Source organism: Salvia hispanica, chromosome 2 (assembly GCF_023119035.1).
Source record: "Salvia hispanica cultivar TCC Black 2014 chromosome 2, UniMelb_Shisp_WGS_1.0, whole genome shotgun sequence".
Taxonomy (NCBI): domain Eukaryota; kingdom Viridiplantae; phylum Streptophyta; class Magnoliopsida; order Lamiales; family Lamiaceae; genus Salvia; species Salvia hispanica.
This window is the reverse complement of record NC_062966.1, coordinates 11,510,623-11,580,895: the sequence shown is the minus strand read 5'-3', so window position 1 is coordinate 11,580,895 and position 70,273 is coordinate 11,510,623. Positions and strand designations below refer to the sequence as shown.

Genomic DNA, 70,273 nt, shown 5'->3' with positions numbered 1-70,273 from the left:
ATTCCAGAAACTTCAACTATTACTCCGAATGTTGTAGTGCCGCGTCGCAATGGGAGGGTCTCACATGAGCCCGAAAGATACATTGGTTTGGGAGAGTGTATGGATCACTCCTCGGACAACAATGTACTTGATCCCTGGAATCTTGCAGAGGCGCAGATAGATGTCGATAATTGCGAATGGGTGAAAGCAATGGATTCGGAACTACAATCAATGGTAGACAAAGACGTCTATGATTTGTCTATCCTACCCAAAGGCTGTACTGCCATTGGGAGCAAGTGGATATACAAACGTAAAGACTGCGTTTTTAAATAAGAGTCTTGAGGAGACCATCTACATGGAACAACCCGAAGGCTATGTGGTAAAGGGCAAGGAACACATGGTTTGGAAGCTTAAGAAGGTCATTTATGGCCTCAAGCAAGCATCTAGATCATGGAACCAGTGTTTTGATCAAACTGTTCAAAAGTTTGGATTCGAAAAATGCCCTAATGAAAGCTACGTGTATAAGAAGGTTGAAAAAGTAAATGTTGTGTTCTTAGTTTTATATGTAGATGACATTCTTCTAATTAAAAACAATAAAAACATGTTTCCATCAGTACGAACTTGGTTGTCAAGCCAGTTCGAGATGAAAGATGTGGGTGATGCGGGACACATTCTCGGTATCAAGGTCCTTCGTGACCGTGCAAAGAGAATGTTGTGCTTATCCCAAGAATCTTACATCGATAAAGTACTTAGACGCTTTAGCATGCAAGATGCCAAGAAAAGTTTCTTACCTTTTAGACACGACATCCATTTATCTCAAGAGATGTGTCCAAAGACAGCATCTGAGATAGCAGAGATGAGAAGGATACCATATGCCTCGGCTGTTGATAGTCTCATGTATGTTATACTTTGTACTAGACCTGATATTTGCTTTGTTGTTGGCATGGTAGCAAGATATCAATCAAATCCGGGCCAAGGACATTGGACTGCCGTAAAAAACACACTCAAGTACCTTAATCGGACTAAGGACTATGTTCTAGTTTACAATGCAACCGAGCCATGTCCTTTAGGATATACAGATTCATATTTTCAAGCTAATGTAGATTCGAGAAAATCAACTTCCGGATATGTGTTTACCTTAGGAGGTGGAGCCGTAATTTGGAAGAGTGTAAAGCAGAAATTGCATTGCAGACTCTACCATGAAAGCCAAATATGTGGCCGCTTCAGAGGCTGCAAAGGAAGCGGTATGGCTTAAGAACTTCCTTCTGGATTTAGGTGTGGTTACGAATATGCCCAAGAGCATCACCATTTATTATGACAATTCTGGTGCTGTGGCAAATTCGAGGGAACCACGGGCTCATAAAGCGAGCAAACACATAGAGAGGAAATATCATATCATTAGAGATATAGTGCAGAGAGGAGACATACAAGTGGTCATGATTGAGTCAGAAAACAACCTGGCAGATCCTTTCACGAAGGCATTAGCGGTCAAGCCGTTTGAGAGTCATGTTGAAGGAATGAGAGTTCGACTAATACAAGACCTCAATCCGCTTTAAGTATAAGCGGGAGAATTAGACGTTAGTACATTTTTTTTGTATACTCGAAAGTGTTTTGAGTATAAGTGGGAGATTGTTAGAGTTTGTATACTAGAAATCACGTTTCGAGTGATTGAATACTGTCAACTCTTATTTTATTTTCCAAGTAATAAAGCAGATTATTTTTATCATAATGTTGTTATGTTTTACATTTAATGAATGTTAATTTCATGTTTAAATATATAAGTTAACTTAACAAAGTCTAAGTCTTTGTTTTAGTAGACCGGTTGTGGGCGTCGTCCACTTTAAGGTAACACGGTCAGTCCTAAACAAAGAAAAAGAAGAATTTCATGACCTAGATGGAATTAGACTATCCATCGTGAAAGGTTGCAATGTCAGTCCGCATATTTCTAAGCCTTACTGAAATAAGAAGACATTGGTGTGGTAAAACACTGAACGGATCTAACAGCAAGACGTGTCTTTGTGCTATCTACTAAAAGACGAGGTCTTGATAAATATTTGTTTCTTAATCAATGTAGGTTAGCATTGAGCATACGGTATTGATTATGCACTACTTTGACTTATCAAATGGTGCGGGTTTTTCGCAACCCAATAATCCCGATATATTGGGTAGTGGTGATTAATATCTAGCGGTGCTAGGATTGCTATATATTGAATCGTGTGCGAGGTGAGTCTCGTTTGATAATGTCCTCAAGAGGAGCGCGAAACAAAGTTTTATTATTCAGAACCTAGCTAGTTGGAGTTTGATTACTCTAAGAATAATAAATAAGCGTTTCATGCTAAGTCCACTCTTGGAATTAATAAGAAGTTAATTAATTAAGTCCATAGCATACATTAATTAATTAATGGACATTTTTATCTTAAACGAGGGAAATGAAAGTTATAACGGAAACCCGGATTACTTATAATTTTGGATTTGGATGGGGAGAGTTCAATATTACTTCTGTAGTGGTTGCTCGTAATATTCCAATTAAAGCTTATATTAAATTGTGGGTTCAATTTAATTAGTAAAAAGTAAATTGGATGAGCCCATATCCAAAACCTTCCATAGATCTCTGTCTGGGCCCAAAAGGAACTTAATATAAATAGGAGAATAATCAGAAAGATATAACATTATTATCTTTCAAATTTTCATCCCCCCCCCTTTGGTGTTGGTCGAATTTTTCCTCTCCTCCGTAGAGTCGAATTTCTGTCTCTTTTATTTAAGTCCTAGTATTCAAAGCATCACGTGGAGAAGTCTCTAGCCATCGTCAATTCTTTGGATAATTAATAAGGTATTATTTCTGCTCCGTAGAAAAGCATGTTTTAGGTTTCAATTATACTTAAAGCATGATCAATTAAAGTTATGAGCATGATACATGTGAAAATTACGCGAATAGAATTTGTCTAAATAATCTACTAAATAGATCTGATTATTATGTGATTTATTTGTTCGATTAATTTTACGAACGCTTCCGCTGCCGGTTCCTTCATTCTCATCCGCCGCCACCACCTCTGGCAAAAGGCATCCCAAAACCGCCTCTTCTCCCTCCTCCTCACGTTATCTTTAATTGATCGCAACAACATAGAAACCCTAACCCCCATCTCTGGTCGAGATGCAATCCGAAACCCTAATCGGCCGTCCCCTCTTTCCAGTTCGAATCCGACGCCGGAATGGACCTTCTACGCTTTGGAGGCTCGTAGTTTTATGAGAACCACCCTCTATCTAGGGTTTGGAGGTTCTTAATTTTTGGTATTTTGGGGTTTCTGAGAGTTTGAAATGTTATGTGATTTAGCCACCCCCAATTTGGGTTAGGAGGTTTAAGGGTTGGTGTTCTACTACCCTATGATAAAATTGATGTTCTTTGGCCGATTCTATTTGTGGCATTTTTTGCTGTTTGGCTTATTTGTTCCTGCTAATGTGTTGTGGTGCTCGTGTTGTGATTTAGCCACCCCCAATTTGGGGTAGGAGGCTTAATGTACTTCCCTATGATGAATTTTTTTGTTCTTTGTCCGATTAAATGGAATTTCTTGCTGAATTTGTCCTGTCATATGCTAATATTATTATCTAAGGGCTACTTTGATGTTATATTGTTGATATTGATGTTGTTTTGTGTTGTTGGTTGGCTGATGTGGTGTTGGAAATTGTCTTTGATGCTTGTCCTATGTTTATTAGCCACCCCTATTCAGGTTTGGAGGCTTGTGTTGCTTCCCTATGATGAAAGTGTGCTGAGGGCCTTCATGGTGATGTGTTGTGAAATCTGGTCATGGTTGATGTTGTTGGCTGTTTGATGTGGTGTTAAAAATTGTTTGTGGTGCTTATCATGTGTATTAGCCACCCTTTTTCAGGTTTGGAGGCTTTTGGCTCTGCCCTACTAATGCTAAATGTATCTGCTGCCTCCATTACAGAACTGTTTTTGATATTTTTTTTGAGATTTTGAGTTTTGAGGTTGATAGAAGGTGTCTTGAATGCAGGAAGTTGATGTATTTATAGCACTTTGGAACTCTCATTTTTTAGTTCAAATTCCCTCAAAAAATTTTGTAGAGGTAAAGTAGAAATTTTCATTTCCCTCCATGTATTTTGAACTAATCTTGTTGAATTAGTATTGGAAGGCAGTTTTTACATTTTGAGCAATCTTTTTCGTTTCGATTTTTTCTTTGCGTGATTGAACATTTTAAAAATAGGATCATTAAAAAACGTTTAAGCAACATTAAAAAATAAAGGTTGGCAGCTTGTTGTTTTACAATTAAGATGAAGGAAAAAATTGAACACAATTGAGGTGGGTCCCAAATTCCACTATCACACAACATTTATTACACACTCTAACTCTTTCTTAAAACTCGTGCCCGTTAGAAATGATACTGCTATTGTTGGACGGAGGGAGTATTTTTTTTATCATTTTACCAAAACACATACAAAAGAACACCTTAGCTACCTTAAGATGGAAGGAGTATACAAATATTCACGTCAACCACTTGCTTAGTCTGCTAAGTTTTGAGGTTTGGTGTTGAAAATCTCGATAAAATTATAACCCTGAACCAGACAGGAGACTCGATGAGTGGGCCTAATGATTTGGACCTAGATACAACTATTATCTATTATATATTCTTCTTTGGCATCTAATTTAACATTTCATTAATTATTTTATAATATACTAAATAACTATAAAAAAAATCTTCAATTTTATACTATCTCCGTCCAAAAAAAATAGACATAGTTGTTTATGATATGAGTTTTAATGTGCAATTGATATAGGAAGAGAAGAAAAATGTAAAAAAGAAGTAATATTAGTTGACTATGAGGTCCACATTATTAGTATTTACTCTCTCCGTCCACGAATAAGAGTCCCGTTTTTCCATTTTGGTCCGTCCACGAATAAGAGTCCCGGTTCATAATTACCATAAATGGTAAAGAGACCCCACATTCCACTAACTCATTCCACTCACATATCATTTAAAACTAATATATACAAGTGGGACCCCTATTCCACTAACTTTCTTCCACCCACTTTTCTTTACATTTCTTAAAACTCGCGTCATTTAGAAATGAGACTCTTAATCGTGAACGGAGAGAGTATATGTTTAAAATTTTGCATATTTAGAAATTGGTCTAATTTTGATGGACGGTCAAATATAGTAAAATTGATCTATGTTTTGTGGACAGATGTAATATTTAATATACATATATATTCAATTTTTACTAATAAAGTATAATATTAGATAAATAAATTATAAAACTCTGATTAATATTATATTCTACATTCCAAATATGTTTCAATTATTTTTCAAAATATGTTTGATTTTATTTATTTATACAAATTTTAAATTAGTATAATATTTAATTATATTTGAGTTGAAATATATATCTATAAAATATCATAATTAACTTTTACATTCTATAAATATAACTAAATTTTATTATTATAATTTATATTGACCATATGTTAATTTAATCGGTAATAGTCCGAATAAAATAGATTAGCCCGAAATCCAAACATTTATAATTAGAATTAATAACTTGATTTCACAATCCAAATTAACTCATGAACCAAAAAGAATTTAACCAAAAATCCATTAGATTGACTCAACTAACATCCATCATTAAATTCATATTAATCCAAGTGGCATGTCCCTTGTAAAAACCACGGTGCTATACACCACCTACATATATAATTATGGGCTAAAGATAACTATATTAATCCTAAGTCGCATGTTCTGTTAGATTTGGTATACTTAAAAGCATGTTTCGAGCAAGTTTCGCTCGAATAGAATCTTGCTTGTATACGTAAAACTCTATAATTCACTTTTAACCCGATTCAGTATTATTCGAGCAGTTTCGCATTGTGTTTGCTTGTGCATTTATAAGATGTTTTATAAAGCAAACTGTCACACCTCAACCCTTATGACATATGTTCATGACAATACAAATGCACATGAAACTTATGTATCATATAATATACATGAATACTATGTCCCAGCGGGATTCTATCCTCGCTCTGATACCACCTAAACTGTCACACCTCAACCCTTATGACATATGCACTTACTATAAATAAATTCAAAATTTAGAATAAACAATCCTCACGTATTATATAATTTTAAAATCCAATATTTATCAAGTACATATTTCAAAATATTCTGAACCGCAGTGGACCCTCTCACCACTCTATATGCTACACATTTATCTACATGAAAAAATGATGAGGAGGAGAAGGTTGCCAAAACGTGTCAGCCGCCGACCCTTATAATAACTGTAACTCACATCAACCCACGCATCATTGATATCTTATTCCTGAAAAATATTAGTGGTTTATATGAGCCACAACTCAGTGTATATAAATCTTACCTTTAATTCCACAGCCCAAACAATCAATTATATTCTTTAACCAATATATATAACAATTATCAACAAATATTAGAAACAATTTCATGTACATATGCATATGCCACTCTGTTCAGTTTATTATTCTGTGATAGTTCAAGCCTGGTATCTGCCCGGGATTTCCAATATGCCAGTATGATTTGACCCGAAGGTCCCACTATGATTTGACCCGTAGGTCCCACTGTGAATTGACCCGTAGGTCCCAATATGATTTGACCCGAAGGTCCCAATATGATTGACCCGAAGGTCCCATTATGTCCACTGTGATTTCAGATCCAGGACAAGACTATCACATATCCTCTTTAATCAAATGATTCAGTTAATTTCAATACCATATGCAAAACATATCTATTGCATCAATTACGTATCCATATATTCCATCAATTAACTCCAATACTATCGATAAACATATTTGTTACACAAATCACATATCCACATCATATTGCACCATCAATATTAAATAACACATAACCAGTCTCACATCATATAATTTAAATCTACTCCAATTTAACACATATCAATCAATCACATAAAATATGTAAAATTAAAAGTGTGATTTATACATTACGACATGCTACTATTTAATCATGCTCTTAATTTCGTCTCCTTCTCTATAGCTCTCGATCTTTGCTCTTTTCAACCTACATGCTCTCGATGAACTTTCTAATTAATATTGAACTCTGTTTTCTTATCCCTCGGTCAGCCAATTAATATAATGTGGCTTCCAAAATAATATTAAGAACACTTGTCATTTCTTTTAACTAAAAGTTACACGTTATATGCCTATATATTTGACACCTTTCCTCTCATTTTATTTTCTTTTAATATATGCATATATATTCACTTAATCACTGTAGTGGTGTAGTAATTAATAATAAGAACAATATTTATATTCCTATTCCATACGTACACTATAACATATTATCATACTATATTTTATTTTTCTTAAAGCTCAACTACATATATAACATATATTAATGTATAAATATCACATATATAATATTTATTATACAATTAATAATATAAATATGCAATGATAAATAAAAAAATATTTATGTATGCAAAATGATGCATGTGTTGGGTTAGGAATGTCACACAAACAAAGTCTAAGTCTTTTGCTTAGTAGACTGGCTGTGGGCGTCGTCCACTTTAAGGTAACACAGTTGGTTCTATGCAATGTTTTGCAAAAAAAAAAAAGAATTTCACAACCCAGATAGGCTTAGACTACCTATCGTGAAATGTTGCAATGTCAGTCCGATTATTTCTAAGCCTTACTGAAATAAGATGACGTTGGTGTGGTATAACACCGAATGGATCTAACAGAAAGACGTGTCTTTATGTTATCTACTGAAAGACTAAGTATTGATAAACAACTATTTCTTAATCTACATACGTTAGCATTGAGCATACGAGTATTGATTACGCACTACTTTGACTTATCAAATGGTGCGATTTTTTCGCAACCCAATAACCCTGATATATTGGGTAGTGGTGATTAATATCTAGCGGTGCTAGGATTGCTATTATGTTGAATCGCGCGCGAGGTGGGTCTCGTTTGATAATGTCCTCAAGAGGAGCTCGAACAAGGTTTTATTATTCGAAAAACTGGCCAGTTGGAGTTTTATTACTCTATGAATAATAAATAAGTGTTTCTTGCTGAGTCCATTCTTGGAATTAATAAGATGTTAATTAATTAAGTCCATAACAGACAATTAATTAATGAACATTTATATCTTAAGCGCGGGAAATAAATAATATAAATTGTAATTTCGGATTTGGATGGGGAGTGCAATATTACTTCTGTAGTGGCTGCTCGTAATATTCCAATATAAACTTGTATTAAATTGTGGGTTCAATTTGATTAGTAAAAAGCTAATTGGGGGAGCCCATATCCAAAACCTTCCATAGATCCCTGGCTGGGCCCAATATGAACTTAATATAAATAGGAGAATAAAGGAGAGACAATTAATCACAATTATTATTAGATGAAATTTTCGTCTCCCTCTCTGGTTTTAGAGGAGCTCGAAAATTCTCCAGCTCTCCTCCGTGAGGAATTTCTGTCTTCTTTTATTCGAGTCCTAGTATTTTGATAAGATCAGCCCACCCTGATATCGAGATACAGTTCGGGAACCAGTCAGAAGATCCGTGGTCTAGTATTGAAGATCATCGTGGAGAAGGCGCAAGCAATTGTCGATTCTTTGGAGAATCAAAATCGGTAATCCTAAATCGTAGAAATCATGTTTAGGATTTATATTTTCTAAGCATGATTTGCGTTCTAGCATGCAATTATCTGTTTAACATGTGAATTGATTGATCGCATAATCGGTCAAATAGATCCGTGTCTGATTTATTTGTTTTGTACAAGTCTTCCACTGTGCAAGAGGCACCAAACCTCAGCATGTTCCTAGTAAACACATGTTGCTACACGCCACCTACATATGTAATTATGAGACGAAGATAACATACACAATAAAAAAAACATTTAATATTCTAATATAAATACTTAAATAATGGTTACTTATAAGATTTACAGTAAATGAATATTTTATACACTTATAATAAACATTATATGCATTGTAATGAACATATAACAGACGTATTGAATAGTAAAGATATATGTATAATATTCATTACAAGCGGATAGTTCATTATCCACATATATAAATATTTATTACAAGTGTACAAAATTTTCATTGGGTGTTGTTCCACAATAAAATTTGTTCATACAGTAACGCGCGCACATACATACGTACGTATGGGGTTGCTTTCAAATGACAATCAAATATTAATGTGACAATGCACCATCAACCTCATGCTGCCACATGATACATAATATGTAAAATTATATTCCATCTATTTTTTAAAAATTGTTATATATTTCCATATTAGTTCGTCCCATAAAATTTGTCATATTTCCCTTTTTTGATAGTGGACCCTACATTCCGTTAACTTTTTCTCATTCACTTTTCATTATAAAACAAATATTTAAAAATATGACTCAGATGCATGTGACAAAATTTAAGAGACAGAGGGAGTAAATGCTACAATACATTATTCATTAGTAGGCGTTGTAGCTGGATTTGCGCAAATTGCATGTTAAATATAGATAAATTGCATTTTACTAGATTGTTTATAGACAATTTTGTCTATAAGGCAGAATAAATAGTCCACGCAAATCCATCTACAACGTCTATAAATGTAAAATAAACTGTATATAAATCAATTTGTCGATATTCACAATGCAAATTAAACAATCTATGTCTACAATGCAAAACTAAACAATCTATAATTCAATCATGTAATCCGCTTATGTTTAAAAAATGCAATCTGCGTGAATCCATATACAATGCTTAAAAAAATATACTCCCTCCGTCCCACGTTACTTGAGGCATTTTTTTCGGCACAAGATTTAAGAAAGTTGTGTTTAGTGTGTTAAATAGTAGATGAGAGAATAAAGTAAGAGAAAGAAAAAAGAGTAAGGTAAAGAATAAAGTAGATGAGATTAGATTTTTAGCCAAAAAGAGAAATGACTCAAGTAACTTGGGACAACTAAAAAAGGAATACGACTCAAGTAACTCGGGACGGAGGGAGTAACATATTTTATGTGACAGAGTGAATATCAAGTTTAGTACTATCCGGAAAAAATCATAGTTTATAAAATTAACCCAAATTGGACACTTTATTCTATAATTAAATACCTATTCAACATGAACATGAACATGGAAAAAAAATATTTCATAAAAAGATTGCTAATTGAATTTAATTGAATTCCTTAACATTGTGAATAGGGATGTAAATCGGTTTATCCTATTCAGGTTCGGGCCAATTCGTCGGATTGTTGGGTAATTTGGGTGCGAGTTATTCGAGTTATGAATTTTTCGTATTGTAAAATTTCAACCCTAACCTTAATCCACCGGATTTCGGACTAACCCATCAAGCTATTCAGGTCAAAAGCTTTAAAAAACAATCTATTGTAATAAAAAATTTTCCTCTTGTAAATTAATTATAGATTTTAGATATTTCTTTTCTTAGTTTTAGAATCACATATAATTTTCAAATTTTCATGGTTTTAATATTAGTTGAGGAGAACCCTGGTCAACACAACGATAAATCAAAATTACCGTAATAAATTTGAATTAAAACTTGTATTCGTGTCATTATTTTGATAATGATCATAATCGAATCTTTAAGAAAATTCAAAATTATATTTTACATAAATCACTATTAAAACAATAGTCCATATATATTGAGAATTTTGGCGGGCTAATTCTAAATTTTGTCTTGATCGACTTTGGCGGTGATAAGCTGGCGATGACAGATGTTGGTACGACAAAAGAATGGTTCGAAGTGAAACTTGAAAGTGGTAGTGTGGAACTGAGTGGAAATGTGTGAACTATGAAATGAAGATTGAAAAAGACTAGTGAATTATAGCGCATGAAATTCAAAAGTACAGAACAAACCCTAAAACTTAGTACTCCATCCGTTCCATGTAATAGAGTCATTTTTCTGTTTCGAAAAGTTCAAAGTTAATTGAGTCATTTCTATTTTTGACAAAAAGTAATTCTCTCTTTTACTTTATTTTCTCTTACTTTTTCACTATCCATTTAACACACTATTTTTAAACTTCGTAACAAAAAGAAATGCCTCTACTAATAAAGAACGGAGGAAGTACAATATTTTCTTAATTATAAACTGCAACCCATCGGACTGACTAACGATCCTAATGGATTAACCCATTTATCCTGTTTTGTATGAATTGCAAATTGCAGCTTCAATCCACTAATTTTATTGAACTATTCGGATCGATCCATAAATTTTGGATTATATTGACATGCACATGCTTAGGGTGTCTCCGGTGGCGCCCCTCCACTAGCCCTTCCTACAAAAACTGCATGTCACGTCAGCACTAGTCCTTCCCATTCCACTGCCACATCACTAGCCCTTCCCACAATTAAATTAATTCACAATTAAATTAAAATTCACGGAATTAAAATTCGACACAAATACGAAGGGGAAATACGAATATTTCATTAAATAAAAACATACATCATTCAAAAAAAAAAATTACATAGTAGATAGAAAAAAAAAACAAGCACATCAGTGTCCACCCCTCCGCGTCCAAACCTCTTCGATGATATCCTCCTGAAGTTGAATATGAGCATTTCTTTGCCGCATGTCGGCAAATGCGCGCAACCGCTCAACCTCTCCATGAGATACCCCCATGTTCACATTCGCGGTGGCCACGCCGTGGCTTGGACCGGCACCCGTGTCATCTTCGCTGGTCCACTGAGTCAGTTCGTCCCCTTCACTTTCGACAATCATGTTGTGCAAAATGATACACGCGTACATGATGTCGCCGATATTGGGAATATACCACTGCCGTGCCGGACCCCTCACCATCGCCCATCGACTCTGGAGCGCACCAAATGCGCGCTCAACATCCTTGTGCGCTGCCTCCTGCCGGGTCGCAAAGTAGGACTTCTTTGGCCCGATCGCATGCTTGATCGTCTTCACAAAGACGGGCCAGTTTGGGTATATCCCATCCGCCAAATAGTATCCCATGTTGTGCTGGTTGCCGTTGGCGACGAAACTGATGGCGGGACCAACGCCATTGCACTGATCGTTGAACAGGGGCGACGATTGGAGGACGTTGATGTCGTTGTTCGACCCGGCCACTCCAAAATAAGCATGCCATATCCATAGCCGGTAGCCAGCTATAGCTTCAAGGATCATCGTGGGATGCTTGGCTTTGAAGCCGGAAGTGTGTATCCCCTTCCAGGGCGGCGGGGCGGTTCCTCCACTCCCAATGCATACAATCGATGCCGCCCAACATCCCGTGGAACCCGTGCACGGACCCGTGCATATTAATCGGCCGCCCGCGCCTTGAGCTCGGACGCCGAAGATACCGATCCCCGAATATCGCTCTAACGCCCGCGCAAAACTCCAACGGACACTCGACGGCTGAAGACTCCCCAATGTGGAGGTACTCGTCGAACATGTCGGCCGGGCCTCCGTACGCCGGTTGCTGATTGCGGCCGTACACTTCTGTATTGGCGTGTGTCCGGGTTTGCCGGCCCGCATCCTCCCCGATCCTGAAAAACTCGTACCTTCTCTCTAATGCACCAACGATATGCATAAACAGAGGACGATGCATCCTAAAACGTCGGCGGAATAAGGCATCCCCAAAACGCGGCTGCGGAGCAAAGTAGTCCTCATACAACCGAATATGTGCAGCAATGTGGTCCCGGGGTACATGCCGTCGGCGATGGATCGGCCGAGGCACGGCCGCCGCCGCTGCCTCTGCCGGATCCGTCGATCAATCGCCTCTTGCACAGCGAGATCCTATTCATCATCACTATCACTAGCGCCTCCGCCATTACCACCCGCACGACTACTCGCCATTATAGATAATTGAAAAAAAGAGGTTAGAGAGAGAAACTTGTCAACACAAGTGGTGTGAATGAAATGATGTTGGAGGAGCCCTATTTATAGAGTTTTTTTTAAAAAAAAAAAAAAAATAAAAAATTAAAAAATTCCGGACGTCCGACCCGCCACAGTGGCGGACGTCCGGTCGGACGTCGACGCGAGGGGCGAGCCCTTCGCAGGGGCACTCGGGACGGGCGTGGGCGCCCTTCCCGCTCCCTACGGCGGACGTCGCCGACGGGCGACCGGGAGGGGCGCCGATGGAGATACCCTAGGTATATTTATCTTTTATCGGATCCTAAATCAGTATCATTTCAAAATAAATTTTAATGACAAAAGCCCAGGCCCTATAACTAAATTAATCTACTGCGTTGCTCTTTTTTTAGAGGACCACTTTAATTTTGATATTAGTATATTTTTTTATTGCTATTCCATATTACTGCCGAAACCCTAGTTCCCAATTTTAGTTCCAGAATCAATCGACGGGTTGCCACCGCCGCCGCCGCCACCGCGTCACTCAGTAATCGGAGACAATGGCGTCGAAGTATGACCTGACGCCGCGGATAGCGCCTAATCTGGACAGGCATCTGGTGTTCCCATTGCTCGAGTTCTTGCAGGAGAGAGGGTTGTATCCTGAGGAAGATATTTTGAAGGCGAAGATTGAGCTTCTCAACCACACTAATATGGTTGATTACGCCATGGATATTCACAAATCCCTCTACCACTCGGACGATGTTCCCCAGGGTGTGTAATTCTTCGTTTTTACGAAAGAAAATAATTGATGCTATGTTTTTCTTTCACAAAAAATTGGATTTTAGAGAGTTTATGGAGACAGATGTGCTGTGTATTCGGTTATGTGCATTGGTTGATTTTTCACTAATGATTTCCGTAGTACAATCTCGTTTCTTAGAAGTTGTATTGTATTGATATTATTTCAGTTGTTTTTAGGATTATCTGGGTTCCATTTCAGTTCTATAATGCTCTTTGTCCACATTCATTGTTTTTTGTTTGTTTATATGGATTTTACATGGCTTGCTGTCCTGCGGATCACACTGGTGAAGTAGACTTCTTCATATTCTGTGTATCGAGTTAGGTTGGCATGTTTCGTTATCATTGCATATAGTTTCGTTATTGTTGATCATGTCAATGTTGATATATTAATTTTTTAATCATTTTTCTACTTGTACTGAAAATCTTATGCTTTTTCTTTCTGTTGGTTTACTTTAGACATGATTGATAGGAGAGCTGAGGTGGTGGGTAGGCTGAAGGCTTTGGAGGATGGGGCTGCTCCTTTGATTGGCTTTCTGCAGAATCCAAATGCAGTTCAGGAATTAAGGGCTGACAAACAGTACAATCTCCAGATGCTTAAAGACCGCTATCAGGTTGAGCCTCCTTTATCTTGGAAATTATCATGATCCATCTATTTCCAAGTTGAATTTGCTAGGCTCATGGAGACTTCTTGATTGCCTGTTAGATTTATTGATATATCTATGTTTTTTTGTTGTTACCCAGATTGGTCCAGAGCAGATTGATGCATTGTATGACTATGCCAAGTTCCAATTTGAATGTGGAAACTACTCCGGTGCTGCTGATTATCTGTATCAGTACAGAGCCTTGTGCACCAACAGTGACAAGAGTTTGAGTGCATTGTGGGGAAAATTGGCAGCAGAGGTTCTGATGCAGAATTGGGATATTGCACTGGAGGAGCTTAACCGTTTGAAGGAAATTATTGACTCTAAGGTTTAGTTATTTGAAAAAAGATAGTTCCGTTGTAGTTCAATTGTTCACTGCATCATCTTCTGAAGCTTAAAATGAGTATGCATTTGCAGAATTTCTCTTCCCCACTGAATCAAGTCCAAAGTAGAATATGGTTAATGCACTGGAGTCTATTCATCTTCTTCAACCATGATAATGGAAGAACGCAGATTATTGATTTGTTTAATCAAGACAAGTATGTTTCTTGACTCTTCCTTACTTTAGCTGTTACTTTCTGTTGTCTGGTTCAATGACATTTCATTTCAGTATGTCCAAAATTTTCATCTTTTGCACAATGAATCTAAGGGAAATGATCAATTATTCTGAACGTTTAACTTAATTGAAGGTATCTTAATGCCATTCAAACAAATGCTCCACATCTTTTACGGTACCTGGCCACTGCCTTCATTGTGAACAAAAGGAGAAGGCCACAATTTAAGGAATTTATAAAGGTTATCCAGCAAGAGCAGTACTCTCACGAAGATCCTATTACAGAGTTCCTTGCTTGCATCTATGTCAACTACGACTTTGATGGAGCTCAGAAGAAGATGAAAGAGTGTGAAGAAGTAAATATCCTTAACTCTAAATGGCCCTTATTCATTTCTTTGATGTAACTTTGAATGCATATGAATTATTTTTAAATTGTATGATACTGCAGGTCATATTGAATGACCCATTTCTTGGAAAAAGAATTGAAGAGGGAAATTTTACAACTGTGCCTCTGAGAGATGAATTTCTAGAAAATGCTCGCCTTTTCATCTTTGAGACCTACTGCCGCATTCATCAGCGCATCGATATGGGGTATGTATCTGAAATTGTTCCTTCAATGGCTAACTGCTAATTTCCTTCAGTTTCATTGCTCTTTGTCTTGGTTACCTATGCTTCAAATAAATATCCCACTGGCTTCACTTTCTAACTTTGTCAATAATGGTGTCTGTCTTTGTATTTTGAGTCCACATTTAAGTTTTGGATGTATGTAATGTAACTCGGTGAATAGTACTCTTATGGATGCCTGCCTTGCACATCTTTGAGATTGTATGAAAAATATGCATATTTGCTTGACACTTTAAAATAGCCATCGACAACGAAATTCCAGATTCTGTAGTATATGTAGTATATTTTTTATATATGGGCATATTTGCCACATTGAGACGTGATATTCTCTAATACCAGAATCAATTAATCTCTTTTGGTGTTTTGACAGAGTGCTTGCCGATAAGCTGAATTTGAATTATGAGGAGGCTGAAAGATGGATAGTTAATCTTATTAGGACTTCAAAGCTAGAGGCAAAGATTGATTCAAAGCTGGGAACCATTATAATGGAACCCAGTTATACCAATGTGTAAGTTCATTATCACTACACTTTGTGTATCCTATGTTTTCTTTGTCTCTGCATTTGTACTGAAGAATCTTTCTTCTTTTCAGGTATGAGCAGCTCATTGACCACACTAAAGCTCTCTCGACCCGTACCTATAAAATAGTTCACCAGCTTCTGGAAAATGCTCCTGGACAGACAGCACGGTAGACATTGCTCGGACACCACCCCTTGTTTTTTGAATGATGAGTTGGTTTTGTATTGCAAATTATGGATTAACCGTGGATGCAGTTCTATGTCTTGTAATATTTATTTTTTTGCTGAAAAAGAGATGTTTCTCAGATTTTGGGCGATTAATTTGAATAGATTGCACTTGCACTGCATTGTTCTTTGTTGTTTTTTCAATCTAAATAACATTTTGGTTTAGAGCTACTAAACCAAAGGTGCAATTTGCTTGTAAATCTCTATCGGATGTTCGGTTGAATTGATAAACTATCCAATTAAATTAACATATTTGGTGCGATTAATTTGAATAGATTGCAATTGGATTATTAATCAACCTAAAAGTTGGAATGCAATATTCCATGAAAATTCTTCAAATTATGTTAAGTGCTCTTTCCTCTTTTATAAGATGGTGCAGTCCGAACAAATTTTATATATATATATACACCACACCGTATATACAATTCCAAATTTCAATAAATGTTAAAAATCTCAAATTCTACATTTTATAATACTCCCTTCCGCGAATAGGAGTCCCGTTTTTCCATTTTAGTCCGTCCGCAAATAGGAGTCCTGGTTCACTTTTACCTTAAATGGTAATAGGAGTCTCTATTCCACTAACTTTTTCCACCCATTTTTCTTAAAATTTCTTAAATCCCGTGCCGCCAAGGAATGAGACTCCTAATGGCAGACGGTGGGAGTATTGGGTAGTGATAAAAAAAAAACAAACTCCGCACTAACTAAATTCTGAAGCATAATTAAGATTCAAAACACAAGACATTTTTAGATACCAATTAAGTCATTTTGATATCGTTTTAGTTCATATAAGGGGTATGAACTTGAATGAACTAAAACAATCTAAAAATGACCTTTCGATTATGATCTAAAAATAACAAAATTGATGTCTAAAAAGTGACCTCCGTGTTTGATTATTTGATTATATGTTAAGATTTAATTTTTTTTAATACTACCCTTTTCATATTAATGTATTCACCCATTCAAATTTTGGGAAATGTTAGTGCTTATAGCAAAAGCCAAGATATCAACGATTTAACACTGCAATACATGGTTGCAAAGCAGGATGAAAAAGATGAAAAAAGCAAATGCATTTTCCTTTATTTTCACCAGGATGCGAAACCTGTTCCAAAAAAATTCATCTACATTGAATAATTTTTCCAACAAACCACCAAATTACATGTGTACGAATGACCTCAACCATCAATGAATATTGAACAACTCCCTAAGGGAAAGACCATTTGCCATCGCAAAGGGCTCACGGGCAGAGCTCCTTTGCACGAAATGCAACTTCACCAACTCTATTGCATCATCACCTTCCCCTGTATTCTGGATTTCCCAGGTGATGCACCATGTCTATATCTCCATTGTTTACGAGCAATCCTTGCCTTCTACCATTGTGAATGCGGGTAACTGTAAGTTTTGGGGTATGCTTCATACCAGTTCCGTCTGCTGCTGCTGCTGCTTCTTCCTCCTCCATACGATGTGCTGTAAGTACCGGATCTGCCCGACCAACTTCTGTTATAATTTGGAGAACTGTAAGATGTCGATGGACGTCCACAGCTACCATTTCTGTTGCTGTCTCTGTTGTTGTTCCTTATCTCCTCATCATAGCTACCATTTCTGTTGCTGTCTCTGTAATTGTTCCTTATGTCCTCATCTATATCATACTTGGACCTCTGCAAAAGGATCAATATATACATTTATGGAAGACTTTATTTAAGAAAAAAGAATATAGTATCAAACTACGGTTATGTATAAACACTACATATTCTGAATCTTGGAAGAACTTGAAATTCATCTTGCAAAATTAGAAAAATTCCTAATGTATTGATCATTTATATTACCTTGGAAGAATCTGAGAGTACAGCATATGCCTCCCCAATGATCTTAAACAGTCTGTCAGCATCGTTGTGAATTTTTTCGCCGCATTCTTTCCATAATTTTCCGTCATCCCCAGCATCATTCCTTGCGAAGACCTGACCAGCCTACACCAACTTTGTTTTACAACAACATAATCCAACGTACTAATGAGAAGTATGAGAAAACCAGTAAAACCTTGTCCGGATGATGCCTGAGAGCAGCCTTCCGGTAGGCCTTCTTAATCTCGGATTCGGCATCAGATGCATTGATTCCCCTACCGGTGCAAAACCCAAGATCAAAATAAGTATCTACATTGTTATTAGTTGAAATATATGTTCCAACCAGAGCAAAATAGACAGCTTCACAAGCACATCTAATTTCGAGTGAATGGTGGAATTTAAGGGCGTGATGAAAATTATCATGTGATTGTAGGAAAGGAGATATAGTTAGACTTACAAAATAAGGTAAAAATCCAAAGGAAGATCCTTTTTCGCTTTTTCTTCAACAGTAGCAAGACGACGGCGGGCCTTTCTTAAATCCCTAACACCACTGCTTCCGCTTGATCTGCTCTGAGTCTTGCTTTTAGATTGAGTTTCAAGAAGCAAGACCAACCTCTGACTATCATTTAATGCTTGTTTATAATCCCTAATCATTTCATGCAAAGTAGATCTCCTTGAAATTGCCTATATACAAAAACCAATAATAGCTCCTTTAACAGGTGAAAATCCCACAGGATATACCACAAACTGATTCAGCAAGACCAAATCCGTAAATGTACTACTCCATCTGTCCCAACTAAGTTGGGGCAAAACTTTTGTCAAAAGTAATAGTGATTATATGTTTTGTTTTTTGTCAAAAAAGGAAATGACTCAACTTAGTTGGGACATTCCAAAAAAGAATATGACTCAACTTAGTTGGGAACAAGTATGAAAGAATTCCTTTTTTAAAAAGGTTGATGTTTTGTACCAACCTTTGCATAGTCCTCGTCCAAGGCTATAGCTACACTACAATCTGAAATGGCATCAACTATTTGGCTAAGGGATTGGTATGCAGCCGCACGATTGCAGAAGCAGACAGCCATAAAAGCTCGTGATTCAAAACTTTTTGATATGGCAATGGTATAATTATCTATAGCTTCTGTATACCTTCCAGAGTTGAAGGCTTCATTTCCTGATTTCTGTAGCAAATAAAATTAGGAAAACTTTGAGAGCTTTAAATAAATTTCTAGCATGCATGTATTCAAGTAATTAGGGTCCACATTCATATAGAATATAGATATAAAGATCAAATTGATGTTCGACATACTTTTAAGGATAAGAGTTCTCGAATATTGGTGGCTAAAGCAATGGAGGATTTCCCAGATAAATCTCCACACCTACATGAGAAAACATGCAATCAGCATCCCGGATTTATATTATTTACTTAACTGTGGGTTGGTGGTCAACTGAGTCTTACATTGAGCTTATTGGCACTTTCTCTTGTTTTTCAATCAACTCAAGAGCCACATCAAGCCTTCCCTGACGAAAGTGGGACTTACTCTGCAGGCACCACCTCCACAAATTCACATGAGAACTATCGCCTTGATTATCCAAAAGATCAGCACGAAAATTCTTCATGGCAATATCAAGAGTTTGCTCACAAAGTTGGATCACTTCTTCATACATCCGCAACTGTATCAATTAATAACATAATTATGATGACAACCATGCACATCTGAAATTGGGTTGTTACACCAAATCAGATATTTACTTATTAAATAGACCTTAATTGGTACGTACAATGTACATAGCCTCTCCTTTCATCTGAAGCAACCTCTCAGAATAACGGCATGTAGACAAGGCCTCCTCAATGCTCCCAAGAGCCTTGCCTGCCGCATCATCAGTTCCTTCTTGCAAGAGTATGGCAGATTGATGCATACATTCGGCTACTTTCTATTAAACAAAAAAACTGACAATCAGATTCTGACTTACAGGAAAAGAATATTCAAGAAAATTCAGGAGAATCGAATTGCACAGAGCAACTGCAGTCAGACATACAAACAAAGCTAATGTATAAATTTCAGTTTCTAAAACAAGAAAAGAAGCAAGATACAAAGCTATAAAAGGTACCTATATCAACCTCTCAAGGCATTTCTAACATATACATCAAGGCTATCAAAGAATGAATATGGTTCAATTGATACAACTGCAAACTGGAAAACAAACTAAATTCCAAAAACATTGGACATGATATATTACAAACAAGAATAATGATAATAAGCATATACGAAGAAATTATGATTAGTAGCAAAAGATGATTATAGCATCTCACCTCTGCCTTTTGCAGGCTACTAGCAGCTTCAATTGTAAATCTCCTATCCAAGCAAATGCTGTTCTCAGCTCCTAAGCATTTTCTGTAACACTGGATGGCATCTTCAACTTCTCCCAATACCAAATAGCAACTGCAAAATTATAAACATGCAGACACCTCAGAAACTATCAGTTTTCTACGAATAAGATGATAGAACTCTGGATCTATTTCAGCACAATTGTAAATGTACGGAAACATATAAACAGAATTCAAGGAAAGAACTTACTTTCCAGCCCTTAATATAACTTTCATAAAGTCTGGGTCTAGCTCAGATGCTTTTGTACAATCTGCTATGGCTTCCCTCATCCTTGAAAGTGACATTCGTGTGGCTGCACGGTTGCTATAGCAGAGTAAAAGTGGTTTCAATGGGTATCCTGTGGTATCAACACGTGAAACAGAATCGATGCCCATTGAGTAAAGTTCCTCTGCTTTGGAAAGTTTCCCAGCATGATAAGCTTCGTTCCCCCTGGAAAGGATCATATTGTTCAACCACTCAAAATAAAAGCTCATGCATAAGCGTAAAAATCATAAAACAGCGCTAAAATCAAACAGGCAACGAAGAATACCTTATTCTCCATCGCTCACATAGTTCATTAGAAGTCCCACTGGGTTCGAGCTTAACATTTTCTTTTCTTGAATTGTTTCCTTGGATAGTGGGATTTAAACCAACTTTCAATCTATATTTTTTCTTGTATTTGCGTTTTATTGCTGACAGGCCATCCTCTGCAGGTAATGAAGGAGAGCAAACTGAATTGCTCTTATCATCTTCAGGATTTTCCCCATCATCTGATATATTTTTCTGGTTTGCAGCAGAATCAACTTTTAATCCCGATGCAGTATCTGCCTCTGGTGCATTGCTGGCACTTGTATCTTGATACGGTGAAAAATCCATGGGTGAACCACAACCAGGAGATGCATGATTTTGCTGGGAACTGCCTTCCTTAAACATCTGACTCTGCGGAAACAACTGCTGGACAAAGGTTCTTTGTCCTAGCTTTCCATTTCTCTTCTTTGATGTTTTTCCTTTGACTGATCTAAATTTTGTGTTACCTAACTTATCAACACCTAGGAACAAATTGTTGCTCGAAAATGCAAATTTCATATCTGGTGTGATGCAATCTGCATCTGAGCCTAATCCAGCCAGTTTGTCTCTAATGTTGTCATTCTTATCTTTATCAATAGGTGGCACCTCTTGGAAACCATTGTTCAGATTGAAGCCCATTCCAACGGAAGTTGAGAAAGTCCTAGTTGACTTAGAGTTACTCCGGGAGAAGCGACTCAAATCTGGAGTGTTCCGGTTCATACTAGGACAATTCTCATCTACAAAACCAGAGTCCTGCTGGTTGCCTCCAAACACAAATAAATTATCAGCCCCTGATGCAGAATTACAACTAAAATTTCCAGACCTTGTAGTACCCACTTTAGAATCACCAATGTTCAGTTTCTTCATCTCATTCAATATGCCATATGCAGGACCTTGCTCGAAAGAACCACCTGAATTACAACTAGTTTGAAACGTAATATTACTTTCTTCAGCCTTTCCCATGTTCAACTCATTCATCTCACTAACAGGCTTAGTACTTCCACCAGAATTAATGCCTTGTTTGCCTTTCAGTCCTCCAAAAACGAAAACACCATCCACGTGAGACTGAGATCCAATCTCTGCATTTTCTTTCCCACTCTTTCGAAAATTAGGCACATCCACTTTTCCACCAGAGGATTTATTTCCCAATCCTATGTTGAACTTGAAGTCAGTGTTTTCCGTAAACACAAAATTTTCACGATCGTTGCTACTGCCATCACTCACATTGAATGGAAATTTCAAGATAGGGTCGCTAACCTTTTCAGAAGCCCCAGAACTATCCAATTTAACTTTACCCCTTATGTCATGGATTGTGTTTCCTACAAATTTATCAGTTCTACTAGCACCAATTTCAAATTTGACAGCATTAAACTTCACAAACTCATCAGCACTCGAACTCAAACTGGACTCATGCGAACCCTGTTGCTCTAACTTGACTTGTGAAGCTGAGTCACTCGCCTCCTTCATATTGAAACTCGAATCACGACTACACGCACTGTCACCAACACCAAAGACAAACTGCCCACACAAATCCGGATTTGATACCGGGGCCTCCTTACAAGCTCCAAAAACAAAACTCCCAGATTCCTTTTGCCCAAAATTTGAGCTACCTATATCAAAACCAGATGAAATATCGCTCTTTCTTGACTGCCGATTGCTCGGCATGGTATCCTTGGTGGCATCAACCAAGGGCGTAAATTTCCCTGATCCAAATTCAAACAAAGAATTATTCAGGTCTACATCAAAACCAAATCCGTTCCCAAATCTACCCACGCTTTCATTTAAACCACGACCCTTCTCCTCACCTCCATTCGATCCCGTACTCCCATTATTAATTCCGAAAGCACCTCCCAATTTCCCCTCAAAATCTTTCTCCCCACCACCACCACTAAACCCATTCAATCCCAAATCAGTTTTAACACCATCTGGCATTTTCCGCCTCCTCGTCTTCATTAATCTCGGCCTGGATCGGCCCGAAATGCGTGGTTTATCGGCACCGGTTTTCGAGTAATCAAATCGAGCAGCATCAGTCGAAGCAGAAGAGAAATTAAAGTTCCCCCCAGATTCTGAGCTCTGAGCTGAATCAGGTTTAGCGAATCCGAAAGCGGGCTGCGGCGCGATCACCGGTGGCGACATTTTGAAACTCGGACTTCGGCGGGACGGTGGATTTAGGAATAATTAGGTTTCAGATTTGAGATGTTATTCTGTGAATTATGCCGTCGTCAGCACAGAAAACATACGAATGATTCCAGAAATAAAAAACATTTGCTTGAAATGGAAGGGAAGACGGCGAAGTGTTGATTTGGATTTCTACACTTTGCCCCTTTTCTCTTTTGCACCTTTTTTTGGGTTTAGGTTTTGGGGGTTTATACTTATATTTGAATTGATTGATTAGAACGTTGCTATCGCCTACTCTTTGAGGCGTGTTTGGCTTCGAAACAACAACATTTCATTCAATCTCTAAAAAGGAAAAATAAAAATCATTTTTTTATTATATCTTGACATAAAAGAATAGAGATTCTAGTTTCAGGTCCAAAATATCAATATAAATATAATTGTAACGAAAAGCACAAAAATGAAGTAGGTGATTTTAATTTTCAAAATATAGAGAAATTGGAATGATTATCGTTTCGCCGACATTTGGCGTCACCTGAGCGACAACCATGCAGTTGAAGAACACTATTGTCTCCGAAACCCAAGGACAGCGGCGGACAAGAAACTGAAAAATAAATCTGAGCTCTAGTTTTTGAGAATTCTGAGACTTCCAAGTTGGTATTTTTCTTTACATTTGCGACATTTATTGATTACTGTTATCATGTTTGTTGGCGGAAGGGCGCTCTCCTCTTTATTTAGTTAGTTGAGTTGATTCTTTCTTTAGGCTAAAAATATCCCTCTTTGGATGAGTCAAGTATGGATTTTTAGCATTTTAAATTTGCTTCGTAACTTTCTGGGGTTGTAAATTATAGAGTTCGAGAGGTTGATGCTGTGTTGGTTGGAATTGGAGAGAGAGGGTCCCAATTTGTACGGTTAATAAAACAGGGGATCTTTTTTTTTTGAGGGGGTGTTAATGTAGATGGTTTTTTTGGAGGGACGCATGGATCTGATGCTGAAATTGCTAACTTCAGCTTTTGAATTTCCAGTATTTTGTATGGGTTAGAACTGATATTTGCTTATTTGCAGATTGAAAAGTTGTTCTTTGAATTTGATTGACTAATCGCCACCAAGACTTACAGCTTAAGTTGCAATTTGTGACGGAGTTCGGCTCATATCAGAACATGCAAGGTAAACACCGACTTTGTGTCGTGTTTAGCAGTGCATTTCTCTTGATTTGTAAATTCGTCAAAGCAAACACACTGCATTGATAATATTGGAAAAGCTGTAATTTTTTTACTTAGATTAGAGTGGTGTTCATTTGAGAATGATCAAATTGAAGTACATCAATTTTTTTTGTCTTTATGTACTTATCCTTGTTAGCTTTTCTTATGAATTCTGGGATGTAGCTAGTTTATGATGTTGAATTTTGAGGTTTTCCCTATGTCACATAACAAACCTTCATTATTTTCAGTTATTGTCGTACCATTCCATTAAAATATTTGAAAGCATTCGATGCCATGCTTAAGTGTTTTTCCTGATTTTGGTTGCAACATTATGCAGTTGGATATTTTTTAAGTCTTTATGTGCCTTGTTAACTAATCTCACTCTCCCATCAATAGATAACAGAGCATCTGAACCAGAACGACGAGAAGCCTCTGACCCAGAGAATCCAATCCCGATGGAGCAACCTCATCCTTCTATTCCTGCGGAAGTAAATGTGGAAGTTGCTATCACTTCCAATGAAGCTATGCGGGCTGGAGGCTTTGGTGCTACTGATGATAGAGGTATCATGCTTCCAGCTGCCAGCGATTGCACTGAACTTATGGACCATCTTCGTGATGTTCACGGATATGAAGGGTCCAAGGATGGCGACATTAAAGCCACTGACAAAGTTGAAGATGGCGTAACCCCTGAAGCTCAAGAGGCAGTAAATATGGAAGCTTCTTTCTTTTCTGATGATGTGATACGGGCTGGAGGTTTTGGAGCTACAGATAATATAAGCAGCTTTCTTCCTGTTGCAAGTGATCATACTGATTTTGAGGAAAATCTCCGTGATGCTCGAGGTTATGAAGAATCTGAAGAAAAGAGCAGCCGGCCTGGCCTTGGCTGGAAAAGCGAATGAGTCGCTGTTTAGATGTGAACCAAGTATCTTGCTTTTATTGGTCGCTAATAGTTAAGGTTATTCCTATTATAGTTCCAAAACAATTTCCTTGGACGAAGTTATACAGAATATCTATTTCTGCTATCAATTTTTCTTGTTCAGACTTGTAATAGCTTGATGGTGACCCTATACTGGTTTATTGATGCTTGTGAATCTTGATTTAGGTTGCTTAGTTATAACATCTCATATTCTCCATACTTCCATGATACAATTCTAGAACATCTAATGCAGGAAGTCCAAAAATTCAAAGAAGTATGCACATTTTATCTATCTACTATATTTCTTGGCTCTTGACGTCAGGTGATGGGCAACTCTTTGGTCACTGTAGCGCATAAGCTATTCCTCTTCGGAATATCCTCTGCCCTGGAGCTAAGATTGCTAGAGGGTCGTAGCTCACTTTTCTCCTGTAGAAAACTTCCCAGTGGGGGCCAAAATGAGCTTCCCACTCCTCTTCAGTGCTGTAATGGGGCAGATACTGTTTGATCCCAAGGTAAGGTCTCTGGCTGAAACTCAGTATTTTCTTGTTTTGTGATAAAATATGCTCGAGGCCGTCCTTTCCTGTTGATGATGGCATTGCTGATGATAGGAAAGCGATCAGGTAGAAAACGTCATCATCGGGTGTGATCAAGGACGTTCCAGATTTCCACCTGAAATTGGAAATATAATTAGGGCATCAGACAATACTTTTTTCTTCTTATTACCTATTAATTTTGTTATAGAATTGATACCTTGCTTTGTTGACGGGGTAGATGAGGACGGGGCCACTGCTTGTGTCTTTTACTATGTTACCAAAAACTTCTGCGACGAACTCATGAATTCGGCTTTGTGGAACAAGAAGGTTCAGCCATGGGTGTGGCACCTCCCAGAGGCCTTCCTCCCGGAGTTTTACTTCAGACACGTGTACTCTGTCGAGGAAATTGACATAGGAAACCTCCGACATGAAGAGAGTGGACCGTATATAGCTCAGTTCTGACAAGAGAGTGTCAATATCCTGCATAACAGGCAGCAGGTCTAAAGATTTTAGCAGGCTCTGGTATACTTTCAACAACCTGAGTTAGATAGCATGGTACAGATTCTCACCTGATCTATGTTGTCCGACTCTCGAGGATTGTAGTACTTGGCTACTTCCAGGCAGAACAGAAGCTTCCCGTCAGAGTTGAACTGGTCTGCTCGAATTGGATCCTTGGGACTGAAAGATGATCTCCAGTTGTTTAACAAGCCAGTTCTATTTATGATGATGAATCCTTCTACATAGTCAAAAGAATTATTCAAAGATATCAGATGCTCCTGGTCACTGGCGAATGTTGAGAAATCTGAATATAGTGCTCTGATCCATTTAACCTGCAAGGAAAACTGTGTAAGTCAAGAAGAAATTCTTGTGGTTGTATTCGTATCATGTAACTTATCTCACCATTTTCGGCGCAGGCTCTAAGGCGATTCTTGCTTGGGTAATAATGCCGAACTGTCCTAGACCGCCTAGCACGGCGTAGAAGAGATCAGTGTTTTGCTCGTCCGAACATGTCACTACTTCTCCTCTACCTGCACAAAGTAAATTCAGGTTATTAGATGGTCTTCTCAAATTTTGGTATGCATTTTGCTACATGTGATGGTGATATAACCTGTGACAACTTGGAGTTGGTAGACATTGTTAATCTGTGGTCCGTGTCGGAAAGCCTGGCCACTTATTCCGGCATTTGACAAGGTGCCACCAACGGTGAGACGAAGATAGTCTGTCCACGATCTTGGCGTCAGACCTCGTTTGAGGCTCTCATGCAGGATATTTATCCACAGCTCCCCAGCAGAAACGTCGACATAGGGGTGTTTTCCGCCATGGAAGCTCATCTCCGGGGCACGCAGGGACTCCATGCTGATCACAACTCCCCGATATGCCTGCGCCTGGCCTTCCAGCGAGTGGCCGTGGCCCCGTGCAGCAACCTTGAGCTCTGAACTCAGGCCCAAGTCATAGACATATCTCAGGATGGACGAAATGTCAGAAACTGATTTCGGGTGCAAGACCGCAGATGGCATGAGATGGTATCTGTTTCCGAAATCCCTTGCTGCAAATTCCAGGTTCTCAAAAGATATGTGCCCCTCAAACCTCATCTCGGCCAGGGACGAATGCGCAATAGATTCAATGGTTTGAGGGGTGGCAAAAGGGTGATTAGAACAAAGATATTCTCTATTGATCATGAAGCTATGCAAGAAAACTAATATAAGAAGTGCTCTGGTTTTCTGTCTTATGAAGGTGAGGCACTCTCCAAAAACCATCTCGTATTTTTCGAGACCGGGAGCACAATGTAGACAGGTACTTAGCTTTCTCTTTCTTTCACCTTTGTAATAAGGCGTTTTTCAAATTTGTGCTGGACCTATGTTTTGTTCTTCCTTAGTGGAGATATTTATATATACAAAAAAAAGATATTGCAACAAACTATTTCAATATTTGATTGCATCACCTTTTTTGCTCAAGACTATTTGGAGTAAATATATTACTAGTAAACTTGGACCAGTCACTGCTATTCTCACACTTTTTGAGGACTTGGTGACTTCACATTTTGCTGCAAACATGATTCTTGCATATGTCGTGAGTTATGCACTATTTGTCGGATGGTGGACAATGAATCATGTTATTTTCCTGTTTAGGGGGACCCTAGTAAAGTGTACAGTATGCGAATGATCCCCTCGTCCCCTCCGATGATATATTGTGTGTTTGTGTGCAGGTGAGAGTGGTGTAGTAAAAAAAATATGACTGCGTTCGAGTGTGAAAGCTCGAGGCAGCCCCCGTATATTCATGTTTAGGTCTTAGCTTCTTTTGGAAATGTGAGTTTGGCCAACCTAACCTGCCTAATATTTGGTTAACTTTCTTGAAAAACTAGTAATGTAAAGTTTGCCTTATCCAATTGGATGTAACTTGGCATCAGACCGCATCTCGTGCTTCCATTCCACAAGTTTACCTTGTCTGAAACCTCCCGAACACGAACACGAGGAGTTGAAAGCACTATATTGATTGATAGTATTATTTTGCAGGGTGTATAGCTAGTGATGACGACATGTGAATCTGTCCCTTGCCAAATCAAGATGGGTGAAGATCGAGCATGCTTACCACCCATTTCTGGTGGGACAAAGGATCACGTTTTTTAAAGAAAGTCTCTCTTTGAGCAGACTGGGCAGCCGGGGGGGCTTCGAGATTCGTGCCACGGGCTGAGTCTGGGGCCAGGGAGGTGTTCGCGTGGCGTGATGGCAATGCTTGTGGGTAGGGGCCTGGGCTCAGCACAGAATAAAATGGGAAAGTGGTAGATGACAGTTTGAATTGGAGAGACAGTCGGTTAAAAGAAGGTTAGGTCTAGATCATTCCCCACAACCTAGTACCACTTCCAACTCTTTGCAATTATTGTTCTCTTCATTTTCTACATATTCCATTTCCAACATATGCTTTACTTTTTATTCTTATCAAATTCTTAATTAGCACTTTGTGTAACAATGTATCATCAAATAGAACTGAATCATAATTGCATTGTCGAAATTTGAAAAATACAAGATTCTTTTGTGTTTTTGAATATGTACATGCACTTAGCTATTAAAGCTTAATGATATCGATTTTGGAAGATTTTTCCTTATAGGGTAAGTTTGAGATGATGCCTCAAATATTGGTTGTTGAGTGTACCTTGGCATTCTCAACAATAAATGTTGGTACAAATACAACATCTTAGCCAAGAAAGATTACATATTCTTTTGGTGGTATGTTTCACTATTGCATTACCATGTCTATTGTTTGAAGTTTTGCATGTAAATGTAAGATCTTTTGTACTATAAGCTTATAGTAGTTGTACCTTGAGATCAGGTTGGAGAGAGTGACGTCACTTAGCAGATTCTTGTACTTACGGAAGATTATAAGGTTATCCACGATCCATGACCCATCCTCCTTAGCCCTTAGGTTAACCATATCAAAATTGGATTTCACTCCACTTTTTACATTATTCCTTAATTAAAACATAAAACTGCAATCTTCTCCCCCTTCTCTTGCACTATTCATATGTCTAATTTTTTTTTGATATATTCTAATTAAATTTTAAAAAAATGCAATTTAATTAATAACACAAACTTTATTTAAATTTTAAAAGTATTCTAAAAATTAAATTTTGAATTAAAAAATTAATAATAAATTTAGAAATTGTGAGTGGGCATCACATGTGTGTCTCATAGGTCACGAAGGGTGGGGTGTGGAGTGACGTTCCGCGCTCATTCACTCTGCTAAGTGATGCCTATAGCCGTACACCACCTGCAGCGTGTTCCGCGACCATTCTGTCTCCCCGTAATGTGGCATAGCTCTAATAGCTACTTGCCATATAAAGAAGGCACAATTCCACATCCCTACTTTAGGTATACATGTTATTTTTCCTACAATATGCCTTATAAATAGATAAACTAAATGTGCTATAAACCTATATATAATAACTCGAGTTCAGAATGTCATCATTTTTCAATTAGGACTTAGTTCCAAATTACTCTCTTTCGAATATTTGAGATTAAACGAGCCTCTTGATATGTATATAAAAAAGGAGCATTGTAACTGGGAGAATTTGTAATATGCGCCAAGTTTCAACTATATATATGCATGCTAGTTTAAAACATTGCATATTTTTTAGATGGCTGAGGTGTATTGCAACAAGCACACAAGAAAGCTACCTTGTAGTATACACATTTTACTTTTAGTGGTCTATATAAAAGAATTGCAATAAAGTCACGAAATAAATTATATTTCCCACTAATACTTTTGGCAAGTCCAATAATTCGCTCGGCAATACAGTATGACAAAGCCCAAAGGTCATTGTTACGTCTACAGTAGGGATAAATAATTTGGGATTATGCATAACATACGTAGCATAATCATATAATAATTCAACTAATACCACTTTTTAAGGCCGAATAATTCGAAAGAGCCAAGAGCCAAGAGGGTCATAGTCAATAATGTTAATTGATACTCCCTCCATCCTACAATAATCGTCACTCTTATTGTGGGCACGAGTTTTAAGAAATATAAAGAAAAGTTGGTTAGAAAAGTTAGTAGGACGTGAGATCCACTTTTTTATATTGATTTTATAATAAGAGTGAACTACATAAATAGTACCTGATCTTTCACTTTCACACGTAAATGTTACCTTATCTTTATTTTATAGCGTTTTTGGTACCCCATGATAAAAATAACCCTGGGTATCAAATATGAGATTTTTTTGTTATGGAGGATGTTTTTAGAAATTTCAATTAAATAGTACCAAAGATGTGATTTTTTTTTCTTCATTTCTTATTATTTTTCTTCTTTAGTTTCTTCTTCTTTCTTTTTTCTTCATTTTCTTCTTTCTTTTTAGTTTTTTATCTTCCTTTCTTCTTTCTTTTTTCTCCTTAGTTTATGTTTCCTCCTTTTTCTTTTCTCTTCTTTCTTTTTAGTGTTTTATGTATACATCTAATTGTATTCATAATAAATCAAGAAAAACACATCTTATTAAATTAATTATTTAAAGTAATTATATCAATTGAATATTTTTTATTAAATTTATTATACTCATTTGGGTTAAAACACCTATCTAAAAATATTCAACTCTTTATATCGTTACGAATACAATTTACAATTTTTAATTTATTAAAACTATATTGATTAGTTATCAATTTAATATAAATAATAATAATAATTGTTATTATATAATATTATATGACTCATAATTTAAATAATTATACATAATTATTTATTAATTACTATTAGTTTTTATATTATAGCAATAATATTATTATAATAATTAAATATAATTATAACTATAATTATATTTAAGTATATTTGAATGATATTAAAATATAAATTAATTATTAATTTATAATATTAAAATAATAATATTAATATTAATTAATAATAAAGGGAACATCTTTTTTGGTCCATGAACTTTGTCAAAGTATCATTTTAAGTCCGTGAATTTTGAAAATATCATTTGATGTCCGTCAAATATGAGTTTATATCAATCGAAGTGTTTTTTTACTATTTTCAAGTTTTGTCGGATGAAAATACCCTCAATACCTTGAAGGGTGTATATTTTTACTAAACTTATTACATACTCATATTTTTTTAAATATCTTTACTATGTGACGATTTTCTAAATATAATTTGACCTTCAATATTATCACTTAGTTTTATGACATGCAAGAAAAAGTTCATTCTTCAACATTTTATAATTAAATAATTTTAAAACATTTTTGAGGTATGAATACTCGTAAAAATTAATGTCACAATCAATAGATGATATTTGGAAAATTATTTAATTATAAAAAGTTGAAGAATGAACTTTTTCTTGCATGTCACAAAACTAAGTGATAATATTGAAGGTCAAATTATATTTAGAAAATTGTCAAAAATATATAGTAATGATATTCATAAAAAATATGAGTATGTGATAAGTTTAGTAAAAATATATACCCTTGAAGGTATTGTGGGTATTTTCGTCCGAAAAAATTTGAAAATAGTAAAAAGTACTTCGATTGATATTAACACATAGTTGATGGACTTCAAATGATATTTTCAAAGTTCATGGACCTAAAATGATACTTTGACAAAGTTCATGGACTATAAAAGATGTTCCCTCTTAATAATAATAGTATAAAGAGTGAGGAGAATGAAAGAAGATATTATAATACCACTTTTGGTACTAGTTTTGTTTATGCCCAAAATATCCTCCATGACACAAATGGAAAAATGCATTTGTTTAGAGGACATTTTAGGGCGAAAATCTTATTAGGTACTAAAAATGTGATTAATAGGTAAAAAAAACGATATAAAATAAAGATCATGTACCATTTATTTGCGAAAGTGAAAAATTAGGTACCATTTAGGTAGTTCATTCTAATAAAATGTGAGTGAAGTAATTTAGTAGAATGTGGGACTTACTTACCATTATGGTAAAAATGAAGTGTGACAATTATTATGGAACGGACCGAAATGGAAAAAAGTGACAATTATTATTAGACGAATGGAGTATATTCATTTAATTAGTAGTAAGATGATTATTTATATATTAAATATTATTTGGGTGATCATTTGAATATTTAAATACCTTAAATAGGAGTGCTTCTGCACAAAATAATTCTAGCAATTTTCCCTATTATGATTACATGTATTCTAATCATAGACCTTATTGTCCCTTGCTACTTTACTTTTGATCTAAATTGCCTTTTTCCGTTTTATTGCTCAAAGTCTTCAAAATTTAAATTTATGATATGTTTACTCTTTCTTGTAAACGTCTATGTAAAAGGGTTAATTTTCTATAAGTAATTTATTTGTTTAATAATGTAGTGCTTTTGACAATTTTGTCTCTATCGCCATCACTCAGTCTGAAATTTGATAGCAAGATTATATAAGAAAAAAAATTACTATACTTATTTATGCTTGTAAGAGCTCATCCATATGATTTTGTTGCTTAGAGCATTAGCGATGGAGGGCTGATGGGAGGGCCTAACCCATCGGCCTCCATCGCCCCACTATAGCAGGAAGAGGGCCGATCAACCACCCCCTCCAATAGGCCAATACATCGGCCAAGGCCGATGAAATAAGGCGATGTAATACAACGAAGATTTGCGTATTAATATTTTGTGTATTTAAATCTATCTAATTTGATAACATATTAAATATAAAAGTGATAAAAAAATTAAAATAAAATAGTGATGATGTGGAAATGAAATGGAATGGGAGGGCCCTTCCATTGCAGGGAGATATACTCTTTGGCCAAATGCTGATGTGGAGTGGGAGGGTCCTTCCATTATGAATGTTCTTAACCCGAGAGTACGTGAGAGACATATGATTATAAGAAGGAATTTATTTTTACATTTTTTATTTGGCATATATACCCCTCGCTAAACTTTGTATAAAAGTTGACTCTTTCAAAATTATCAGTTCAATCATACAATTACCTATTAGGTTTTTTTTTTATGTGAGATAACAAAACAGATGCTTAAACAATGTGAGGATAATGCATAGTCTTCATGCAGTCTTTGTCACACTATTTAAACATATGTTTGTTATGTCATATAATTTTAATCAAAGCAATATTTTGATTATGATTACTAAATCTGACGGATCAAAGTATGATTAAATCGAAAATCATGTTTCGAGCTCGCATGAATAGAATTTTATTTGTATACAAAAAATTTTATAATCCATTTTAACCCGATTTGAGAAGAAGTACATAATATTATTACATTATGTTTGCCTGTGCATTTATAAGATGTTTTTCAAACATTTAAATGTATAAGAAGCAAACAAAGTCTAATCCTTCTGTGTAGTAGACTGGTTGTGAGCGACGTTCACAATAAGGTAACATGGCCGGTTCTATGCAATTCGTTGTAAAAGAGAAATAGAATTTCACAACTTAGATAGGCTTTGGCTACTTATTGCAAAAGGTTGCAATGTCAGTTTGCATGTTTCCTTCGCCATTTGGAAATAAACTACACTGGTGTCGTATATAGCGTTGAACAGATCTAACAGTGAGATAAGTTTTTTTTGCTATTTACTGAAAGACGAGATCTCGACGATTGTTATTTCTTAATCATATAATATTGGTTATGCACTACTTTTTATATATAAAAATCCTATATGAAGGAAGAAATTACAAATAAACTCCTATAGAAAGGAGGAAAATTACAACTGGTATCAAAATGGCTCGAACTCGGCACCTCATACAATAATGTTTAAGCTCCTTGCTGCTATGACAAAGACTCTGGACTTGATTATGTACTACTTTGACTTATCAATATGTGCAGGTTTTCGTAACTCATGAATCATAATATTCTGGGTAGTGGTGATTTGAAATAACTACTCCCTCTGTCCCATAATAATTGTCACTCTTTTTCATTCGGTCCGTTCTACAATAATTGTCACACTTCATTTTCACCATAAATGGTAAGTAGGTCTCACCTTCCACTAACTAACTTCACTCACATTTTATTATAAAATCAATATAAAAAAGTGGATTCCACAATCCACTAACTTTTCCGACCAACTTTTCTTTACATTTCTTAAAACCCGTAACACAATAAGAGTGACAATTATTGTAGGACGGAGAGAATAATTAATAGGTCAATAGTTCAAATCAACACGAGGATAAATGAAGAACTATTATTGACTTTTAAAACAATTAATGCTAAAATTGGATCGATTTTAAAAATTCATGAATTTAGCTAACCCATGATAATTATAACCGGAAAATTAATTTTCTTTTTTAGTATTCTTAGTCAATAGTTTTTGTTTACATCAATTGTCACCCCATGTGCGTCTATCCTACCACCTTAGATTTATATGGACTTTGCATCACATTTAGTCAAGAAATATGCCAAGTGCTCTACATTTTCTAAACAGCTGCTTTATAGGTTTATAGTGCCCAAAAAAATTCCTTGCTAGCTTGAATATTTGGAAAGGTACATATCATTTCATTGTCTTCTTTTAGGGCTTATTTGATTGAACTTATTCCATCTCCCACTTTGATAATGTTATTATTACAATTGCACAAGCTATATATATATATGGTGCGATCATATCATAACTCATATTTATGTGATAACCTAATAACCCTATCATTTTATGGGTCAAAAGTATCATTTTTATTAAAAATGATATTTATACACGATAAAATGATATTTTTTCAGCATGCATAAAATGATACTTTTATTCCATAAAATGATATTCTGTTCCATAAAATGATATTTTTCGTCCATAAAATGAGGGTTATTAGGTTATCACCATAAATATGGGTTATGATATGATCACACACACACATATATATATATATAGTTGTGATCAATGTCGAACCCTTCTTAAAGACCGAACTAGAGACCAAATTTGGGCCACTCATTTTTCTTAATCTTATGGTTATGATTAATTTAGAATTTATTTAATATTTTATTAAATAATAACTTTTTCAAATTTTTTTTAAAATTTTTTATAAAAAAAATTTAAAACTTTTTTTTTTTAAAATTTTTTTTTAGAATTTTTTTTTATTCGATAAAAACTTGTTGGAGTAAATAATGAAGTATATTCACTACATAATGAACTAAATGAATGTATGTTATGAAGTAATTTTTCGCATTCATTATATACTGAATTTACTTCAACTGAAAGATAATTATGTCATAACACATTATGAAGTAATAAAATAATAAAATGAAGTAATAAACTAATGAAATGAAGTAATAACATAACTGAATGAAGTAATAAACTAACGGAATGAAGTACTAAACTAATAGAATGAAGTAATAACATGATTGAATGAAGTGATAAACTAACGGAATGAAGTAATAACTCTAAACCCAACTGAAAGATAATTATGTCATAACACATTATGAAGTAATAAACTAATGGAATGAAGTAATAACATGACTGAATGAAGTAATAAACTAACGGAATGAAGTAATAAACTACTCCCTCCGTCCCGCTTAAGATGACATGTTTTCCTTTTTAGTTTGTCCCAACTAAGATGACACATTTCCTTTTTTGGTAACTTTCTCTCTCCAATTAATGCACTCAACCACTTTTTCTCACTCCTATTAAAATATCCATCTTTCTTTATCTCTCTACTTTAATACTTACACCCACCTTCTCTTTCTCCAATTAAACACTTTAACCAATAACTCCTAAAACCCCGTGCCGGCTAAGCAATGTGTCATCTTAGCCGGGACGGAGGGAGTAACAGAATGAAGTAATAGCATGAATAAATGAAGTAATAAACTAATGTAATGAAGTAATAGCACAACTGAATGAAGTAATAAGCTCATAACAATAACATGACTGAATGAAGTAATAAACTAACGGAATGAAGTAATAACCCTAAACCCAACTGAAAGATAATTATGTCATAACACATTATGAAGTAATAAACTAATGGAATGAAGTAATAGCATGACTGAATGAAGTAATAAACTAACTGAATGAAGTAATAAACTAATAGAATGAAGTAATAGCATTAATAAATGAAGTAATAAACTAACGGAATGAAGTAATAGCACGACTGAATGAAGTAATAAGTTCATAACATACATTCATTTAGTTCATTATGTAGTGAATATAGTTCATTATTTACTCCATCAAGTTTTTATCGAATAAAAAAAATTTAAAAAATAAAATAAAATAAAATAAAAAATTTAAAAAAATTTAAAAAAAATTTAAAAAAAAATTTAAAAAAACATTTTTATTTAATAAAATATTAAACTAATTGTAAATTAATCATAACCATAAGATTAAGAAAAATGAGTGGCCCTAATTTGGTCTCTAGTTCGGTCTTTAAGGGTGGATTTGTGGTTAATAGGACTCTTTCTCTCTCTCTCTCTCTATATATATATATATATATAGGGATGTGATCATATCATAACCCATATTTATGGTGATAACCTAATAACCCTCATTTTATGGACGAAAAATATCATTTTATGGAACAGAATATCATTTTATGGAATAAAAATATCATTTTATCGTATATAAATATATTTTTTAGTAAAAATGATACTTTTGACCCATAAAATGATAGGGTTATTAGGTTATCACATAAATATGAGTTATGATATGATCGCAATCCTATATATATATATATATATATATATATATAGAGGAGTGATCAAGGTCTAACTAATTTTAAGTGTATAACTAGAGAATAAATCTCAGCCACACATCTTGTTACTCTAATTTAATCTTAAAGGTTAAACAAATTTTCAGATTTTTGTTAAAAATAATAGCCCAAGGGCATTTTTGGAAATTGAATGTCAACATCTCAAACTCAAGCAACGATTTCTCCCAAATTCAAAGTGCAATTTCTTCCAAAATTCAAGCGTAGATTCCTCCAGAATTCAAGCGCCGATTTCTTCCAATCTTCACCAAATTTGTTCGCAAAATTAACGTGAATTGTGTTGCGTGATTTCTAAACCAAATTCAGCTTCCTGTCCAAATTCGTTCACGTTTGATCGCGACGTCACTTCCCGGTCGAATCGCGACGTCTGGAGTCGGGACTGACGGCGGGCATCATCCAATGGCTGAAGCAAGAAGGACAGGATGGCGTACCGGCGGCTGGCTCAAATGCCACAGCCAAGCTTCGCCTCTGATTCGCAATGAGGCAGGAGACCAACACCGTGCGCTGCCGCTCACCGACGACGGTGACGGTGTCGACTAGGCCTGCGTTGAGGTCGAGAGAGAAATAGTGATAGAGTGAGAGAGAGGGCAGTCGGGGAAAGAGGAGGGAGACGCCCGCATCGCCACACGCCGGTGACGGCGGTGGTCCTCCGCGACCAGGCGAAAGAGAAAAGAGGCGTTGCTGTTGTGAGAGAGAGAGATAAAAGTTTGGGCGCATTGTTCAGGGTTTAGGAATATACTTCACTATATGAGAATATACTTCACTATATGAACAATATACTTCACTGAAATGAAAAAACGGTACATTATAAGGCATGCAAAATATACTTCACTATAATCATAATATACATCACTATATAAAAAATATACTTCACTGAAATGAAAAAAGGGTACATTATAAGGGATGCAGAATATACTTCACTATAAACACAATATACATCACTATATGCTCAATATACTTCACTGAAATGAAAAAATTGTACACTGTAAATTATATTCTTCGCTGAAATATTAAACATCATATTTTTAGTTCACTTCTTACTTATTTTTAGTTCACTGTGTACATATTTTAGTCCACTAAACGTGAGTTTTATTTCATTGTCAGCTTATTTTTAATTCACTTTTTACTGGTTTTTAGTTCAATGCGTACATGTTATGTACGTGAGTTTTATTTTGTTGCAAACTTGTTTTAGTTCACTACTATAGTTGTTCACTTCGTACCAAAACTTATCAGATTACAATTTTAAGTTGTGAACTATATTTTGTTAAATAATTAACAAGTATTCATACGTGAACTAAATAGATTGGACATAAAGTGAAGTATATTGTGCATATAGTGAAGTATATTGAGCATAAAGTGAAGTAAATTGAACATGCCTTATAGTTTATTATTTTTTTCACTACAGTGAAGTATATTGTGCATATAGTGAACTATTATATGCTTATAGTGAAGTATAATAATTTTACAGTGAATTACAGTGAAGTAAATATGTTTTATAGTGATGCAAATATGCTCTACAGGAAGTATATAGTCTAACATAATATTGAATTTAATTGAAAATGATGAGCTTTATATTGAACTAAATGACACATATTATGAACTATATCAGTTTCATACAAATGGTCATGAACGCTTGAAGTTTACAATCATTTTTCCACATCTATCTCCATGTTGTTGCTACATTCTCGATAATGTTTTGATGTTGTCGTCAAGATATTCAATGACTCATGGTTTGTTTCCAACAACATTAATGCGCTGCAATTCTTTACTCTTAGCCTTTGGATATTTCCTTGCTGCTTCTTTTAGGCAATACATTTCCAATCTTGTTCCCGCTCACCATAGTAACAATCATCATATACTTCACTCTAAGGTCTATTCACTTCACTGAAATAAGAAAACACAAAACACTGTAAGACATACATCGTATACTTCACTCTAAGCATAAACTGAATCACTGCAAAGGTAAAACACTTCACTCTTAACATTTATTAGTTCACTTTAAGCTCTATACACTCTAATCATGAAATACTTCACTCTATGCACGTTTTTACTTCACTGAGATTAAAAAATAGTGTACAATAAGCATGGATCACAAACACTTCACTCTAACCATGGAATACTTCACTCTATGCACGTTTTACTTCACTGAGATGAAAAAATAGTGCACTTTAAGCAAGGATCACAAACACTTCACTCTAGCCATGGAATACTTCACTCTATACACGTTTTACTTCATTGAGATGAAAAAATAGTCCACTATAAGCAAAGATCATAAACACTTCACTCTATGCACGTTTTACTTCACTGAGATGAAAAAATAGTTCACTATAAGCAAGGATCACAAACACTTCACTCTAACCATGGAATACTTCACTCTAAGCAAGTTTTACTTCACTAAAATGGAAAAACAAAGCACTATAAGCATGGATCACAAACACTTCACTCTAACATTAGAATACTTCACTCTAAGCAAGTTTTACTTCACTGAAATGGAAAAACAAAGCACTACAAGCATGGATCACAAACACTTCACTCTAACACTAGAATACTTCACTTTAATCATGTTTTACTTCACTGAAATGGAAAAACAAAGCACTATAAGCATGGATGACAAACAATTTCACTCTAACACTAGAATACTTCACTCTAAGCAAGTTTTACTTAACTGAAATGGAAAAACAAAGCACTATAAGTATGGATCACAAATACTTCACTCTAACACTAGAATACTTCATTTTAATCATGTTTTACTTCACTGAAATGGAAAAAAAAAGCACTATAAGCATGGATGACAAACATTTCACTCTAACACTAGAATACTTCACTCTAAGCAAGTTTTACTTCACTGAAATGGAAAAACAAAGCACTATAAGTATGGATCACAAACACTTCACTCTAACACTAGAATACTTCACTTTAATCATATTTTACGTCACTGAAATGGAAAAAAAAAGCACTATAAGCATGGATGACAAACATTTCACTCTAACACTAGAATATTTCACTCTAAGCAAGTTTTACTTCACTGAAATGGAAAAACAAAACACTATAAGCATGGATCACAAACGCTTCACTCTAACACTAGAATACTTCACTTTAATCATGTTTTACTTCACTGAAATGGAAAAACAAAGCACTATAAGCATGGATGACAAACACTTCACTCTAACATTAGAATACTTCACTCTAAGGATGTTCCGATCAGAAACCCTAGATTCAATGATTCATCATCCGATTTGCCGGTAAATAATTCAACTTAAGAATCAGAAGATGCAGTTCGATTGACGCAGACAGAAAAACCAGAGGGAAAAAAAGGAGAAATAGAATCAATGAAACAATAGTCGTTTAATTTAACGAAAAGCTTCGAAACTCAAAAATATCAGTGAATGCTTGTTAATCAGAGTTTTACTGTATTAAAGAAATGGATTGAAATCGGAATGAGAAATATAAATCAGTTGAAGAAACCAGTTAAACAACTCACATTTTGAAAAAAATTTCTGATTTGAATCCACCTGTTTGACGACAGATTGCAGCGACGGGAAAACGGCAGCGATTGCTATGAAAAGGATTTGAATACATCCCTATATATATATATATATATATATATATATATATAGGGGAGCATTAAGCTCCTTTTAACCTTTAAGATACTATTTCCTTCTTAATCACTTCCATTAGATTAGAGTAGTGGACGGTCAAGATTAGATTTATGAATTTAATCCCGTATTGCATTATGAGTAGTATTCTGTGCATTATGAGGTTATAATAGTAAAAATGTAATGTCTGGAAACGTTTCAAAACGGAAGGTCCGATAATTAAGCGGGCTTTTCATAGACCTTCCAACTTCTTACTCTCTCTCATTCTATCACGTCAAACCACGATCAAAACAACTTCTCTCCCTTTTCAAACCCATTCAAACCCTAGCCGCCGCCGACAACTAGTCTCTCATTCGATTCTCACTGTGAAAATCGACCGTGGGTGGACGATTGCGAGTCTCAAAGTTCCGATTTTAGTTCGCGGGCGCCGTCGGACAACAATTCATCTCCGATTTTCATAAAGGGTAAGCTTATAAAGTCGCGATTTTTAGTTTGATTTCTTTGAAAAAATGTGGAACTGTGAGCATTAGAAGATGGGTTATGAATATTTGGATGTTTATTGTTGGTTTCTGAATTGTATTTGGTTTGATGTTAGTTTTTTGGGTTGAATTCGTCCTGAATTTGTCGATTTTGCTTTAGGTTTGGGTATAGGTTGTATGTTTGTTGGTTCCGTAGACGAATGAGCTATCGTTCTGTGTAAAATCTAAAATGGTTTCTGTTGTTGTTGTGTTTGTTAGCGTTGGGATGTCGAAAAGAGGTCGCCCATACAAAAGTCAGCCGACGCAGTCCGAAGGTGAGAATGCTGCGCCATTTTAACACTCTGCAAGTTTCTTGTCTTCCATTTTGGTGCATTATTCAGTTTTTTTTTTTTTGCATTTGTATCATTATTATTAGCATTATAAGTTTATTATATCTCTGTTCAATTGTTGCTTGAAGTGTTGTCCTTTGTTGTCACATTATTATGCACATATGTTGCATTATTTGGTTGAAAATGAACATTATTTGTTCATTGTGTTTACGGATAATAATATGTACATTGGTTACATTGAAACAGTTTCAAATATGTACATTATTTGGTTAATAATATGCATTATTTAGTTGAAAATGTACATTATTAAGTAATGGTGTGTACGTTTTTAAGTATAAGCTAAACTGTACTATTTCTAAGTTTGAATCTTTGTATTAGTTACCCAATTTGTAACAGTAAATATTTGCATTATTAAGTTCATATTATGCATTATTATGCTGATATTATGCATTACATAGTAGACATTTTACATTATTGAGAAAAGGTGTCTATCTATGCATCGGATAAATTGATTTTTATGCATTATTTACTCATTTGTTAACATTAATGTGCAAAATTTTGTGCATTACAGAAAACTCATGGAATACATGTCTCTTTCTTTTTTTTGGTCAGCAAGTAAGCAGCGTCGCGTTGATTTTGATGAAGCAGTAGATGATGTAATTCTAATTGTATTAGCCCAGAAGCTTCGGCATAGATTATCGGAGGACAAAGCAGAGACCAGTACATCCCGTAAAGAGTGGATAGGATGTATGGGGTGGAGAAGTATGGGGAGTGATCGTATGGATACTTTATGGATATGATGTTTTTTTGGGATTGGAACACTGTTTTTTTTTCTTTTTTTTTTTTGTTTTGATAGCTTAATGTTGGAAGTGATAATATCAAACTTGTTGGTTAGCTAGTTGTGAACAATTTCAAGTTTTATGAACTTGTGCAAATTAAGCTTCAATTGTGGAGAACATTCTGGTATAACGAACACTACACATAAAAACAAAACAACATGCATATCAGAATTTATAGTCATTATATGCCATAAATCGTACATTACGGAAAAGAATGAATGCATTATACACTGATATTCGTACATTACATAAATCGTGAAATACAATACAACAGGCCCTATTAGAAAATAAAGTCTGAAATCTTTTGATGGAGAAAATCAAGCTACTTACCATAACTAAATTAAACGTGAAAGACAATAAGTCCCTTTTCGATTATTTTAATGAATATAATTTAATTAATCAGACCCTATTTTGGGCCATTAGATCTTGCAAATGGATGGACAAGATTAAAAAGGAAAAAGAACAAAATATGGGAAAAGTATATGAATACATCCCTCTATATATATATATTCACGTGTGCGTGTCTATGAATTCGTCATGGAAAATATTTACTTGGCCATGTTATATTACCAACTTCTACTACTCCCTCCGTCCCCGATTAAGAGTCACACTTTGACTGGACACGAGTTTTAAGAAATGTAAAGAAAAGTTTGTTGAAAAAGTTAGTGGATTGTGAGACCCATTTTTTTATATTGGTTTTATAATAAAATGTGAGTGAATTGAGTTAGTGGAATGTAGGACATACTTACTATTTATGGTAAAAATGAAGTGTAACTCTTAATTGGGGACAGACTGAAATGGAAAAGTGTGACTCTTAATCTAGGACGGAGAGAGTATATGTGATAATATTTCAGGTTTAATTAATCAGGGATGCTAGTTGGCTAGCTCCTACACTCAACTTGTTGATTAGTGGTGATGTGAATTGAAAAGGTGGTAGTGTTGTTCGTACTTCACATGGCTAGGCTAGTTATGTGTCGATCAACCTACCTCAAATTCTATTATAGGTCAAATTAACTCATAATAATACTTCATTCATCCCATAAATTTAGATACTTTAAGTTGATACAAGTTTTAACACACAATTGATAAGGTTCAGATTAATATAATATTTTATTCATTCCATAACAATAGACACTTTAAGAAGCCACATGTTTAGATACACAATTGATAAAGTTAAGATAAATAGAAAGAAAATGTGATTGAAGTATTATTAGTGGAGAATGCGACACATCTCATTAGAGAAAAAAAATTACCAAAAGTAGAAGTGAATTAGTTATATTAGATGGACCAAAGTGAAAAGAGTATTTTTTATGGGACGGAAAATATTAGTACGTACTTATATATAAATAATACATTGGCAAACAGTTTAAACAAACTTAAACATTAGTAGTATTTTTTAGATGAGTAAACTACATAAAACGATCCCCTGAACTTTGACGTTCTCAGATATCGTATGTTTCTAATGAGATGAAGACTTTAGGCCGGGTATGTAATTAAGAAAAATAAAGTATACTAATAAGGAATGCCTTGCAAAACATTAAAGAGCAAATAATAATTTTAAATTAATATAAATGTATTCTTTGTAATGATATAATCTAAAGTGGAGTAACTTTTTTTTTCTTTTTATTATTCTTTTTTACATACGTAAAAAGAGAATCTCTATCATGTGGGTACTATTTAAGCTTATTGATTCTATGTAATACTCCCCTTTGTTCAACTTTAGAAATCCCGGTTTACTATTTTTAAATGCCCTATTTTAGGAGTCCAGGTAGAAATATTTCATAAATAGTAATAGACCCAACATTCCATTAACTTTTTTCCGCTCACATTTTATTAGTATAAAACTAATACGTATATAAAAGTGGGACTCACATTCCATATCTTTTTTCACCAACTTTCACATACATTTATTAAAATTCGTGTCAAACTCAAATGAGAGTGAGACTCCTAAAGTGGGACAGAGGTAGTATATGGAGAATTGTAAATTATAAAAAAAAAAAATAGTAAACCTAATAATGGTGTAAATCGTGTATAAATTAGAATGAGGTGACTAGGTGAATTGAAATGGAATGAAGCAATAATGCAGATTAATTTAAAGAAGAGAATTTATGAAATGACGTTATAGAAAGAAAATAACAAGGCAGAGCGCGCGCGCAGGAATCAGGATAGTGGTAGCACCACTTGACATAGCAACATGCATTATTCTTACTAAATAGTACTCCTAGTAGTATGATTTTGAAGTGAGTTTTGTGTGTGTTTGTGGAGGGGGATGATTAAGATTTAAGGGGCATCAAATCGGTGTATCCATCTCACAATGGCTCCTCATAAATTGGCTTTTCATGCACGCTTCATACCAATGCCAATGCATCTCTCTTTCTATCTCGTGTGTGTGTGTGTGTTGTGTGTGAAGATGAGAGAGTCAGACATTTTGGTGAGATTCAAGAGTCGTTTTCTTGGCGCATTAGAATTTTTGCAATGAAGGAGTGGGGGTTAAATAGTCAAGCATTTTTATAATGTACTAAATCGCAGTTAAACAACATGCTATTAGCTATGTCTAGTACTCCACTGTCTTACGTTTATTGCAATCGTGTCCGAAGAGCTTGTTACTGTACTTGGGGAACATGACAGGACCCCTCAAAAAGTCCAGTAGGGTATCCATTTTTAGTAATTTAGTATTTTCAAGTACATATTGTATATTTTACAATGTGATTACATAGAGTGTACTGTGGGCCCTCTTGGGCATGCCCAAGCAACCATTTTTTGGGCATGCCCAACAAACTTGGCCCTACCCATGAAAACTTGGCCACCACAATGGTGGCCTTCCGAACCACCAAATAAAATTATTTTCTTACATTTTTTGTTATAGCTTGGGCATGCCCAACAAACTTGGCCCTACCCATGAAAACTTGGCCACCACAATGGTGGCCCTCCGGACCACCAAATAAAATTATTTTCTTACATTTTTTGTTATATTTTAATTTAGCTAGAATAAAAATTATTGGACTATAATATTAAAAAAATCTAAATTAATTTTAAAAAAATTGACAATTACAAGTAAATATATTTATTAAAAATTTGAATTTTAATTATTTCCGTAATTAGGGTGTGAATTGAAATCACAATCCTTAATTAAAAAGTTGACCAATTTAATAGGGATTTAGTGATTGAGATTGATTTGTTTCCTAAATTAATGCTAAATTTTTTGAAAACTAGCGTTTAATTTTCGTCACATACACTCTCTCTCTCTCTCTCCACTTCATCTTCTTCACTTCATCTTTTCCAAAACCCTAAAATTAACACAAAAACTGGAAAAAAAGAAAAAAAAAACATTAAAACCATGGCCCGAGCCGCGGCTCTCAGCCCTTGCAGTGGCGAGCCGAGTCGCGTGCCCAAGGGCCTCGGCCTGGCCGAGAGCTCGGCCCTCTCTCGTCCACCCCCCTAGGCCTCGTCCACCTTGCGCCTTGGTAGTGGGGGGCCGCGACCCTCCCACCGTGGATACTCTTAAACATGCCGAATAAAAGTACAGAAATGTAAAGAAATTACAATGGCATTATGATATTTGCAATCTCAGCCACAAATAACACGTGCACGTAAATTTTAAACCTCCACTAACACCCTACATATTTTATTTCAGCACCCCAATTATTTCAATGATCAATTAGTACGCTTCGAATAAATTTCAACCAAATATAGGAATATAACTACCAACAAAAAAGGATAAAACTAGTAACCAGTATAATAAATTATATGAAATTATTGTAAAACTAACCACATTCTATTTTTAATAAGTTTTTTTTCTAATAAACTGTAACTTATTTTTCACTAATACTATTCCAATTATTATTTTTAATATTATTGCTCTTATATATTATCAATTCATATTAAACCATGTCATATCTATATTAAACCTCTATTTATAGTGAATGGATGAAGTTTATTTGTTCAGTGACTGGTAGTCATAAACTCATAATGATAAACCAAATAATGATTGAAAATATGAGTGAGTCATTTGAGAAAGATAAGTAGACGTGGTTGAGGCCCATTAGTGGTTAATGGGCCATGTTTGCCACTTCAACTAATTAGCCCAAGTGTGGAGGGGCTATCTATAACTTGCTTCACATGCTGACACGTGGATGCTTCCCTTGTTACTTCGAATTTGGAAGTCCTGTCTTTTCCAAGTCGTGTTTAGTGGCAATATTAATATAAGTGATAACAGATTAGACATGTGTTCAGACATTAGACTTTGTTTGTGGTAACTAAACAAATGTACCCAAGTATTTCATTTTGAAGGATCACGGTGTGAACGAGACCAATTTTTCTTATTTTTAAATTGATATCTTAAATCATACTTTGACACAATATTTTAAGTAATTTCGGAGAAGAATTTATTTATACATAAGCAAATCATGAAATATTAGTCCCATTCATAGATTTTGACAATATATTTACAGGTTGTGTATAAAATTACTAAGAGTGACATATTTTATTAGTTTACTAGTACTATTTGATTTTGGTGCATTTTAGACGTGCTTACTTTTTTATATAACGACGGCTAAAGCATTTGAGCAGTTCGAATCCAACTCTCATCACGCTTGGAAACTCATCTATTTGAAAATCTATTTAAAGTTTTGAAAATATTATACAAACACATTCGAGGTCAAATCCGATCGTAGTACAACTAAATATTAATATGACACAGAAAACTATATTTATACATTTTTAACATAAATATTTTAATTATTTTAATACTAGGACTTTTAAATTTTAATATATACTTCAATCTGCTCAGTTTCAAATCGAAATTTTAGAGATAAAACCAAATGAATTGAAATTAAATTCGGTTTGAGAATGTTAAAACAAGCCGATAATTTGAAAATACTACTAACAAAATAGAACAAAAAATAACGATACAGCTTGATTTCCAATTGAAGATTTTTTAAGATGGCTGCTTGCTTAAGTTGTGAGTGTGATTTTGGTGGTAGATAAGACCACAATGCCAAATTATTCGGTCCATATATTTATATTTAGAGGTGCCCACGGTTCATAAATCGGCGGTTACGGTTTGGAACCGGCGGTTTCAGTTTTGAAAATTGTTGAACCGGAACTGAACCGCGAGGATGTTTCGCGTTTATGGTTCTAGTTCCAAAACTGTCGATTCCGATTTTGGAAATTGTTGAACCGGAACCGAACTGAGAGGGTGTTTTGTGGTTATGATTCCGGTTCCAAAACCGCCGGTTTCAGTTTTGGTTTCGAACCGGCAGTTTTCCGACAGTTTTTCACGGTTTCGAACCGCCGATTTTCAGCAGTTTTTGGCTGTTCCGTCTTGATTTCACGGTTTTCCTGCGGTTTTTCGCGGTTCCAGCACGGTTTCGGTTGAAAATTTTTGAACCTGAACTGAACCACGGTTCAAAAAATGACGGTTTTGGTTCAAATAAATTCTCACGATTTCGATTCGAAACCGTAACCACCGGTTACGATTCGCGGTTAACTGCCGGAATCGTAAACTGTAACACCCCGACTTTTTCTACCTTTTTATTTGTTCTCGAAAGGACGTCGTTGTGCATCTGAAAATTTTACGCCTTTATTTCTTTTGTCGAGAGAATGATTTTACTAATTGGGCTTAAACAATTATTCCTTTTGCAAGTCCAATGATTTTTCTTGAGGAAGCCTATTATTCTTTTTGAGCCCAATTCTTTTTTCCTTATTTAGAAAAACCTACGAGCTCTTCCTGAATCAACAACCTAAGTAGCCAATAGAAATTAATCGTCAAACTGCCACTCCGTTTCTGTTCCACAAAATCTGGCATGATCTATCATTGACACCTAAAAATCAGAAACTATCTTTATATACTCCATGCTTTCGTCGGGCTCACACACGATAGTATGAGAAAGAGAATTTGCGATGTTAAGAGTGTGATGGATCCCATTCAACCAAATGCAACGGCGGTGAGGCTACTGAACGACGTGCTGGAGGAAGGTGGCGCCGTAATGTGAATCTTAGGGATTCAAGACACATATGTTTGCCCCGGACTTGCTCTTGTAAATATTTCAACAACCCAACAAACCCAACAAGAGATGAAACAATAAAAATGGTGGAAAAGGAAGAGCATGTCGGTGTTATGATTTAGATAAATGCTTGGAACCTATGGACCTTACCTTCTACAAAACAATGAAGACAACCCAAGGCAACTTTCACCAAAGCAAAAATCTAATGGCTCCACAAAACTAGCAACACAAGAACTAGAATTGCATACCTTAACATTCAATCTAAGCCCGACAATAGATTAAAATGCAACCACAAGGGATTTTGGATAAATCTTCAAAAGTTGAAGAGGAGCTCACAATGGAGTCTTTAGTGTTTACAAAATGTTCAAAGCTGAGAATGAAGAAACCCTAAAAGGAGTATTTATACTAAAACAAAGGAAAGAGAAAATAGTCTTCAAAAGCTTTAAAAAAATGACATTTTCGGACAAAATGCCCGGCCGGGCATTTTGGGCCTTGCCCGGGCGTTTTGGGACCTTGCCCGGGCGTTTCCTCTGTCGCCGGGCGTTTTTCTTGCCCGGCCACGGTTAGTTCCTCGGCAGCTCTGCGCGACTTTCGTCAAACGGCCATATCTCTCTCATCCGGACTCCGTTTGGGGTGTGTGAGGTACCCACGCGAAGGTATTTCGACGATGGTGGTCTTGGATCAACATTTGGACACCGTCTTAGTAGGAAGATTGGCGTTTGAACAGACCCCCAGTTCCAATTTGGTGCGTGGTCGAGCCGAATTTGGTGTATTGCTCTCGAGACACTCGGGTCTTCCTTCTGGGCCTCATCTTTGAGTCTTAAGCTTGTTATGAACAGACCTAAGGACTCTAGCATCTTCCTACTCATCTTCCTCGTCCTCTTTTGGTGTACGTCCTTGAGCGGGCTCGATGCATGATGCGTGTCGGTTGGGTTCGCATCATCCCCATTTTCTTGGGAAGGATTTGACCTCAAATCCGGCTTATCTCTTGCAAACTCAAAAGGGCTCAAGTCGGACACGTTGAACATGGGGTGCACCTTGAATTCGCCCGGCAACTCGATGATATAGGCATTGTTGTTGATCCTCTCCTTGACTCGGAATGGGCCACCTCCGCGTGCCGCAAGCTTGGACTTCACCTTGTCCGGGAAACGGATCGCCCAAAAGTTAACCCACACCATGTCTCCCGGGTTGAAGACCACTTCTTTCCGCCCCTTGTTGGCCATCCTCGCATTGTGCTCATTCCTTTTGCTAATGTTCTCTTGGACCTTGACATGGAGGTCCTTCACAAATTGCGCCTTTTGGGCACCATCTACATAACAAACAAAAGAAGAAGGCAAAGCCGACACCGCTAGGTCCATCGGGGTTAGCGGGTTAAATCCATAAACAATTTCAAATGGAGAATGACCGGTAGTAGAGTGCATGGTCCGGTTGTAAGCAAACTCGGCAATGGGTAGGCAAGGTTCCCATGTCTTCCTATTCTCACTAACCAAAGCCCTAAGTAAAGCCCCTAGGGTGCGATTCACCACCTCGGTTTGTCCATCGGTTTGAGGGTGCGCCGTGGTAGAGAATAAAAGTTTGGTTCCTAGTTTAGTCCAAAGAGTCTTCCAAAAGTAGCTTAGGAACTTGACATCCCTATCACTCACTATAGTATGGGGAACCCCATGGATCCTCACCACCTCCCTAAAGAAGAGACCGGCTATGTGTTTAGCATCATTGTTCTTCCTACATGGAATAAAATGAGCCATCTTGGAAAACCTATCCACTACCACAAAGATACTATCATTCCGGGTTTGAGAAGGAGGTAGACCGAGCACAAAGTCCATAGACAAATCTACCCAAGGGTGGGAAGGGGTATTGGGAGTGGGGTATAAAGGCCATAATTGTTGCTCTTAGACTTAGCTTGTCTACACTCAATGCACCCTCCCACAAAACGCCGCACATCTCTCTTCATTTTTGGCCAATAAAAATGCTCAATTAAGATATCATAGGTCTTAGCTACCCCAAAATGACCCATTAATCCCCCAAGGTGGGACTCCCTCACAAGCACTTCCCTCCAAGATCCTTGGGGAATGCACAATCTATTCCCCTTAAACAAGTAACCCTCATGCTTATAAAATTGCTCAAATGATCCCTTTTCACATGCAACAAAGATAGATGCAATATCATTACCATGCTCATAAAGCTCCTTAAAGTGATCAAAAGCAAAGAATTTGGAAGCACAAATAGTAAGCATGTTATTTCTCAACACAAGGGCGTCACTATCATAAATACCACTTTCAAGAAGAAGTAAGGATGGCTTACGAGATAAGGCATCGGCGACCACATTTCCTTCCCCTTTTGTACCGGATGACATATGGGAAAGTCTCCAAGAAGGCACTCCACTTGGCGTGTCTCTTGTCTAACTTGTGTTGACCACCCAAGAATTTGATGGACTCGTGGTCCGTGTGGATAACAAACTCCCTATGCATCAAAAAGTGTTGCCAATTTTCCAAACACCTCACAATAGCATAAAGCTCTTTATCATAAGTGGGATAGTTCAAATGAGTTTGATTGAGTTTTTCCGAAAAATATGCAATAGGTTTCCCTTCTTGCATCAACACTCCCCCAATCCCTACTCCACTAGCATCACATTCAAGCTCAAAAGTTTTATCAAAATTGGGTAATGCAAGTAAAGGTGCATGTGTGAGGTCGTGCTTTAAAGTATTAAAAGCATGCTCTTGTTCCTCTCCCCATTTAAAAACAACATTCTTTTTTACAAGATAGTTCAAAGGGGCGGCTTTGGTTGAGAAGTCCCTCATGAACCTTCTATAGAAACTAGCAAGGCCGTGAAAAGAGCGTATCTCACTAACATTCCTAGGTGTGGGCCACTCCTTTATGACCCTAACCTTTTCGTCATCCACCTTGACACCATCCCTCCCCACAACAAATCCAAGAAAAATAACTTCATCAACACAAAACACACACTTAGGCAATTTAGCATACAACTTGTGTTCTCTCAAAAGCAAAAGTGTTTGCCTAAGATGCCTAGCATGCTCTTCAACATTTGGGCTATATATCAAGATATCATCAAAATAAACCACAACAAATTTTCCTATCAAAGGTCTAAGCACATGGTTCATCAACCTCATAAAAGTAGAAGGAGCATTAGTTAGACCAAAGGGCATAACTAACCACTCATACAACCCAAATTTAGTTTTGAAAGCCGTTTTCCATTCATCACCTTCCTTCATCCTAATTTGATGATATCCACTAGCAAGATCAATTTTTGAGAAACAAGTAGCACCACACAAATCCTCAAGCATGTCATCAAGCCTAGGTATGGGATGCCTATACTTAATGGTGATTTTATTGATGGCCCTACAATCAACACACATTCTCCAAGAGCCATCCTTTTTAGGCACAAGTATAACCGGCACGGCACATGGAGAGAGAGATTCACGGACCAAACCTTTGGCAAGGAGTTCCTCGACTTGCCTTTGCAATTCCTTGGTCTCGTTCGGATTGGCTTTGTAGGCAGCCCGATTTGGTAAAGAAGAACCCGACAAGAAATCCATTTGATGCTCAATTCCCCGAATTGGAGGAAGCTCGTTGGGGAGCTCACTTGGAAACACATCCTCGAACTCCTGCAAAACAACTTTAACAATATCCGGGACAAGCTCAAGGTTAGTGTTAGTCAAGCAAATCCGCCTTGGAATGGCGAGTAGCAATGGAGAGTGGCTTTGAAGTGCCCACCCAAGTTCGGATTTAGTGGCTAGGAGACACTCTTTTCTCTCACGGGGTTTTTGGGTGTCACTCTTGTTGGATTTGGATTTACTCTCACCACCCCCACACTCACTTGGCTTTTTTCTTTCACTCTCATGCCTTTTTTCTTTCTCTCGCTCTCTACTCAAGTGTTTATGGGCTTCTATGATGTCACTAGGGGAAAAGGGCTTTAAACGGATCCTCTTCCCATGGGACACATAAGAGTATTCATTTGTTTACCCGTCCTTTGACACCTTGTTGTCATATTCCCAAGGCCTACCAAGAAGTAAGTGGCAAGCGGACATGGGAATAACATCACAAAGTACCTTCTCCTCAAATTCCCTAATCTTCAATGGTACTTGGACTTGGGCCGATACCTTGAGATCCCCACTTTCACCCAACCATTGGAGTCGGTATGGGTTTGGGTGCCTCGTCACCGGCAATTGCAACTTTGCAACCAACCTTTCGCTCACCACGTTGGTGCAACTTCCTCCATCAATAATCACAAGACAAGTTTTGGATTGAACTTTACACTTCATATGGAAGATATTGGAACGTTGCTCTACACATTCATCTTGCTTTGGTTGGGCACTTAACGTGCGGAGGACCACAAGATTGGTCACCCTTTCGGTCAACTCGTCTTCACTAGATAACCCAATATTTGTGTTTGGGCAAGACTCACCCCCTTCTTCCTCATCCGCCTCATCTTCATCCTCACTATAGATTTGGCCGTCCGCCCCAATTACCATAACTCGTTGATTGATGCATTCCCTAGCATAGTGGTCAAATCCCTTACATTTGAAGCATTGAGTTCTTCTTTCACCGGTTTGTGGGGTCCCTTTGGTCGGTGGAGGGGCCGTTAGTGCTTTCATTGGAGTTTTTGGCAAAGTGCTAGGAGTGGTGGGTGCCTCTCCCTTCCTTTGAGGTGTACTCCACTTGCTTCCTCCTCCTCCACCCGAAGTAGAAGTAAAGGTCGCCTTCCCCTTGCTCACGGATTTCTCCTTGCCTTGCCGCTCAAACGTCTCGGCGAACCCGAGAACCTCATCCATGGTCAAACCTCTCATGGCTTCAACTTGGACCTTGTGCTTGAGGTGCACATTAAGCCCGTGGATGAAGCGGTCTTGGGTAACCTCTTCGCTCTCCTCGATCCCAACTCTCCCCTTGAGTGCTATCAACTCATAATAGTACTCCATGACACTCTTACTCCCTTGCTTCAAGTCTTGTAGCTCTCCCCTCAACTTATGATAGTAGGATCGAGGCACGAATGTACTCCTCATTAGATCGTTCAACTCGACCCATGTTCTCATCTCCCCTCGCCCTGCGGCCCTTCTTTGCCTCATAAGGCCGGACAATCAAGTGTTGGCATGTCTCGAAACGCGGTAATAGCTAACTTGACCTTATCCACCTCCGAGTAGTTGTCGGGTTCAAACTTTCCATGGAACTCAGGAATAGTGTGCTTGAAGTTCTTTGAAGGGTCATCATATCTTGGCCCCTCTCCTTCGTACTCTTCATGATGGTTTCTTCTAGGCACTCCATTGAATCTATGGTTACCACGGCCTCCTCCTCTTCCATTTTGGTTTCGGAAAGACCTCCGTCTCCAATATTCTTCGTCGGTATATTCGTGATGACTCGGATAATGAGAATACCCGGCTTCACTCTCTCCGGTAAGACTTCGGTAACTTCCATTCCCCGCCCCGGCTCGGTGTGTAAGTGGTAATGAGGTGGAGTGGTGTTCCACCCTATCCCGCAATATAGCCACATCCTCATGTAGGACGGTGAATTCCCCTTGCACGGCGTTGATGTCGCCTTGCATCTCATTCACTATCCGATCAACTCCGTCCACCTTATCCAAGAGCATTGTGAGTAGCTCCTTTATAGATCCCTCGGATGACGACGCGAGGACCAGCACATCATCTCCTATAGGCGAGTTTTGCCTAGAGGCTCCATTTCTAGTGGTCGGTGGCATGTTGAGTACCTACAAAACAAATTTTGCAAAGACTAGGGACAAGTCCCTTTTGTTAGTAACACAAAAAACGCACACACCCGAGAATGGAGGTTTTAGTGAGGAGCTCACTTCCCACAATGTAAATCCCCTTTTCCCAAAACTCACGCCCAATGTCACTCGGAAGGCTTAGAAATTTTGGGGGCTAGGATACTCTCCCTCACTTGCTCTCAAGATGTTAATCCACAAGGGTAGCACAATTTAACAAACAAGATATGCAACTAGCCAAGTAATTACTAGTTCTAGAAGCCACAAGATATAGTGAAAGCAAGGTGCTAAGCCAATGAGACAATTCAACAAACACTTTGTGTGCACGATTTCAACCCACAACAATAGACCAAACAATTGATGTAATATTGGCCTAAGACTTTGTAACAAACAAATTGATACACCCAATAACACATCTATCAACTTATGACTAAAGCCCAAAGGTAGAACTTGAGATATCTCTTTTTTTTTCTTTTTTTTTCTTTTTTTTTTCTAACAATTACAAGAACAAGAACCAATGGCTTTTGATACCAAATAATGTGAATCTTAGGGATTCAAGACACATATGTTTGCCTCGGACTTGCTCTTGTAAATATTTCAACAACCCAACAAACCCAACAAGAAATGAAACAATAAAAATGGTGGAAAAGGAAGAGGATGAAGGTGTTATGATTTAGATAAATGCTTGGAACCTATGGACCTTCTACAAAACAATGAAGACAACCCAAGGCAACTTTCACCAAAGCAAAAATCTAATGGCTCCACAAAACTAGCAACACAAGAACTAGAATTGCATACCTTAACATTCAATCTAAGCCCGACAATAGATTAAAATGCAACCACAAGGGATTTTGGATAAATCTTCAAAAGTTGAAGAGGAGCTCACAATGGAGTCTTTAGTGTTTACAAAATGTTCAAAGCTGAGAATGAAGAAACCCTAAAAGGAGTATTTATACTAAAACAAAGGAAAGAGAAAATAGTCTTCAAAAGCTTTAAAAAAATGACATTTTCGGACAAAATGCCCGGCCGGGCATTTTGGGCCTTGCCCGGGCGTTTTGGGACCTTGTCCGGGCGTTTTTCTTGTCGGCCGGGCGTTTTTCGCCCGGCCACGGTTAGTTCCTCGGCAGCTCTGCGCGACTTTCGTCAAACGGCCATATCTCTCTCATCCGGACTCCGTTTGGGGTGTGTGAGGTACCCACGCGAAGGTATTTCGACGATGGTGGTCTTGGATCAGCATTTGGACACCGTCTTAGTAGGAAGATTGGCGTTTGAACAGACCCCCAGTTCTGATTTAGTGCGGGGTCGAGCCGAATTTGGTGTATTGCTCTCGAGACACTCGGGTCTTCCTTCTGGGCCTCATCTTTGAGTCTTAAGCTTGTTATGAACAGACCTAAGGACTCTAGCATCTTCCTACTCATCTTCCTCGTCCTCTTTTGGTGTACGTCCTTGAGCGGGCTCGATGCATGATGCGTGTCGGTTAGGTTCGCATCATGCCGGCTGGGTGCTGGCAGCAGCGACCACGTCTGCACGGCAGCACGATCTGCAACGAGTTTCGGAATCAAGAGCAGCAGCAGCTCCTGCTGCATCGCGGCATTGGCGGCGGTGGTGCTGTGTTTTGCCGGCGAACACCAGCGAAGTAGAAGAGATAGATCCGAGAAGTTTTCAAGTATCAATGGAGAAAGCGACGTAAACAGCGGCGGTACCGATTGCCGCTGAAGTAGGAGGGAGAAGGCGAACGACGACGAGCTGACTAGGAGAATGGCGGCGAGTTAGAAAGAGAAGTGACGAGATTGAGAGGGAGGCCGAGAACGGAGGGATTGAGAGAGAGAAAGGTGTTGGACTGAATTTGTGAGAGTGAATTCGATAGAGAGGGAGTTGCAGGCAATGCAAAATAGCGTGAGAGAAAAGAGGGGAAATGGAGTTCATTTTTTTGGATTGATTCCATGAAGCAGAGAAGAGTCCCCCACCGATTTTGGGTTGGGAGTATGATTTAGATGCTGCTGACTTTCCGACTACGGCTCGATTGTAGAGCTTGAATCAACGGGCGACGGCAGCGTTGGCAGAGAGCAGAGTGAGATGGATTCGGTGATACTTAGATTTCGGGCAGATACTGCAGCGAATTGCAGCGGCGATGAGAGAAGAAGATAGGCGGAGAGCTGAGCCTTCGAGCTCGCCGCACTAGAGCAGCGACGGAGAAGAGAAAGGGAGATGGAGGACCGAGAGGCGTGAAGAAGGGAAGCGAGCAGGCTGAGAAGGAAATTAAGAGGGAGAGAAGCAACAAGCTCTCTGATTTGAAATTTTCGAATTTATGTTGGGGCCGATTAATTCAAGCTCGGGCTACTCCAATTATAAATGAAAGAGAGGAGAAGCATGACTCAAGGAAGGATTTTCTCCATGAGCGAAGTAAGATCGAAAAGGAGAAAATGAATGAGGTGGACTTTCAAACTAAATACTTTCAAGAGCTTTAGTTTTAATATATCGATTCGAGCATCATTTTATGTGACGAAATCCCTTTTAACTGAGACTGCAATTATTATTTTATTCCATGATGAGGTGATATATGTGTTAAAGTGCAAGTGATGTTATGTGATATATGTGTTGATTTATTGAGTGATATTGTTAATAGTTCAACTTGTTGATGTGATGTGAGATGATGCTCGATCTTGACAGAAAATGATTTAAGTTTCAAATACGTTTTATGAGAAAAATGGAGTTTTGCAAAGGATATGTCATGCCATTTTTTGTTTTGAGAAATGCCTATCTGTTTGTTTAGCAAGGGAGTTGTCCCTACTAGACCTATTGAAATCGAATTCGGGTCTAACTAGGGAGTGAGTCCCTACTCAGGCTAGTGTACACCATTGGGGATTGTGAGCCGTCTTTTGGGTCCGGCGATCCAGTGATCGAGTTTATGGCCATATTCTCGTTTCACATGTTGTTGAGGTTGTTGATGTTGAGATTATTGAGGTTGTTGAGATGATGATGTTGATGATAGCTTAGTGAAGAGTGAGTCCCTACTATGAGTTTAATCGAATTCGGGTCCTAGAAAGGGTGCGTCCCTACTCGGACTAGTGTACACGATGACTGTGAGTCATCGAATGGGTTGGCCAGTTTTTGTGCTCGTGGAAAGTGGCCACCTTACACGGCACCCTGAAGAACGGATATGACAATTTCTTAAATAACTCAAGGAAAAATGGTTGTGTTTTGAAATGATGAGAAAAAGGATTTGAGGATGAGTTGAAAGTTTGTGCTTGAAATGATTTTAGTGTTTTCTCGGCATTTTAAAGTAAAACCCGAGATTCACTCAATGGCGGCATGACATAACTGTTTTTATAAAATTGTTTTGGCATTTGTTCACTGAGTACATCAAGTACTCAGCCCTACATGTGTTTTTCCTATGTGCAGGTTGAACTGTGACGAGCGCGGTGGGTGTTGAGTATAAAAGTGAAGAATGTCTATCAAATGTTCAGAATACGTTGTGTCTTCATACACAGCAGTATTCTACTCTCGAAATGCTTCCGCTGAATGTTGTTTCTTTTGAGATAATGTATAAGTTGAGATAATATCATTTTGAGTTGTTGATTGTCGAAATGATACTCTGATTTTATTCGAGCTACTTCTATTGAGCTTTGGTCGAGTTTTGTTGTTTCCCCCTTTCTTGCCCGCTTCTTTAATCCTCCCCTAGTTGCGATCAACCGTGTTTTCTATCCTTGAAAATGCGGGCGTGACATAAACCTTGGGCACGTCTAAGTATAGGGTTTACTAGTTAACTGCGTGAAATAATCTTTATATTGCATTCTCAAATGCTCCCTCCGTCCCCCATTAAGAGTAACACTTTGATCGGGCACGAGTTTTAAGAAATGTAAAGAAAAATTGGTTGAAAAAATTAGAAGAATATGAGACTCATTTTTATATTGGTTTTATAATAAAATGTGAGTGAAATGAGTTAGTGGAATGTGAGACCTACTTACCAATTATGGTAAAAATAAAGTGCTACTTTTAATTGAGGACGGACCAAAATAGAAATTAGTAACTCTTATTCGGGGACGGAGGGAGTATTCGGTAATAAGAATGGGGAGACAACCGTCATTCGTTAATATTATTGGGACTTGAGAGAGACCTTTTTCGATCTTACAAATTGGGATATTGAAAAGAGTTCACCTACGAGGCTACAACCCTTTCCAATGGAACTCTAAAATCCAAAATATAGTGTAGATAAAAGATTAGTTCCAATGTTATTCCAAAATCATCATTTTTAGATTTTTGAGCATAATATTCTTATTTTTGAGTTTACACTAAAATAAATTTAAATCATTTTTTCAAATTTTATGATCATCAAAAATACATTATATATGTAGATAAAAAATACCGTATTCTTTTATATTTGAGTTTAGTGTAACTAATTTAAGTAAAATCACTATTTAATAGTATGACATTTATACTAAAATGAATTTGAGTTTGGTATAAACGATGGAATATGCTCAAAAGAAAGATTGTCACATGATATACTCGATATTCAAGTATCATTTTATTTTTATTTTTTTTATTTAAAAAAAAAAAATCTTAGATCGATGCTACTTGAGCTAAGGATTTAAGTTTAACCCATAGAAATAAAACTATCAGAACGAGATAATAGGTGGAGCCAAAAAATAATTGAGACTCCATCCCTCTATTTCTCTCCCTAAAAATTATAAGCATATAATTATTGTTTTTGGAATTTGAATATTCATAAAAATTGAAAATAACTTAATTTATATATTGGTAATAATTATTGTTTCTGCGCTTAGGAATTGCGGTGAATTCGTCACTAATTTTAAAAAATGTAAAGGAAAATGGATGAAAAAGATATTGGAATGTGAGTTATGATTTGATACATTAGTTTTATAATACTCCCTCTGTCCCAAAGAATATGCACTTTGGGTTCTACATGAGTTTTAATGTAAAATGAGTTAGTGGAATGTGAAATATATTTACCATTTATATTAAAGTAAATCAAGGCTCCTAATTGTGGACAAGTTGAAATAGCAAATTGGAACTCCTAATTGCGAACATAGAGAGTATTATAAATATACTGCATAATTATCAATATCATTATTTGTAATAAAAGTGTTATCTTCTCCCTTCGTCAGTACTTAGGAGTCCAATTTTCTCATTTTAGTTCATCCATAAATAAGAGTTCCGATTCATTTTTACTACGAATGACACTAGAGTATCATATTCTACTCACATTTCATTTAAAATTTTTACTAAATAATACAAATAAGACTCATATTCCACTAACTTTTTTCTATTAATTTATTTTTATATATTTTAAGTTTCGTTCGAAAAAGAAAAGAGATTTATAATAATGGATGGAGGTAGTAGTTATTTCAAATCTGAAAAAAATAACTCAAAAATTCCCCGTTCATCATATGAGGGTAACCTAGTCTTAATAATTTAACTTGTAAAAGTCGTTCGTGCATCTAAAATCGATTTAAAAATTCAGCGACTTCTGCTCTCTCGTCCCCTCGCTTAAGTTTTTTCGGAAACATGGCGCCATCTGACTGAAATTTGTTTTGGTTGAAAAAACCCTAATTTTGGGATTTCGGCAAAAATCGGTGAAGAAAATTCAGAGTAGATGGTGTCAATTGCACCCAAGTCAGCGAAAGTACTTAGCTTTAATCCATTGTCCACCAGACGCCTCACATCTCTCCTGTCGTCTAGACTTCAGGTATTTATACATGTATCCCATGATTATGTGCTCATCTTTTGTTTTTTTTTCCTCTGAAAGAATTATCTTTTGCATTTTGATTTTGGACTATGTATCTTTCCTAAACATTATTTAGCTTTGCACGTTGTTGCCTATTTATGATTGTTTATTTGATTGTATGTTCAGACATCTTTTGCTTGGAGAAGAACGCTGTGCTCGGATGCGTTGCCAACAGGTACACAGATGCCCTCTCTCACTCTCCATCTCTCTCTTGTTGATATTTGATTAGCATTGCGATTGTTTTTATTTTTATTTTTATTTTTGTGTGGCATCATGCTTTACATTAATCTGTTTTTTATCAGTTGAAGATTCGGAATTTGCATATGATGATCATATCCAGGATGATTCGAAGGTGTCTGAGAAAGATGCAGCCTTGCGCATGGCTCTGTCGAAGCTCTCGGGGGAATTTGGTAAAGAATCGATGCTTTCATTGCAGCGTTTCTTTGGTGCCAGACGTGCCTCAGTGATATCTACTGGTTCATTGAGGCTGGATCAGGCTCTCGGTGTAGGAGGGCTGCCGAAGGTCTGTTTTTATTTAAATACTAATAGAATTTTCTATTTTCCTCGTGTTATTTTAGAAATGTGTTTTCTGGTGATATTAGCCTTAATTTCCTCTTTTTTTTTGCGTCATTTCAGTAGTCATTGTGTGTCTGTGCATCACAGTGGTGTGTTTTATTCCTAAAATTGGTAAACTATACTGAGTCGGAGTTGCCTTCTTCTCATTGCATTTGCATGTGTGTTAAGTGGATGCTATTGACAGATCTTGTTGCATTTATCAGGGTAGGATGGTCGAGATTTATGGGCAAGAAGCATCAGGGAAGACAACACTTGCACTGCATGTTATTAAGGAGGCTCAAAAGCTTGGAGGTGCTCAGTATCCTATATCCTCAGTTATTGAGTTAAAAGATGTGTAATCTAAGACTGTAGGGAGAGATGCATAGATACCTAACATTGAAATGCTTTCAACAGATGGGCAAGCCTTTCTTGTTGTTTAGTGATCTCTCTTTGCGTGTATTCTGTTTTCAGTCAGGCGGAGAAAGTATTGATAACAGTACTCCATCACATTTAAATTATTTTTATGTGCCCGCCATGTTAACACAGTTGGATTCTCATATCCCATGCATAACTTGCTTCAGATCCTCATTTATGCTCCAATTATGTTTAAGTGAAAAATAAAGAGAAGGAATATATTAAGAAATTATTTTTGAATTCACTTGAGCTTAGACTTTTGATTCTCAAATGTCCCTTTTGTGTTGTGGTATTATAGAGTCTTTCTGATTTCTTGTCAGATCGATAAGCTTCTGATTATAATAGCCCAGTTACCTGCCAAGTGCTTCCATATTATTAATCGTTAGAAACTGATTCATTCCTGTGATAGGTTACTGTGCTTATCTTGATGTGGAGAACGCGATGTGCCCTTCACTTGCAGAATCGATAGGTGTAAATAAAGACAGTCTCCTTATTTCACAGCCAGATTCTGCTGAAAATTTGCTAAGTGTGGTGGATACACTGACTAAGAGTGGATCTGTTTCTGTAATTATTGTTGACAGTGTATGTATTGTCAAGCTTTTCTACTTATAGTTTCTTGTGCTGTGTTCTGTTCTGTTCCATTATTTTCTTAACTATGCTCAGTCATAACAATTAGTAATGTTTATCAATGCAGGTAGCTGCTCTTGTTCCTCAACATGAAGTTGATGGAGTAGAATGTGGTCCCTATAGAGATCTACAAGCGAAAATTATGACACAAGCATTACGGAAAATTCATTATTCTCAGTGCAATTCCGATACTCTTATTATTTTCATCAACCAGGTTAGCATCTAGTTACCGGAAACTTCATTTTCTAACATGTACTGTGCTTTAATGACCAATTTATCTGGTCCTTATAGGTAAGAAAAAAATTGAAATTAGTGGAAGGCTCCATTCATGCAGAGGAAGTGACATGTGGTGGAAATGCCTTGAAATTTTATGCTGCCATGAGGTTGAAAATTAGCAGAAAGGGATTGCTGATGAAAAATGATAAGGTAATATCATTATGACACCAGATTTGCAGCTAGTTTTCTTCTTGATAAATCGATTATATATGACTATGTAAATTTTTCAATATTTGGAATTTTTGAGTTACATGTCAATAAAAAAATTGAGTTAAAAACATATCCGGGGAGGCAGATTTCAAATGCGTTGTTTGTTTGCTCCTCTATAATATTTTCTGATTTCAGAAGACCACGTGTCACTTATCCTATATTTCTGCTGCCAGGCTACTGGACTTGGAATATGTGTGCAAGTCGTGAAAAACAAGCTAGCCCCTTCAAATACAAAAGCTGAATTGAGTATAAACTTTGGGAAAGGAATCTGCCGCGTATCAGAAGCCTTGGATTTAGCTTGTGAGCATGGTGTCATTGTGAAAGATAGAGGCCTATACTTCGTAGGAGGAAAAATCCTGCTAAGCAAAGAGGAAGCTTTGAGATACCTGGCATCAAATGGGGATGCTTTGGATGATATGATCAAAACCTTAAGGTGCCATTTGTTTGACAGAGGATACCATTGATTCGATAAATCTCTTGTGAAATGCAAATAATTCGTTACTGCTTCTGTAAATATACTCTTGACACGACTCCACATTCGGATATTTTTTCTGTTGATTGCCTAATGAGGCAGCTTATATGTCGGGCTTTGTAGCTGAGATGAGATAGTAGAATGCCAGTCGGAAATTGTGTATTGTGTTAGGCTAGCTTTTCTCTTATGTACTTTTTCATCATTTGATTCAATCTTTAAATCCAAACATTCTACACAAATTCCTTGTTTTCAGATGATTCATTGCGCTTCTTTGGCTATGGTGGGAGATGGGTTCTGCTAAAACTGTTATTTTTTTTATGCTCGTGATAAATACTGAGCTTATAATGCAGAAGCCATAATGTCGGAAACTGGTTGGCTGCCATTATTTTTAACAACAATTTGGTTGAGCTCTATTTATCTTGATTGTTCCAAGAAGAAAAAACCCGAGAGAAGAAGAAGGTACAAGCTGTAATGGGAAAAAAACTGCACCAAAATCTTGAGTTTGCAAGCTCGAAGTTAGGAGAAAAATCGTGATGACATGCACAAAATTTACAAGATTGGAGAAAAGCTGAATCATTCTTGCTCTTAGTTGAGAGTTCCAAAATTTGTAGAAATGTGCTGAGAGATGCTGTTCCTCTTATTACTTCTGTTGATCTTTTCGTTCAACGAGCTCCAAGAGAACATCCTGAGGCTGTGTGGAGAGTGGTCTCCCGAATACGTCTCACACAGCCTCAACCTCTGCTTGGGTGTGCTTAGGGACCTCGACCTGGCCTTGGCAGACTCGGTGGCAGCCATGTATGCAGGGAAGACAAGGGAGCTAGGCAACGACCCATCATCCCCTGTTGACCTATGTTTCACGTGGCAGAAAGATCTCCTCGGCTGTGAAAACGGTGAGCTCACCTCCTCCATTCTTTCATCCTTGCATGCACTTCTCAACCTCAGCGGTCCAAGCCTACTTACATCAACTGTTTTGAGCTTCTCCTTTTCAGCATGCTGGCACGCCTCAAGCTCTAGGTATTGATCGAACCTGCTGCTCTTTCTGCTCATCAATTCCTGCAGGCTTTCGTTGTTTCTCCTCTCCTGCAAAAGAAGCAAAGGTTAGTTTAATCCATTCTATATGATGAATAGTATCATATGTAGTTATAGACGCATTGAAATTTAGCATACCCTATGCGAAAACGAGTACTGCTTCATCCTTTCCCTTCTAGCAATGGCCTCTTGCTTCTGTAAATACAATGCCTCCACACTATCCTTTGAGATCAAGCTCAGATCCCACGTCCTCTGCGTGCTGCATCGCAGCTGCACACACAAAAGAACGCTATAAATCAACATTCTATCAGCACTAATTTTCAAAGCCACAGTTTCCTAATCAAATTCATCATATTAGTAGAGCTTTGAGTAGTGAACTTGAATTCATCATATAAGCTTGCCTACTTTGCCTTTTACAGTTGGTTAGCATGAAACCAAAGCATATCATCTTCAAGAGCTAAAAACAGCTTACTCGGATTTCTTCAGACTTGATGCCTTCCTTTCTGCTAAGACTATGCCTACTCTCACTCTGGCTGAGGCATTCAAGCAGAGTTCGCACTCTCTTTTTCTCAGCCCGCGGATTCTTCAAATCCGTGTGCAAAGCCATGGACGACAGCTTTCTAACCACGCTACGTCTCACCAGCTCCCCCCTAATCACTGCTTGAAACTTCACAAGGCCTTTCAAAGCACTCAAAGCCTTCCTAGCCTGCACAAAGGCACCGTTAAAAACTAATTCCAAAAAAACTGATGTTGAATAGCGTGTATTCTTGCACCAGAAACTCACTAGATGGGCCCTATAAGTACTTTGGATTATGATGGCGGCTGCGTGCTGGTTTTTTAGCCGGTGGCTTTGTGGGACGCTAGTGAGGCGGACGACCTCCGCAGCTGCATTGGCTGCAGCCACTGCAGCTTCTGCTGCGGCCGCGGTGGCAATGGCCACGGCTAATGCATGCTTCCTCTGCTCTTCTGTTGCATTACTCAGTGATTTCTCTGGAGCTTCCTCTATTGAAGGCAAGTGTCTGAATTTGAATCTTCTGAATATCCATCTCCATTTCTTGGATTTCTATGAAAATTGTTAGTTAAAAGAGTAACAAAAAAAAAAAAGAATTTGATCAAGTATAGTATAGTATAGATATTTTACCTCTTGAGATTTAGGTTTTGGGTCAGGAATGAAGAACTTCTTTACACAAGTGAACCAACACTTTTTCCTTCCCATATTTGGCTTATTAATATTCTTGAAAATTTAAAGTCTCATACTACCAATCTTTGTGGTGCCATTTTCAAGGAAGATGAGATTTGAAGCATGCAGAGAAAATGAATTTATATAGGCATGCATGTTGATAAAGTATCCAGCAATTTCATTCTTGAATGATGATGGTACAAAATGGGTTTGAAAGCTTTCATGTAGATCAATTTGTTTAGTTATACTTTGAAAAGCATATCATGTGCTGATTGAGAGTGATTGTGAAAGCAACTTTAGAAAAAACAATTGGGGGGAGGGGAGGGGGTGGGTATTATCTTATCTATTGATCTTTCAATTATCAAAAATTTGTGAGTACAATTTGAGGGTGACTTGGGATGGTGTGTTTTAACATCATATGGTACATGTATGTATATTGATGTTTATATGTAGTGGAGTAGTTCTATTTTTTATTATTGAATCTCATTAGTATTTTTGAACAGAAGATCTCATCCCATACACTATCTTTGCCTGAGGCCCCCCTCTCCCTAATTGTCATTTTCACAACTGCCTGCCTGCCTATTGACCACTTCCAAATGTCTGTTTGCAGATTAGCCTTTCAGGTATTGTTTTTATCTTGTAAAGTTTAGCATGATTCATTCCTCAATAATAATAATATCTATCCAAGAATAAATTTTCAATATTTGTGTGCTAACAAATTTTTAACCATTTTTCTCTACATTAGTGGCTTCAAAAAAATTTCAACACCGCCCTACACTCATATTCAATAAAAAAAGAAACCAATATGGAAAATTTGAATACTACTGTCTACTTCCAGTAAAAAAAAATGCCTAAAAGTTTATCTCATTGACATATACTTGTAGTCCTATCAAATAATTATCTTTAGAACTTTAATAGACCAAAACTTTTACAATACCAACACCGAACTACATTGAATAATTCTAAAAACCAAAGACCAAACAATCCAAATCAAAACTCTAACTACTTATGTAAATGGAACTTGATTCGACTATGTTCATACTACGGTCTTTTCCAATTCTAAAGTGCCCAATAAATAATTTTGACAGTCGTAAATTTTTCAGAAAATAAATTTTTTTATCAATTTTTATTCAATAAAATATCGCTCGAACATTGATAAATTTACACTCTGAAATCTAATATTTTATTATTATTATATAATAAAATGACACTCCCATATGTTTTTCTTTCCGTCTATATATCACTTTCTGCCCCTCGCTCCCTGTCGTGGTCCATTCAAACACACATAAATAAATGAAAGAAAACAAAAATATAAACAACTATATCTATGTGTATAATCAATAAAAAGAAAAAAGAGGACTTTTGACTTTTTAGCTGTTGACATGGCCCATCAAGACTAATCAAGTGTGAAAGTTTCGGTTATATTATGATACTAGTATTAGGTAAGATTTTTGAAAAGTATGCTTAATTCTTAATCCATACTAACCTGTCAACTTCGGCTTTACTAAAAAAATTATAATGGTATTTCTTGTTATAATCAATATTTTATTTTAGTTTTTTTTTTAAATAAAATAAAATGAGGCAGTATTACTTTGGTTAAATGAATGATTGGGGCTCATATCTTTATTAAACGAATGATCTATTATATTTTACATATATACGTGTATGATGATTAATCAATGTCTTGGTTCTACTTGTTACTAAATTTTGGACTTTTAACTATTTTTGTAAAAGTCTTCCCTAAATTTCAACAAAAGTCCCACCACTTAAAAGTTTTGACTTGAAAATGGAGACATCTGTTTTTGAAAACACAATAATCTGCACAAAAAATAAAGTTGAAGCGCCATCAATTAGCAAGTGTGAGAGATGAATGCCATCAAGAATAAGAGAAATAAAAAAAAAATAATCAGAATGTGTTAATTATTAGGAGCTAAAAAAGGGCAAGTACAATTAGTGATTCACTAATTAAGGGTTACCTGATGATTAGCCAAAGCAATGATAGCATGAGTCAAGCAAATGATGCAACCCAGTGTCACATATTCACAACTTTTCCTTTATATGCATAATACTAATGCATAAATAACAGGTCCTTAGATTGTCTTAAGATTTGAAACCTCTTTTTCGCATATGTTGAATGATTTCTTTAGTTAGAGAAATATTGTGCAGCCACGTCATATAGTATCACATCTGGAATTCAGCAGCAAACATAAATTTGTGGTTGGAAGCAACAAACTTTTGAGAGAGTGATGTATATTCAATTGGTTATAAGCAAAAAGAAATACTACTAGTTGAGAAAGAAAACATCATGAAACTTAGGTAAGCATGAGGATTTCAGTGTTGAGTAATAATTGCAAACTTGTGGGGTTGGCTTTTATCACTTTTCCTTGCACTTTTGTAAGACAATGAATTCAGATGCTATTACAAATATTGGGTTGAAGAGTCTAAGATATTTAAGGGGCGGTTGTAGCCCATAAATGTTATGTGGGCTTTGGAGTAAATCCATGAAATGATGAAATGGTGATGATTTATGTGAAGACATTTGCTATCTTCTCGTCAATGGACAATCACGGTAACGATATATACCAATAATATGGCGTATACCGAATTTTCATGCCATACGCCCATACCCAATATACTAATATAACGATAAAAAACAAGAACAATATTTTTGTAATGCGTCTTAAAATTCGATAATGGATGTGGGTATGATATATTGAAATATTTGAGATTACTAGTGAGTACATAGGATCTTTAAAGAACATGTTAGGAGTTGCAGACTAGTATAGTAGTTAAACAGAGATATTAGTTATAGTGTGTAATCCACGATTCAAATCCATCGATATGAAAAATGGCCCATATAAAGTATATAGCATTTTATTTCATATAAAAATACTTTGTTGCATATTATTTCTCTATCATTTCACATAAGGCGTTCACATAAAGTGATCACTATCCTCTTTCAATGTAAAATACTCCATCAATTAAAAGTCAAAATATTTCATCACATTATTTTTGACATTAATTACCTCCTTGAAAATGCTTTATTTTTTAACCCCATCTCCGACCTCGAGCGCTGCGGCCTCGACTCTAGCTTTGCCTTCCCGGACAACAAATCAAATCTTGTCATCAACAACATCAATGGCGCTGTCTACACCTACGGATTCCAATGGCAGTACGAGTGTACGACCACTTCGTATGGGCGCTCGAGAAGCTCAACTTCTCTGAAATCAAGGTCACTGTCATGACCGTCGGCTTGCCCAGCGACGGCTACCCCGGAGCCGCCTCTGTCAATGCTCAGCGCTACTTTAAGTACCTGCTGCCGATGGTCTCATCCAACCAGGGCACGCCCAAGCGCCCCTTGATATGTTTATCAACTCCTTTGCTGATGAGCCCAAGATGAGGACTAACATCTAGCCTTTCAGTCGCCATTGGGGGATTTACAAGTCACAATTATACACGTACTAGTATTACCCTTTAGTAGTATTATTTGATTTTCTTAATTTTTGGTACGTATATAGATCCAATGGGCAGCCCAAGTTCAAGATCGACCTGTCGGGCCGAGGCCGAGATATTTACCCCACCACCATGAAGGGGATCATGCGTATGCCACAACGCTGGTGCATATTCAATGGCCACTCCAAAGATACGGATAAGGTGTGGCGCCAGATAGAACGCGCCTGCGGAAAAGGCGACTGCACCATCCTAGCTCCGGCGGCATCATGCAGCAACCTGTATAAGCTTCCAAAAGAATGTCCTATGCCTTCACGTTTATTTCCAGACTTATTTTCAGGATGAGAAAGCCTGTGATTTCGAGGGGCTTTCCTACATCACCGACCAAGATCCGTCAACGGAGGACTGCTTGTTCCCAGTTGAGGTGGCCAGAGGTAATCAACATAGAATTCTCGACGTTGCTCGCCCTACAGAGGCTCATTCATTTTAGAGCTCTCGTCTTGCACTTTGATTTACTTTTCTTGTCTAATTCTTATTACAGAATTCAACTGTAAGTATTTATTTTGGCTAGATTCCTTTGATTTATTTTTCTTTTCTAATTCTTATTACAGAATTAAACTGTAATATTTTTTCGCTAGATTCCTTTGATTTACTTTTTTTGTCTACTCCCTCCGTCCGCCATTAGGAGTCCCGGTCATTTTTGCGCACTCATTTTATAAAAATAATAATAAATAGTTAAAGTGAAAAAATGGTAAATTAAGAAAAAATAATGTAGAGAAGAGTCTTATTCACATTATTCTTATCTACATTATTCTCACTCTTATCTATCACAATAATAATTCCTTATCTATTATGTTCCTTAATTATTTGTGGGCCCAACACCACTTCATAACATATCTAATATTTAAGAGATAACATATGCAACTACATTTCTACAGTCAAAAAAATGCAATTAATAAATAAAATATTTCATTAATAAAACTTCAATAGTACATTATTTTAGACTAAAATGCTACTCCGTTATTTTCTAAAATAATGACACGTGACATTAATCTAACCGTTAGATCACAAGATCCAATGGACTACAAGTGTCTTTTTTTCTGAACAATATTTACCATGTGAATATGAATATTTATCAACGCAAATCACAACCCTTGGATCCTTGGATTGGATGGTTGTGATAAGCTACATTATTAGACTAAGATGTCACATTATTAGCCAAACTACATATTAGACTAATAATCTACATTATTAGACTAAAATGCTACATTATTTTACTGAAATAGTACATTATCACCTAAGTTACATTATTAGACTAATAATCTAACATGATCATAGGTGTATATCTTAGATTAGCAACTCTAAAAAGCTCAATTAGACTCGCAAGTTGTCCTCACTCTCAATTAAAAGTATCATTTTAGGGGAACTAATTATAGCGTTAAGTAAGTCCATCTAACATGCAATCCTCTCTCGATTACTTTGCAAGCCAAAAAATCATCGTCGAATGCGTCACTAAAAAATGTAGCATCATTCCACTTAAAATAAAGCAACCACGAACAAAACGCATATCAAATAAATAGGAATTGTTGATGCATTTTTTATTAGCACTAAATACCTGCAAGTATACAGAGTAGATCTAGTATAGCTAAAGGTCAGTACCTAAACCCTTGAAAAGTCCTCACTCTCAATTAACAGTGTCGTTTTAAAGGAAGCTAATTGTAGTGTCTATTAAGTGGATCTAACTCGCCAACCTCCTCTTACGATTATGTAACAAGTTATATTAAATCTTCATCGAATGTGTTACTCAAACATGAAGTATTACGGAACAACTTAGGGAAGAAACAAAGTAAAAACAAAATGGATTTTAAATAGAAAAAAAGAATAAAAATAAAACGGATATTAAATAGAAAAAAGGAATTGTATAACCAAAGTCGTTATTAACACATCCCTAGAATCCTATGAGTTTAGTTACACATGATTGAATAAGCTAAACACTTAGAATGAAGGGAAAACAAAGTGAACATAAGAACTAAAGCAATAAAACCCAAAGGTAGAATTCTAGTCTTGATCTTCTCTTGATTCCGTCTTCAACCTCTTGCATAATGAAGAACTCTATCAATTTTATGCTCTAGAATTATGAGGCAAAAAGAAGATCTAAATAGAGAGGTTTGAGAGGGTATTTATAAGGGAGATTTCGAATCCTATCATAACAAGGTAAGAATGGCTAAATTTGGTAAATTTTGGGGAGAAAGTAGGTCAAATCTGTACGCCGCGTTTTCGCAGCGGGCCGCTGCACCTTGGCCACGGTCGCTGCACTGTGTTGCAGCGGTCGCTGGAGTTTTTCCCGTAGCTTCAGAAGCTCTGATAGCGGTCGCTGCGCACTCTCCAGTGGTCACTAAACGTCTTCTTGATTTCAGCACAACTTTCTCCGGAGCGGGCCGCTACTGATGCGGAGGTCGCTAGGCTCCAGCGGTCGCTGCGCATGTTGCAGCGGACCCTGGACTTCAGAAACGC

At 36.6% G+C, this 70,273-nt stretch overlaps 7 protein-coding genes, 2 long non-coding RNA genes and 1 pseudogene across 25 annotated transcripts; 5 read left to right on the top strand and 5 right to left on the bottom strand.

The window, feature by feature from the left end:
- Positions 1–12,118: 12,118 nt before the first annotated feature.
- LOC125206279 lies at positions 12,119–12,773 on the bottom strand. The gene is made up of 2 exons (XM_048105555.1): positions 12,654–12,773; positions 12,119–12,589 (listed from the first exon to the last, which is right to left on the bottom strand). The coding sequence occupies exons 1-2, from the start codon at positions 12,771–12,773 to the stop codon at positions 12,119–12,121; spliced, it is 591 nt and encodes a 196-aa protein (XP_047961512.1).
- Positions 12,774–13,248: 475 nt separating this feature from the next.
- LOC125207817 (eukaryotic translation initiation factor 3 subunit E) lies at positions 13,249–16,272 on the top strand. The gene is made up of 8 exons (XM_048107315.1): positions 13,249–13,563; positions 14,047–14,201; positions 14,332–14,559; positions 14,649–14,770; positions 14,921–15,140; positions 15,233–15,375; positions 15,779–15,916; positions 16,000–16,272. Exons 1-8 carry the CDS (start codon positions 13,353–13,355, stop codon positions 16,097–16,099), a joined length of 1,317 nt encoding a protein of 438 aa, XP_047963272.1. The 5' UTR covers positions 13,249–13,352; the 3' UTR covers positions 16,100–16,272.
- A 930-nt stretch (positions 16,273–17,202) lies between these two features.
- Positions 17,203–23,268, bottom strand: LOC125205941. The gene is made up of 11 exons (XM_048105161.1): positions 20,905–23,268; positions 20,565–20,804; positions 20,300–20,429; positions 19,768–19,920; positions 19,445–19,659; positions 19,295–19,364; positions 18,960–19,166; positions 18,446–18,672; positions 18,185–18,263; positions 17,974–18,114; positions 17,203–17,805 (listed from the first exon to the last, which is right to left on the bottom strand). Exons 1-11 carry the CDS (start codon positions 23,055–23,057, stop codon positions 17,518–17,520), a joined length of 3,903 nt encoding a protein of 1,300 aa, XP_047961118.1. The 5' UTR covers positions 23,058–23,268; the 3' UTR covers positions 17,203–17,517.
- Positions 23,269–23,509: 241 nt separating this feature from the next.
- On the top strand, positions 23,510–25,570 carry LOC125205778. 3 transcript variants are annotated; one of them, XR_007173839.1, is made up of 4 exons: positions 23,510–23,693; positions 24,102–24,203; positions 24,635–25,193; positions 25,477–25,570. XR_007173839.1 is itself a non-coding variant. In XM_048104896.1 (3 exons), the coding sequence occupies exons 2-3, from the start codon at positions 24,197–24,199 to the stop codon at positions 25,135–25,137; spliced, it is 510 nt and encodes a 169-aa protein (XP_047960853.1). In that variant the 5' UTR covers positions 23,510–23,689; positions 24,102–24,196; the 3' UTR covers positions 25,138–25,277. The 3 variants fall into 3 exon arrangements, 2 of the variants coding, with proteins under 2 accessions (XP_047960853.1, XP_047960852.1); XM_048104896.1 differs by lacking the exon at positions 25,477–25,570 and having other exon boundaries at positions 23,510–23,689; positions 24,635–25,277; XM_048104895.1 differs by lacking the exon at positions 25,477–25,570 and having other exon boundaries at positions 24,635–25,277.
- Positions 25,350–27,444, bottom strand: LOC125205780 (cytokinin dehydrogenase 1). The gene is made up of 5 exons (XM_048104897.1): positions 26,796–27,444; positions 26,588–26,715; positions 26,257–26,517; positions 25,905–26,167; positions 25,350–25,823 (listed from the first exon to the last, which is right to left on the bottom strand). Exons 1-5 carry the CDS (start codon positions 27,442–27,444, stop codon positions 25,496–25,498), a joined length of 1,629 nt encoding a protein of 542 aa, XP_047960854.1. The 3' UTR covers positions 25,350–25,495.
- LOC125205781 lies at positions 25,576–28,585 on the top strand. 13 transcript variants are annotated; one of them, XR_007173848.1, is made up of 6 exons: positions 25,579–25,666; positions 25,763–26,185; positions 26,291–26,533; positions 26,602–26,890; positions 26,968–27,481; positions 28,201–28,585. It is a non-coding gene; the product is annotated as an uncharacterized LOC125205781 (long non-coding RNA). The 13 variants fall into 13 exon arrangements; XR_007173852.1 differs by having other exon boundaries at positions 26,283–26,533; XR_007173849.1 differs by having other exon boundaries at positions 25,763–26,209.
- A 12,568-nt stretch (positions 28,586–41,153) lies between these two features.
- Positions 41,154–42,044, top strand: LOC125203687. The gene is made up of 2 exons (XR_007173424.1): positions 41,154–41,210; positions 41,838–42,044. It is a non-coding gene; the product is annotated as an uncharacterized LOC125203687 (long non-coding RNA).
- A 6,588-nt stretch (positions 42,045–48,632) lies between these two features.
- Positions 48,633–53,117, bottom strand: LOC125206278 (annotated as a pseudogene).
- Positions 53,118–59,268: 6,151 nt separating this feature from the next.
- On the top strand, positions 59,269–62,206 carry LOC125208551 (DNA repair protein recA homolog 2, mitochondrial). Of its 2 annotated transcripts, none has more exons than XM_048108187.1 (8): positions 59,269–59,507; positions 59,673–59,721; positions 59,849–60,069; positions 60,326–60,413; positions 60,925–61,097; positions 61,210–61,356; positions 61,434–61,568; positions 61,802–62,206. In XM_048108187.1, exons 1-8 carry the CDS (start codon positions 59,415–59,417, stop codon positions 62,090–62,092), a joined length of 1,197 nt encoding a protein of 398 aa, XP_047964144.1. In that variant the 5' UTR covers positions 59,269–59,414; the 3' UTR covers positions 62,093–62,206. The 2 variants fall into 2 exon arrangements, with proteins under 2 accessions (XP_047964144.1, XP_047964145.1); XM_048108188.1 differs by having other exon boundaries at positions 59,302–59,507; positions 59,887–60,069.
- Positions 62,207–62,546: 340 nt separating this feature from the next.
- Positions 62,547–64,509, bottom strand: LOC125208549 (protein IQ-DOMAIN 12). Of its 2 annotated transcripts, none has more exons than XM_048108185.1 (5): positions 64,271–64,509; positions 63,914–64,192; positions 63,602–63,835; positions 63,268–63,399; positions 62,547–63,180 (listed from the first exon to the last, which is right to left on the bottom strand). In XM_048108185.1, the coding sequence occupies exons 1-5, from the start codon at positions 64,343–64,345 to the stop codon at positions 62,686–62,688; spliced, it is 1,215 nt and encodes a 404-aa protein (XP_047964142.1). In that variant the 5' UTR covers positions 64,346–64,509; the 3' UTR covers positions 62,547–62,685. The 2 variants fall into 2 exon arrangements, with proteins under 2 accessions (XP_047964142.1, XP_047964143.1); XM_048108186.1 differs by having other exon boundaries at positions 63,914–64,183.
- Positions 64,510–70,273: the final 5,764 nt, after the last annotated feature.

Bases quoted from the DNA above. Each gene is read 5' to 3' on its own strand.
- LOC125206279 (XM_048105555.1), bottom strand. From the start codon at position 12,773: ATGGCGGAGGCGCTAGTGATAGTGATGATGAATAGGATCTCGCTGTGC. The intron at 12,590-12,653 runs GCATGTACCCCG...TTTGCTCCGCAG, and splicing joins CGGCCGATCCATCGCCGACG to CCGCGTTTTGGGGATGCCTT.
- LOC125207817 (XM_048107315.1), top strand. From the start codon at position 13,353: ATGGCGTCGAAGTATGACCTGACGCCGCGGATAGCGCCTAATCTGGAC. The intron at 15,376-15,778 runs GTATGTATCTGA...GTGTTTTGACAG, and splicing joins CATCAGCGCATCGATATGGG to AGTGCTTGCCGATAAGCTGA. The intron at 15,917-15,999 runs GTAAGTTCATTA...TCTTCTTTTCAG, and splicing joins GAACCCAGTTATACCAATGT to GTATGAGCAGCTCATTGACC.
- LOC125205941 (XM_048105161.1), bottom strand. From the start codon at position 23,057: ATGTCGCCACCGGTGATCGCGCCGCAGCCCGCTTTCGGATTCGCTAAA. The intron at 19,167-19,294 runs GTATGTCGAACA...TATTTGCTACAG, and splicing joins GAGAACTCTTATCCTTAAAA to AAATCAGGAAATGAAGCCTT. The intron at 17,806-17,973 runs GTAATATAAATG...ATCCTTTTGCAG, and splicing joins TACTCTCAGATTCTTCCAAG to AGGTCCAAGTATGATATAGA.
- LOC125205780 (XM_048104897.1), bottom strand. From the start codon at position 27,444: ATGGTTTTTGGAGAGTGCCTCACCTTCATAAGACAGAAAACCAGAGCA. The intron at 26,716-26,795 runs GTTATATCACCA...TACTTTGTGCAG, and splicing joins CCAACTCCAAGTTGTCACAG to GTAGAGGAGAAGTAGTGACA. The intron at 25,824-25,904 runs GTATCAATTCTA...TTCCAATTTCAG, and splicing joins TACCCCGTCAACAAAGCAAG to GTGGAAATCTGGAACGTCCT.
- LOC125208551 (XM_048108187.1), top strand. From the start codon at position 59,415: ATGGTGTCAATTGCACCCAAGTCAGCGAAAGTACTTAGCTTTAATCCA. The intron at 59,722-59,848 runs GTACACAGATGC...GTTTTTTATCAG, and splicing joins CTCGGATGCGTTGCCAACAG to TTGAAGATTCGGAATTTGCA. The intron at 60,414-60,924 runs GTGCTCAGTATC...TTCCTGTGATAG, and splicing joins GGAGGCTCAAAAGCTTGGAG to GTTACTGTGCTTATCTTGAT.
- LOC125208549 (XM_048108185.1), bottom strand. From the start codon at position 64,345: ATGGGAAGGAAAAAGTGTTGGTTCACTTGTGTAAAGAAGTTCTTCATT. The intron at 63,836-63,913 runs GTGAGTTTCTGG...GCCTTTGTGCAG, and splicing joins GTACTTATAGGGCCCATCTA to GCTAGGAAGGCTTTGAGTGC. The intron at 63,400-63,601 runs GTAAGCTGTTTT...TTGTGTGTGCAG, and splicing joins TCAAGTCTGAAGAAATCCGA to CTGCGATGCAGCACGCAGAG.